Source organism: Leguminivora glycinivorella, chromosome 1 (assembly GCF_023078275.1).
Source record: "Leguminivora glycinivorella isolate SPB_JAAS2020 chromosome 1, LegGlyc_1.1, whole genome shotgun sequence".
Taxonomy (NCBI): Eukaryota; Metazoa; Arthropoda; class Insecta; order Lepidoptera; family Tortricidae; genus Leguminivora; species Leguminivora glycinivorella.
Window position 1 is genome coordinate 32,942,611 of NC_062971.1, and position 72,089 is coordinate 33,014,699.

General features: G+C 37.2%; 2 protein-coding genes and 1 long non-coding RNA gene across 7 annotated transcripts in view; 1 reads left to right on the forward strand and 2 right to left on the reverse strand.

Moving 5' to 3' along the window:
* Window positions 1–257: 257 nt before the first annotated feature.
* On the reverse strand, window positions 258–42,864 carry LOC125232573 (uridine phosphorylase 1). 4 transcript variants are annotated; one of them, XM_048138331.1, is made up of 9 exons: window positions 42,719–42,740; window positions 27,423–27,608; window positions 18,925–19,048; window positions 17,639–17,800; window positions 2,751–2,936; window positions 2,090–2,228; window positions 1,489–1,682; window positions 1,209–1,282; window positions 258–1,047 (listed from the first exon to the last, which is right to left on the reverse strand). In XM_048138331.1, exons 2-9 carry the CDS (start codon window positions 27,599–27,601, stop codon window positions 939–941), a joined length of 1,167 nt encoding a protein of 388 aa, XP_047994288.1. In that variant the 5' UTR covers window positions 27,602–27,608; window positions 42,719–42,740; the 3' UTR covers window positions 258–938. The 4 variants fall into 4 exon arrangements, with proteins under 4 accessions (XP_047994288.1, XP_047994364.1, XP_047994424.1 ...); XM_048138407.1 differs by lacking the exon at window positions 42,719–42,740 and adding an exon at window positions 35,577–35,710; XM_048138467.1 differs by lacking the exon at window positions 27,423–27,608 and having other exon boundaries at window positions 42,719–42,864.
* Window positions 42,865–51,359: 8,495 nt separating this feature from the next.
* Window positions 51,360–72,089, reverse strand: part of LOC125226179 (tetraspanin-13) — a 24,279-nt gene continuing 3,549 nt past the window's right edge. Inside the window, exons 4-7 of one of the 2 annotated variants that reach the window (XM_048130104.1) lie at window positions 72,023–72,089; window positions 58,045–58,173; window positions 55,191–55,306; window positions 51,439–51,574 (exon numbers count right to left, since the gene is read on the reverse strand). The exon at window positions 72,023–72,089 is cut by the window's right edge and continues 59 nt beyond it. In XM_048130104.1, coding sequence (XP_047986061.1) covers window positions 55,232–55,306; window positions 58,045–58,173; window positions 72,023–72,089 — 271 coding nt within the window. In that variant the 3' untranslated portion in view covers window positions 51,439–51,574; window positions 55,191–55,231. Of the gene's footprint in view, window positions 51,575–55,190; window positions 55,307–58,044; window positions 58,174–72,022 lie in introns of both variants that reach the window. The other variant, XM_048130096.1, reaches the window with a different exon arrangement.
* Window positions 64,506–66,142, forward strand: LOC125226195. The gene is made up of 4 exons (XR_007177055.1): window positions 64,506–64,580; window positions 64,688–64,833; window positions 65,063–65,333; window positions 66,044–66,142. It is a non-coding gene; the product is annotated as an uncharacterized LOC125226195 (long non-coding RNA).

A 72,089-nucleotide genomic window follows, 5' to 3' on the forward strand; every position in this document is an offset into this window, starting at 1 on the left:
TAGTAGTTTTTCTCGTTAAAAAAAATTTGCATATTTATAGCATTAAAGTGTATTAGTACCCATACATTCGTACAGGCAACTCCTGGCGCTAGTAGCTTATAGTATTGCGATCTAGTACAAGCAACTCCTCCTAGATGGCGACTTGTTTTGTTATGTATGGTGGTCTTGAATCTCGATCGACGTATCGTATAACAGGGGTGCGGGGAGGGGAAGTAGCGCGATCGAGCAAGGGCATTCAAACGGGGGACCGTCTTAAATTCAGCTAAAAACGTCACTTGACCAAAAAGAATACAGTTTAACCGATGATACACGAATAGCTTCGTATTCGCTTAGAATTAAAGCAGTTTTCCCGTTTAGTCAAATGAGCTTATTAGTGCCTTGAATAATAGCGTAATCGTCGCGGTTGGCACCATACACGTTACATAAGCATATGCAAGTTTCCGCTAACTTCCCAGATACTTCAGGCGACCACAGAAAACTGAACTACTCAGAACAGCAGCTTGAACATTCATACATTTCCGTGTAACTAAAGTTCATATTTTTTCTCCAATACCTCGTAGTTCCGTTTTATTTAAATTCTCAAATTTTAGTTTTATAAACAAAAATATTTTCTAATTGCTGCAAGCTACCCTCATCTTACTCCATGTAAAGTGTAGGTACTAAGGTCCTCGATAAGCGGTCAGCATTTCCTTGCGATTCTGTTCTGTTAGTTTAGTCTCCTGGTGCCACGGCTGTAACTTTAAACGTAGCAACACGACGGGCCACAACTGCCTTAGGGGCAGTTGCACCAGCAACTGTTAATTCACTTATCAACGCGATGATACTTCGATACTCTTAAACGGTTTGGTGCAACCGACCCTTGGTTACCTCAACGCTGGCACAGCTTAGTCGACCTGGGGTAGGTTAGGTCAGTCGACTGAAGAGTCAGCTGCTGCAGTTTAGTCGTAGGTCTCGGACTCCTGCTGCACGAGCTTGAACCGGCGCGGGCTCTTCACGGACACGGAGCCGTGCCCGTCCAGCGACAGGCGGCCCTTCATCTGCAGGTACCTGCGGGAAAATACATCTGTGAGAGACTTGATCAAAATTTCAGAGGACATGTATCATACACAAGTAGGTACCTAAGGTTTAACTAAGTATTCGGTGAAATTAAAAGTAGTAATTCATTGACGCTTTTATTTATCAGACAGTCAGTTGGAGTGTCTACATACCTCTTAATGTAGCGGCAGACAAGCTTGGTCGGCCTCTGTTGCCACTCGTCCAAAACTTCCTTGGGGGCAAGTACCTGCAAATTACAACAGTTTATTAAGTATGACTATGAAGTATGTAAAACAATAGTTATATTTTTTTTTATATTTCTAGTTATTTATGATCACTAAACGATACAATGTAATACTTTCTGGTTTACCAAAGCCAGAAATTCCGTCTCGTTACCTACTCTACTACTTCTAGATACTATCATCTTATCCTATGCTCTAAATAGGAACGAACCTGGTCGCCCTTGAGCCGGTCGAGCAGCGTGACGCACACGACGGCCGCCTTGACGCCGGCGTGGTGCGTGAGCGCCGCGAACGCCAGGGACTCCATCTCGATGTTCACCACACCAGCCTTGTGGAGCCGCTCTAGATACTCCATCTTGTCTGCTTCGGTGAAGTCGCAGAATGCACCGTCAAGTCGACCTTGACCTGTAACAGGCATTTTTAGATTAAGTATATGTGTGAAGAAGGAACGTACCTACTTTGTCTGTAATGGCCGATAGCGAGCCACGTAAAGCTACATTGTAAGATAAAAGTTACGAGCTGCCTATTAAATAGTTAACCTGTGTTGCGATTACGGAAATTCGGCAATAAAATAACGAATAAACGCTTGACGTCTACAATCGAATGTTCAAATCTTGGTAAAGAAAAGTAAATTATCGCGCTTTGATGGAATCGCTTCTTCAGTCTACTTTCAATATAGCTGCAACTTAAGCTGAAGTGCTCGTCTTAATCATCTTTTAACTTATATCTATCTCCGTATCTGTCCATTCTAGATCTATACTTCTGATAAATCGAGGCAAAAGCATTCGGTATACTTATTGGTAAGTACGTACCCTCGTAGAAGTCGTAGGTGCACATGGTCTTGCCGGTGACGGTATCGTACGGGTCCTCCGGGTCAGCGAGGGCGCGCAGCTCGCGCGCCAGCCGCCGGTCCAACTTGGCCGGCCGTGAAACTGTGTTGCCCAGCACCGTCTGCAATGTGAGAACTCACTTGTTTTAGTGACAAATAGGTTTCAGATACACACACACTGCTTTTGAATAGTTCGATAACACTTCTAAGTAGACAAGGGTTTTGCTTATTTTGAAGGTTAAACTAGCACTCCCACTCTACAAACAGTGAACTCCGAAATATACGGACATTGCATTCTGCTTACTGGTTCAGAGTTTCCTCTCTACTTCAGGTACGTTAGTTTACAACAGTGCCTCCCTCGTAGCCTCAAGTATTGTTCCGGAAGAATACCGGGTTCCGGACCTTGGCGCAATACATCAGCTTGTATCCCACCTCCTATAACATCATTGTAGGACATTTTACCAGTTCCAAAGCATTCTTGAGCGCACCATCAACCGCCTCATCAGAGATGACTACAGTCAACTACAGTGCCCCCCTCATAGCCCACGCCGCCGCAAGTCCCGATTCGGATGAACACCGTGTCCCAGACCTTGGCGCAATACATCAGTTTGTAAGCCCACCCCATAACATGCAGAGCATCTTACCAGTTCCAGAGCATTTTTCAGCGCACCATCAACCGCCTCATCAGAGATGACTACAGTGCCCCCCTCATAGCCGACGCCGCCGCAAGTCCCGATCCGGAAAAACACCGGGTCCCGGACCTTGGCGTGGTACATCAGCTTGATCACCTCGTGGAGCAGGATGCCCACTGATGGGATGCCCATGCCGTGCTGGAATGATACAAGAACTTATAAAAATAAAATAAATGATTTATTCAGTAGCACAGATATTTAAACAATCAGGTTGGTGCATCTTTTTAAGTATATAAGTAAAAATACCTGTGTCAAGAGACACCGCTCCTCCTGACTTATTAACAAACAAAAGCTGCACGAAGTGGTGTTTTGTTTCCTTTACCTTTACACTTACACTAATAAAGTATGTAGATCACATAGCTCATATAAGCAGCTCAATTTTAGAGTGGAAAGACAGTGTTACATATCAAAGGCAAAGGTTTGTTAGTGTTTTTCTGAGGAACAGAATATACCTAAGTACATTATATCTCGTCGAAGCGCTGGTGGCCTAGCGGTAAGAGCGTGCGACTTTCGATCCGGAGGTCGCGGGTTCGAACCCCGGCTCGTACCAATGAGTTTTTCGGAACTTATGTGCGAAATGTCATTTGATATTTGCCAGTCGCTTTTCGGTGAAGGAAAACATCGTGAGGAAACCGGACTAATCCCAATAAGGCCTAGTTACCTCCGGGTTGGAAGGTCAGATGGCAGTCGCTTTCGTAAAACTAGTGCCTACGCCAAATCTTGGGATTAGTTGTCAAAACGGACCCCAGGCTCCCACGAGCCGTGGCAAATGCCGGGAATCTCGTCACTGCTTTGAAAAAATTTCGTATCTCACACTGCTCCTCAAACTTAAAATGCAGTAAGTCTCTATGCGTTCCATACATACTTACTACTAGGGAATGCAATCTCGTCGAAATTGGGGCCCAGGCGAGATCTCGGGAATTCATGAAACCAACCGAGATTGGCCGGTTTGTGGGTTTATTCTTGTAAATAATCACAATATAGCAATGAATAAGGATAACAATAATAAGAATGATTGCTATTATGAAACAAATATTTATCTTGACTATTTTTTCATATTTTTTTGATGTATTTTACATTGTTTAACATAAATTATGTACCTCACAACTCACAATATATTTTTTAAAGTTTGAATTATAGATTATTATGTAAATAAATAAAATAATTCACGAATGAGTAGAAGCGTGCCAAATTAGAATTCGTTGCCATGCCAACCGCGAACAAGTACACAGTATAGAGTACTTAAAAATTCCGCAACGTATGCCTTTATTGGTGGAAGGATAAAAATTTAACATTATAAAAGTCAAGGTTATCCCTACCATCATTAAATAGACCCACATAAAAACATTAACTGTACTCAATTAATTATGACTACTTGACTACTAATAAATTACATAATAATGTTACACTATCAATACAATATAGCAATCTCCTTAAACCCGAGAGTTAAATAAGAAACTAAAATAGAAAGAAAAACAGATATATATACATAAATATTATTAAATAAATATTATTTTTTCACAGATTGACTTAGTCCCACGGTAAGCTCAAGAAAGCTTGTGTTGTGGGTACTCAGACAACGGTATACATAATATACAAGTACTTCAATACATAGAGAACATTCATGACTCAGGAACAAATATCTGTGTTCATCACACAAATAAATGGCCCTTACCGGGATTGGAATCCGAGACCGCGGCGTAGCAGTCAGGGTCACTACCCGCTATATTATAATACATATATAGTAGTGTGACAAAATAGAAATTGTGAGTGTAAAATAGAAATTGTTATTGGTTGCCTAACAAACGACAGCCGTAGTGAGGTTGTTGTAGGCTTCTGCTCTCTCGACATCCAACAAAACTCTGTGCACGAAAATTCGTAAAATAGATGGTTAAATGGTTATATACAATTATACACACAGCCGTAAGTGTAATACCATAATGGCGAATCACGCAAATAGCCCTGGCTTGACACCCTTCGAATGGGGGATGTCTGAAAATTTTAAAATCGCCTGATATTTTTTCTGGTGATAGGAATAAGCATTTCTATTTACAGAAAAAAGTTACAGATTTTTTGGTAGCACCATACATTTTATAAAAATAAAAACGTGTTGCTCGACTGCGCGTACGACCCACTTCGGCAGTTATGAGATTTGTCTTAGTCTTTAAAAAAATTCCATTTTGAATCTGTGCTGGCCACAGACACTGACAGTTGATTGTCAGCTTGACATTTTTCTCGGAGAATTCATAACCATATCTGGTGAACTATTTATTACTGTTTTCGACTCATCTTCTCTCCCTGGCCTCTGATTTTGTCTCCTTCTACGACTACCTTCGCTCTCGAACCCCGGACCGTGATTTTACTGGCTTAAAACGACGACCTTTGATTTTAAACCCTGGACCTGATTCTACTTGCATTAACGAAGACGTGTGCTTGCCCTGCTTGCTGCCGACGGCCTTTACGGTGAACCCCGGACCTGATTACAATTTTTAAGCCCATTGAATTGGGAAAACGTGGATAGGTACTAGCGATTTTGTAAGAGCTAGTTCATCTAATTTGCCAAAATGTGGAACAGCGACAAACACAATGCCTGTGAAGAAGAAATTGATGAAAGATGCAGAGATATTTTGGACAGAGAATGTGTATCCCATTAATTTTGAAAAGTGCAACTAAATGTTATTAGAGTGTAATAAACATAAATTTGTCTTATTTTTGAAAAATTTGTCTTGATCTATATTGACATTATTACTCATTTTAGCACCCATAAGTACGTTTTCACATTATTCGATCTAATACCAGATGTTGGACCGATATCCCATACATTACAGGCGTCGTCTTGGATTTTTTCCCATTGAAATCCTTCCGACATCCGATATTGGATCGGGTAATGTGAAAACAGGCTAACTCCTAGTAGTGATTCATAAGCGCACCTGCCTACAGATGAGAACTAGAGAAGGACCTGTGCCCTAAACAAATAACTTTAGATTGTTGGTTTATTGTCTGCTTTAAGTAGTTAGTGCTCAAAAAGGAAATGAGTTTGCGATGTGACGCCTACTGCTTTTCACATCACCCATTCAGAAAGTGTACTTTTCGGCCCTGTTAGGAGGGAATTAAGTGACACTTTTCTGTTCAATAACTTTGTCTGGCCTGTATAAAATATTAACGCCACGGAAAGTGTTTTGTGTTCTTTATTGCCATCATAGGTACATAAGTTGGTACATTTCAGTAGGTATAGCACAGCTATGAACCCTGTAAGGGCACTGCAAATATAGTTCTTAATAACTAAAAATCTTAATACTTATAATCTTCTAAATCTTAATACCTATATTGCTATGAGAACATTTTTATGTTGTAACATATTTTAATATTATGTATAAAAAAATTGTGTCGATTAAGTGCATAATATTTTTACAACAGACCTGATTCATATTTTAGTATTTTGCTTATATGATATGAAAAAAAAAGTGTCAAATGGTAGCAATAGTAGATTGTGCAACAAGGGAGAAAAATGAGATATATATCTTGAGTGTAGCAAGGTATTCTTAAATTTAATCCTGAGCGTAGTGAGGGATTAAAGTGTTAAGACACAAGGTGGAATTAAATTTGCTACATATATTAACATCAACTTTTAGGAAATTTATATATAATGATATGTTATATGAACATAAAAAATGGTATGTTATGTAACCATGTAAAAAAAATGAAGGGAAAAGTATCACTTTGGTCCCTAATAGCAAAGAGGAAAAGTGCAGGGAAGAAAATAACCCTTTCTTTTCGAATCCCAGTAGCTACACTCAGTATTCAATTACATATAGAATACTTCACTTTGTTCACAATTCAATTTATATCCTCGCTATAAATATGCAATTTTGCTCCCTCGTAACACAATCTACTATAGTGCTGTTAATCGTTAATCATGCTTTAACAGTATGGAGGGCCATAGAAGAATATGGAAAGCCATAGCCGACTGAATTTGATAGTAACTTGACAGTAACTCGACACACATGACACACACCTACAACTAAGAAGTAAAATAAAACAACACAATAAAATAAATCAATTATATTTTATTATAGGACATTGCAAATTATAAAAAAAAAATGTATTTTACCATATTTTTCCTATTGGTCTATCCAAAAAATACACATTTTATAAAATGCCACCATGTCAGATATTTATGGCTTTCTTTTTTATGATATTATTGCCAGCGTGTAACTGCATTTTAAGGTTGGTAAACAAGACACGGTATCTTACACTCGGGTGGTCTTCACAGCAAAATCGCACTCTGGTTGGGCAGTTCCTGCCAACCTATTGACACCAACTTTCCTTCAGCTCCTTTCTTAATATGAACAATTTTAAATCTGGGTTTTTCTGGTTGGTTTTAGAACAAGTTGGTATAAAGCATGTTTTGGGATCCTTATATCGTGTTTATGTACTTGTATTCATTATAACAAATAGTGTCCGGAACTTAAAAGCGATGATCGTCCTTATATCAAGCAAAATCAGAAGTCAGGGAGGCAAAACGGATCGTAAACAGTTCAGCAGGATCAGGTCCAGTGTTTAAAAGCAAACGTCTTCGTTAATGCAAGCAGAATCAGGTCCAGAGGTTAATATCAAAGGTCGTCGTTTTAAGCCAGTAAAATCAACGTCCGGGGTTCGAGAGCGAAGGTAGTCGTAGAAGGAGGCAAAATCAGAGGCCAGGGAGAGAAAATGAGTCGAAAACAGTAATAAATAGTTCACCAGATATGGTTATGAATTCTCCGAGAAAAATGTCAAGCTGACAATCAACTGTCAGTGTCTATTTTTTTTTTTTTTTTTTTTTAATTTATTGGGAGCATTGGCAACTTGGCCATCAGCTCAAACATACAATATTGTCAGTGTCTATGGCTAGCACAGATTCAAAATGGAATTTTTTTAAAGACTAAGACAAATCTCATAACTGCCGAAGTGGGTCGTACGCGCAGTCGAGCAACACGTTTTTATTTTTATAAAATGTATGGTGCTACCAAAAAATCTGTAACTTTTTTCTGTAAATAGAAATGCTTATTCCTATCACCAGAAAAAATATCAGGCGATTTTAAAATTTTCAGACATCCCCCATCTAATACATGTGCCTTAATACATCATGTGTGATAATAAATATCTATTCGAATACAAACTAGTCTTGCCTATTTATATCACCCAGCGGCAAACAAGTCAGAGAATATTTAAATATTATAAAACATGATTTATTGCAGTATAACACCTTGTTTGTTTAATTAAACTAAGTTAGCATTAATAATAAAGTTCCAAGTGAACACGCACTCAAGTAAGCGGGTACGCTGTGTTTGGTTTGTTAAGCGTGGTGTGTATTCAGGGTAAGTCGATATTATATGAATTGTGAATGACAGGGCAGGGAAACAAAATGCGATCGATGGGAAAGTTAAACGCCTGTTCTCTTTGTAAACAGTTAAGCTCTGGTTTCCTAAGACAGCGGTGACAGCACCCCCAAACTATTATATTACTGTTACCTGCCGTTTCCGTGTCTTTCAAATTAGTGATAGTTGTTAACAAAAATTAACTCGATGTCAGTTTTGTGACGACAATTAAGCATGGAATTTCAATAAAAATATTGCTTTTGCGCTCTAAATATCTACATTTAGAACATGAAAAAAGTTTTTTTTTTCAAACAAATTTTATTCGTAATTGTCGTCACAAAACTGACATCGAGTTCATTTTTGTTAACAAATGTCACTAATTTTGGGTCCCAATTTCTAAAAATGCCCTTAAACGCCGTACACATATCTAACACGTTCTTATTTGTAGTGCAATAAGAGCTAATTTGGGGGTGATATTCATTTTTCCTATACGTTTTCCGGGACGCTCTCGACGTTGAGTATCATATACTGAACTAATGGTACGAGTAGTCACTGATCGTGTGACCTTTCCTAAAAGCGCCAAGACGCTACAATATGCTACGACTCATTTGACACTTTCATGAAATATAAAGGCACCGAGGGATGCAGCTCTTGTCAGATATATTCTTATATTATAAATAGATATATGAAAACCATTATTGTGTAAAGTGCCACCTGCCGATATAATCGCCCAGAAACTAGTCGTTGTCAATGTGTCCTTCTATCACTTAATAACCTGATCAATAAATACCTACGGCTACACGCGCCATGAAACAACGGCTGAACGGAATTAAGCTCTCATGAGAAACGAAGGTCTGTCAACCAATCAGCTCCCATATGTAAGTACTTAAAAATGTCACACGCGTACCAAAATCCTTAGTAAAGTCAACCTAAGGAAGGCATATTTTTAGACATGTTGTTGTTGGTTAGGTTGTCGAGATGAAGAATGTTATGAAAGTGAAAGAAGCGAAAGATGTATTTCAAGATACTCAGGATTGTAGGAAGCGGAAATCCGTGGTATCTGCCTATTCCTGCGGGAAAAACAAGCGTGACTACGTGTGTATATGGATCAGGGGTAGGTAAATACCCAACTTGCGATACATCTGACAATTTTAGGAGACCCGTAGGTGAACCTGGTGATAAAATAGAAAACAACTTGGCATCCAAACCTCACCTTCCGCCCCGGGGCTCTAAGGCAAAACCTATTTGTGGCCCTTTTAAATTATATATGCTAAATATATGTTATGGAAGCGAAGGCGCGCCATATATTATGTCACTGACTAAACTAGAATTCACTCGGGAGCGGTTATTTAAAAGAGCAGGCGAGTGATGTATGAACTCTGCAAGTCTTTGCAAAGACAACTTGTGAAAATATTAGCATTAATCTTAAAATTCCCGACTTTGTTTTACTAATATCAGTTAATAGTGTTAAAAATATATCTATACACAAATAAAGAATATATCATTTTAATCAAAGAGGATCGAGTATTATAGGGAGTTACTGGTAAAATGTGTAATCACAGTCATCTCTTGACACAGGCTTAAAACTTTTGAACCTCAGTTTTGACAATTTGGCCCATATTCTTAGCTTGATATGTGTTAAAATGGCAAATATTAATATTAGCGCCATCTAGCTGAGCGTACCCCAAAGGTGTAATGCCATCTAGGCAACCGTATTACCTTTTTCTGTATGGTACTGAGGTACGTTTTTTTCTTAGACTTTATCTGTCTATACGGAGTTATATATGTGTTTGATTTTAATAGACTGTGCTGTAGTGACATTTAATAGACCGGAACTCAGCGTAGAATTAGTGCATTTCCACATTACCAGATCAGATAAGTATCAGATGTAGGACCGATATCTTATAATTATGTATATTCAAGGCGCCATCTTTGAAATCTACCATTTCCCTACACCGGATCGGATAATGTGAAAACGCATTTACTTTGCTAGTTTCCGCCCAGAGCTAGTTTTCGTCCATTTCACGAAATGTTAGAATAATACCTTCTTGTCATCCTAACAATATACCTATAACTTCATCCTCCTTGCGTTGTCCCGGCATTTGCCACGGCTCATGGGAGCCTGGGGTCCGCTTTGACAACTAATCCCAAGATTTGGCATAGGCACTAGTTTTACGAAAGCGACTGGCATCTGACCTTCCAACCCGGAGGGTAACTAGGCCTTGTTGGAATTAGTCCGGTTTCCTCACGATGTTTTCCTTCACCGAAAAGCGACTGACAAATATCAAATGACATTTCGCACATAAGTTCCGAAAAACTCATTGGTACGAGCCGGGGTTTGAACCTGCGACCTCCGGATCGAAAGTCGCACGCTCTTACCGCTAGGCCACCAGCGCATCTATACCTATCGTATAGAGACATATACCTTATTAATTATTTGCAATTCCGTGTGTGGACGAGAACTATAGAATACGTGAACTGAAACTAGCAGACCCTACACAAAATTGGAATTTTAATATTTAAGTTACAAGTGTTTTAATAAATGAAAATTGCTTTTCCAATAAACAGCCCAGTGTAGTGAAGTGGCAGTTTCGGACAGGTAATCGTACCTAATGAAAAATCAATAGTAAGCGATCATTTAAAAATTAATGACTCAATAAGAGCGTGAAACGTGGATGAAATAAAATAATTTACCTACTTCTTTGTACAGTGAATCAAAAATCTGCATTTACTGAAAAAGTACATATCCATATTAATATTATAAATGGGAAAGTGTGTGTGTATGTTTGTTTGTCCTTCTTTCACGGTAAAATGGAGCGACGAATTAACGAGATTTTTTATGTGGAGATAGTTGAAGGGATGAAGAGTGACATAGGCTACTTTTTTGTCCCTTTCCAACCCCCCTTCCCTAAAGTAGGGGGTGGAAATTTGTATGCAGCATTCCGCAATTTTAGATTTTAACGCGAGTGAAGCCGTGGGCAAAAGCCAGTGTATCTATAAAAAAAAACCGACGTATGACCACTCTCTATTACCTACTTATCTAGATAAAATTGTTCCCATGTTTTGCGAGCTGCGTAAGGTGAAAACCCGGGTTCGTTGTCCAGCTTGGTCACTGGTGGGTTTGGTCGCATTTTTTTGTATGTTTGTAAATTTATAATTTATCGTTAAATATCTCTCAAAGTATGGACGTGATAGATTAGACGAACAGGAGAGCACAATACAATATGTGTTGTGGCAATATGTGGAGCTAGGTGATATAGTCTATAGAGCTTCAAGATGTTTATATGAACCGTTGACCGTGACCGTGAGTGTCATTGTGGTTGTACTGTAGTGCCACCGCCGGCACCTTTGGTCTCCGACAATGCAAAGGTTAATTGCTAGTAGTAGTACATAATTATAGCACATAATGTAAACAATATTGTAATCTATAGGTATTAGAGCAAGTAAACAAAACTAAACATGTGACTTGACCATTCGTACGGTACATTCCATTGATTCAAGTAACGATACTAAAGCTTGTGTGATGTATAATTGACTTAATATTATTAAATATCTACTTTATTCTAATACCAGATGAGAAGACTTTCAAGATAATTTCGTGCTTGGAAGTATGCAGATATTCTGGTTGCCAAAAAGGAGACCGTCAATTTTACAGAATTGAGGAAACTTCGGAAACTGTAGGTACAAAATTCAAACTTCGGAGGAAACATTCCCTAAAACGACACATCAGTCATCATGAGCGTTAGCAAAACACCACTCATTTTATGAAGGAAATAATAACTGTGAGCACCCTCGTCTATACTCCATATACGCTGCAATGCAATCTATTCGTTCGCTAGCCGTACGACTGGAGCTGCCCTCACTTTGTTGGCTTTTCTATGTTAAGTCTAAATAGGGTCTACTTAGTCCCAAAGACTATATATTAATGTAGCATTTATATCGCATAATAACCAGTTCAAGCAGCCCTAAACCAACAGAAATCAGTACTGATATTCGCACCGACGCGGCAGCCTAATTGATCAATTGACGCTTCGTATCTCTGTTTGCCCAATGACGGCGCGAAAACAAAAGCGAGTAAATATACCTACAGATGTGGTGCGAAAAGATTTGCTTTCGTATTGAGCCCTGGAGTATCAATCCAGTAGCCGTGAGTTCAAGTCCCACCCATGGTAGTGATTTTTCCCCCTGAAATTCATTTTCAGTTTATAATATTTTAGTAATATCAAACAGATTTCGTAAGCAATTTGGGAGAAAACTTAACATTCACTAAAGAAAATTGCAGTAAAGGACCAACTTTCGTGATGGATCACGCGAAACCTATAAGTGCTAGAACCAAAGTGTCAATGAACGATTTGTAGTAAATTTATCAAGGATTACTTTTTTCCTACACGCTTTTTCTGTATCTACAACGGTTTTGTCAGAAATCGCGAAAAACCGCATTTTCGGCTATTTAAGGGGGGAAGAGGGGTGACGCAGAGGGGGGAGGGATGGGGAGGGTTGATGAAAAATAACTTCGGCCTGTAATGTACATATCCCAATCAAAAAAAATCTTCCATTAATTATGCCAACATTTTCATACATAACTTTCCAGAAGCAAACGGACTATATAGGCTAGTTTCCTACCAGTCAAATCAGCTTCTTTTTAAGAACTGTCAAAACGATTTGCTAATATGGAATTACTATGAAATACTGAGGAGTGACGTCACGGTCAATTCATTTACTTCATATATTTCTCTTTAACTTATTAAATAGAAACTATGTTTGAACATAACTACTGTCCAAATTTTTCTTCTAATTATGTGGTGCTTTATTTCGTGCACTACATAAAATATTTTATTTTAAGTATAGGAAACTAGCCTATTGTTACGGAAACGTACGAACGTGTCATACTATTTCAGTCAGTCTCAGTACAAGATGTACTGACATTGACTGAACTAGCATGACAAATACGAACGTTTCCGGAAAAATACGAAGAAAACTCTTTTCGCACCACATCTGTACTCCGTTAAATACGCTACATATCCTTATAGCGTTATTCATAAAAGCTTTCTAGGTACACCTGGGTTAGCTGATATTCGTTTGTCATCATCTATCATATCGACGTATTTGTGAGAAAGGGACAAAACACTTTTTAACTAATCAGTACAGTAACTTTTTTATGAATAAGGGGGCCATTATTGTATAAGTACCTAGTTCATAAAATTCGTTTATTATAAATTGAAATGAACCGAAAGCAAAACGTATACGTATGTAACAACAAATCAGCCGTGTCATGACGTGCCTTAATAAAACTCCTATCAGTATTAATAGTATACATTTTCGTCAGTTTGTAGCGGTATCGAACACCCACAGCCTCAAACTAATTTCACGCTAGGCCTGCGGTTGTGTACGCTTTCATAACTATGTATACTTAACTAAATCCATGAAACATTCTTTCATAACTATGTATACTTAACTAAATCCATTTCAATCAATTAATGTTAAAAAAACTTGTGACCTCTGGGGAGTCTCTGTCCATGGTGTTAAATCTTTGATAGAAATTGTAGCGCCTGACTTGGTAGTTATCTTTAATAACAGTGTTGATTGTGGTGAGTTTCCTGATCTTATGAAACACAGTAAAGTCATTCCATTATTTAAATCTGGTAGCACATCCGACCCCACTAATTTTAGACCGATATCAGTGTTACCGACATTCAGCAAAATTTTTGAAAAGTTAGTGTTATTTCAGCTATTGCAACATTTTAACATCAATAATCTAATGCACAATAAACAATTTGGTTTTACACGGGGTCGCTCAACAACCGACGCTGGTGTTGAGCTAATCAAACAGATTTTCGATGCCTGGGAGGAGTCACAGGATGCCTTGGGTATCTTCTGTGATTTATCTAAGGCTTTCGATTGCGTCTGTCATGAAACACTGATCAGGAAATTGCACTACTATGGAGTGCGAGGATCGGCACTGAATTTAGTCAAATCTTACTTACACGATAGAATACAAAGGGTCGACGTGAATGGACAGCGCTCACCGGGGTCACTAGTCTCTATGGGTGTACCGCAGGGATCAATATTGGGGCCTTTCCTGTTCCTTATCTACATTAATGACCTGCCATATCTTGTAAAGACCCACCATGATATAGTATTGTTTGCAGATGATACTTCCCTTATTTTCAAAGCCAAACGTCAGCAACAAACTTGTGAAAATGTAAACAATGCTATTTCCGAAGTAGTTAATTGGTTTAGTGTTAATAACTTATTGTTAAATGAGAAAAAGACTAAATGTATTAAGTTTGTAACGAGTAATGCTAAAAATGAACAAGCAAGTGTCGTTGTGAAGGATGAGGAATTGGAACTGGTAGATAGTACAGTTTTTCTTGGCATAACTTTAGATTCTAAACTTCAGTGGGGTCCCCATATTGCTACCCTCTCGAATAGACTGAGCTCTGCAGCATTTGCAGTGAGCAAGATCCGTCAGTTAACAGACGTGGAAACAGCTCGATTAGTTTATTTTAGTTACTTTCACAGCATTATGTCATATGGTATTTTACTATGGGGCAGTGCTTCAGAGATAAATACCATATTTGTTCTGCAGAAGAGGGCTATTCGAGCAATATACAAAATGAACCATAGAGACTCACTTAGAGATAAGTTTAAGGACATTAATATAATGACAGTGCATTGTCAATATATTTATGAGAATATTATGTATGTACATAAAAACATTTGTAAATTTAAGAAAAACTGTGATGTACATAATATAAACACTAGAAATAAGCATAAGCTTGCAGTGCCCTTCACTCGGCTCCATAAAATTAAAAAATCATTCATGGGTAATTGTGTAAGATTTTATAACAAACTTCCTAATGCCATCACTGAACTGTCTTTTAATCGATTTAAACATTATGTAAAGCGTATACTGATCTCTAAAGCCTACTACAGCACACAAGACTACATGAATGATGAAACACCGTGGGATACAAGTATTGTTGAAAACCATTAATTATATAGCTTATTAATGATGATAATTATTGATAATTCAATGTATTTTTATACAATTTTTTTGACATTTAGAATTTATTCTAGAAATTTTTATACTAGTATTTTTTTATACAATTTAGATTGATATGCAAACCGATATTTAGAATAAGATCAATACACTGTTGACAATTTAAAAGTGCTGTAAGCCTATTTGAATAAAGAATATTTTGATTGATTGATTGATTGATTGAAACCGTAAGCTCAATACAAACAAGTATGGCATAAGGAGAAGGGTGTCTGAGTTCCTACATTTAATTTACCACTCAAATGTGAGTAGTTAGCAACTCGCAAAAACACCGTAAATGGGCCCGAAACTTATCCCGTTTGACAAGCATTCAATCATTTTCAGATATTTAACTCGCCTAAAATCGATCGGAATTGGCACAGCATTTATATTTTTCCTGTATAGGAAAGAACATATCGACAGAATATGCACGAAACTTAACTCAGCATATTATATAATATCTCGGCTTATGCCTATCCTGTCTAAGGAAAACCTGATGATAGCCTACCATGCATACTGTCATTCTGTCTTGTCATATGGTTTGGATTTGTGGGGCTTGGCTGCTGACAGGGACAGACCTTTCCTCATACAAAAGAAAATTGTGAGGAAAATGGCACGAGTGGCCCCTGACGCGCCGGCTCGTCAGTTATTTATTGACCTTCATATTCTTACTTTACCCTGTAAGCTGATTCTGGAGGTAGGCAAATACGTAAGGCAAAACTTAAACATGTTTCCGAGGAAAAATTGGACCAGCAACCGCTTCCGAGACCAGAGACAATACGACTTAGAATTGCCAAAACATAGATTAAAAAAAACCGCTCTCTCCTTACATGTATAGGGAATTTGGGACCTAAACTGTATAATAAGATCCCAGTATATATCAAAAGCGCGCGCACCAATTTAGGATTTATTCTAAAACTAAAATCCCATTTAATCCAAAAGGCCTATTATTCAGTAGCTGAATTCTTGGATGAATAGTAATAGCACGATAAAATGTAATAAGTACCTAAGTATTAATTGTTACATCTTTTTAAACTTACTATTTAGTTTAGTCACTAATTAGTTATTGATATGTATTTTTATGACAATTTATAATTAAGAATATTAACCATACTTTCCTTGTTCACGCCATTGTTTGACATGTTAAATTCCTTTGTAAATAATATATATACCTAATTGTAAGACTGACAATGTATAATTAATACAAAATAAATGAATATGAATATATGAATATATTACTTTTTTGTTAAGGACAAATTTATTTAAGTACAGAGTACAGTGAACTAATTTGAACCCTAGAACAGAGTACAGTGAACTAATTTGAACCATGTCAAAATGAAAAGCAGTAAGAGATTTCTTACAATCTGATTTATAACGTCTCTATGACATAGTTCTGGTTCCAATTGGTTAACTGTACTTACAAACATGGTCACTCTACTAAGTTTAATTAAGGAACTGTTACGACATGATTTAGTGTGCCTAATAACTAAGTATACGATGTTCCAAAAGTAATCAAACGTTGATGACAATTTAGTATTTGAATCGGATAAGGTAAAAAGCATTATCACGGGCTTCCCTGTGGCCTGTGGCACAAGCGCCGGCCGCATACCCCGACATGACAAGTTTGCTACATAATTATAATACATACCTCTACTATCAAAAAAAAACTAATGTCGTTCAGATATACACTATCAAATATTTATGATGAATTACCAACATCGTAAATAAACTGATCAATATGTATTTTTATTAGGCGAGTAAGTTTTCTGTAACCTTTCACTAGAAACAGCGGTCACCGCCCGTGCAAGGTGAAGCGAGTTGCCGAGGTGACTACAATCCAGATCAATGTAAACGGATCACATTGCAGATAACTGCTTGCAACGTGCCCTGATTTTATTACTACTAAGTGTAGGTACAATAGGTACATAGTCTCTGCCGTTGACATTTACACTCACGTGCCATTCCATATGTATGTGAAATGGTTAGTCGAACTTGACTGCGAGTATTTCGTGATTACATAACACTGTTTATAAATATTTAAAGTGAGATAATATGCTAATCGAGAAGCTATTGCTCCAAATATTTATCGAGAACGTTTGTTGATCGATTTAGATTTTCAAGGATATTATTAACAAGGTATTATGATGATAATGATCCAACCAATTCACACTGATGGACAGCACGGGGCCCACTTTGAACATGGAGTAGCGGTAGGAGAACTGGCTGATGTCCTGCAGGGTGGTGCCGCACGGCAGCTTGTGTATACACCTCTATGTGGTTGCTAGGATACAGGTGTAGGTACTCACACTGATGGACAGCACGGGGCCCACTTTGAACATGGAGTAGCGGTAGGAGAACTGGCTGATGTCCTGCAGGGTGGTGCCGCACGGCAGCTTGTGTATACACCTCTATGTGGTTGCTAGGATACAGGTGTAGGTACTCACACTGATGGACAGCACGGGGCCCACTTTGAACATGGAGTAGCGGTAGGAGAACTGGCTGATGTCCTGCAGGGTGGTGCCGCACGGCAGCTTGTGCCCGATCTCCGCCATTATGTGGTACGCGAACTGCTCCATGCGCTTCGGCGTACCCCCCATGCAGACGAACTGTTCGAGAAACAAAAATGTTATTATTATATCTAGTCTAATAGGCAAGCTTTTTATTGTAAGTATATACAAAAAAACCGGCCAAGAGCGTGTCGGGCCACGCCACGCTCCGTGTAGGGTTCCGTAGTTTTCTGTATTTTTCTCAAAAACTACTAAACCTATCAAGTTCAAAACAATTTTCTTAGAAAGTATTTGTAAAGTTCTACTTTTGTGATTTTTTCATATTTTTTAAACATATGGTTCAAAAGTTAAAGGGGGGGGGACACACTTTTTTTTCCTTTAGGAGCGATTATTTCCGAAAATATTAATATTATCAAAAAACGATTGTAACAAACCCTTATTCATTTTTAAATACATATCCAACAATATATCACACGTTGGGGTTGGAATGAAAAATGATTGTGAGATTATCCGCGGACGGACGGACGGACGGACGGACGGACGGACATGGCAAAACTATAAGGGTTCCTAGTTGACTACGGAACCCTAAAAAGGCAGGAAACCATTTAAAAAGTGTCACATTACCACCAAGTACATGTCACTTACAGACTTTGCAGTGAGATAGTAGGCGTCTGTTACGCAGCGGTGGAATTGACTTTATAAGTGTATAGATTTAAGTCATTTCAACTACACTGCACCAGCTTTATAAATTAATAAAAAAACTAATTTCAAACTTATTTCTGTCCATTGTTTTTAGTAAAGTACCAGACACCAGACAGCAGTAAAGTTAGGAACAGGACGGGAGGTATGCAAGAGCACAGTTTTAAAGTTAAGTCGCTCGTAAATTTCTACATGGCTAGCAAAGTCGTCTGTTCACATTTTAAGCTTAATGAGAATTGTTTATTTTATACCTTATTTAGTACAAGGTAATAAAATACAACTTGTACCATTATGTAGACGATACCTAAAAAGTTTTTAATGTGTGGTTCGGCATTCCTAAGCCAAAACTAAATAATGAGGACCCTTTGGGGATCGGTACCTTAACGTCGCCGAACATCTCGACCAGGTCGTGGGAGCCGCTGCCGAGCGCCAGGTGGTACAGGATGTCCTGGTCCATGAGCTCGATGTTGGGGTTCCGGAGCCGCCCCGTGCCGCCTGGGTATCTGTAGTGCAGGTGTGGGTACCTTAACGTCGCCGAACATCTCGACCAGGTCGTGGGAGCCGCTGCCGAGCGCCAGGTGGTACAGGATGTCCTGGTCCATGAGCTCGATGTTGGGGTTCCGGAGCCGCACCGTGCCATCTGGGTATCTGTACGGAAATTAAATAATACACATTAGATTAGGCCTACACACACATTACATGGAGTAAAAAAACCCATATAGCTTACGACCACCACACACTTTTCAACACATTTTGCTGCGCTTGAGAGACACTAGTGTAGGGTAGCGCTTATTAACGGGAAATGAACCGTCAATGCCGAATTTTGGATAACAATAAGTCTTAACGTCAGGGATGGCAGATAACTTAACCACGGAGAAATTCGAACACTTTCCTTAATTTCTATGAAACAGAAGTACATAGGTCGAACAATTTTTTGACATTTTGTAGATTTTGAGTATTGAAAGGTAATGTAATCGTAAACATTGCTAAATATTTACGCATTATTGTGTATGACCAGAATTAGGATGTGGGTTGACATTATCCCATGGCCTTATTAGAGTTTAACTGTGTGGGAGCTATTCTTCCCATGGCCCAGTAAATTGTCTTGTCATGTCATAAAAACTCTCGTTAGTAATAAAACTGTTTTTGTGTTCAACCTAGAGTGAATTCATGTACCTAGCTATAAAATTTCCTTTTAAAGACTTTCCCTGAAAAATTTCTTCTTGAAGATAGTATCATAAAATTTAATAATCGTGTTGCTTTTAACCAAAAAATAATGAGGTAAGTATTTATCCCATTGCCTGTCTATATCTATATCTATATATATATATATATATATATATATATATATATATATATATATATATATAAACCTTTGTCATAATGCACAGTACCTAAAGCTATCTTACTTTTTATTTTTATATAAACTGTTAAAAATAACTTTTGGAAGTTCACCATTATGTCAATCTAATTATAAATTGTTTTCTAAAATGATCTAAATATACATTCGGCTTTTATTTAATGGCACATACGGTCAATACATGTAAAGCCTGGCCAGAAATATATGTGTAGGTACTTAATGTTATTCTGATGTATGGGGCCCGGCCTTCACATTTGGCCTGTTTAAACAATTATTTTTGAATCTCGCATACGGGATTTTGTCACTAAAATACCGGTTGAAAACGGTGACGCGTATTATTTTCAGTGACAATTTTCTGAATTCGAACGCGTGAGACTCAAAAATCGGCCCGCTGTATAAGTGTTTATTAAGAGTTCCTACGTTTATCTCTTACCTCCCTCTCTCTCTACGTTTAATCGTGAGATTCGTGAGTAGCAAAAGTTCGAACTCGCGAAACACCTGTGACTATGAGTAAAATGGCACATTTACCCTTATTGACCTTTATTAATTAACGAGTAACCTCCGGAATCATCCATGATTCATAGAACAGCTGTCAACTTTTTACACACACTGTAATAATTATAACTGTATATACAAAAACTAAATTACCTGTCGGGCTCCGTTGCATATTGTCTCTTAAAAGTCATGGCATTAACCTCTCGAATAACTCGTAATTAATTAAAGATTCCACTTGAGTAGCAAGATAACTGGTAGTACCTGACCCTCCACCATGAGTTACACTTTTGAAAATACGTTAGCGTTACTTGATAGCGTATTTATTTATATCCATTATAAAAGTGAACACTGAATATCAACCTAAACATTTAATAGAACCACTTGTACTATTTTACTGGGTGGAAAGATAATTCAGGCCCTGGGGGGTTACCATGACGTAATAAAGACGTTCAGTTTAGGTTGAGAGAAAGGGACACAGCTATAGCAGTTACATAGCTCCGTCCCTCTCTCTCAACCTAAACTGAACGGTTTTAGCACGTCATGGTAACCCCCCCTGGAGGAAAACTACCTTAAATCCTTATGCTGGTCCAATTTATTACTAAAAGAAGACATTCCTTTATTTTTTTAAAGAAACAAAACTGCATTCAAAGATTTTCTGAAATTCGCCATGGATATGTATGGTGTAAATTGATAGTAATAGTTATTTGTTATACAAGGGGGCAAAGTTGTATTTTAACACACGAGAAGTAAAATACATTTGCACCCGAGTGTAACACAAAACTTTTCCCCTCACTATAGCGAGGAAACTACAACGCAAAAAATGCGTTTATCACTGCTTCCAGTAGTTCCACAGGTGGTAAATCATCTTTATTACTAGATTCACCTACTTTTATCAATTTTAAAGCAGTTAATTTGACTTTATTCAAGGTCAAATTACTTTACCCACTAGTGGATAAAATGCGTTTTTATCCGCTGGTATTAAAGGGGTCAAAACACGTGTTTCCGAGCTAGTGAGGGGAAAAATAAATATATTCTTAGATTTAACAATAATTGTTATTATTTTTAAGACCAAATATTTATTAGAGAAATTTTATCCTGAATAATTATTCTATCGATTAGTTTCATAAAAATGGGAGTTTTTTTTTTTTTAGTTACTTCGAGTCCCGGCCGAAACAAGCGAGTTTAGAAAATCTTTGAATGCAGTTGTTTCTAGTACTAGAGCCCACGACCAAAACCATGTCTCATAGCAATACGGCAAAAACCCTATAAAATCGTTAGATTGTATGATTCTGAACCCGACTAGGTGTGTAGTAACGGTCGAAAGTGTAGCAACTGCGTGGGAGGCCATTTCTGCTGTGTCAAAAAAAAAAATCGTTAGGCAGTCGGTATTATAGCAATACGTCTGATAGTGAAAATGTACATAGATTTTATAATTGTATTACGAAAAAGTTTGTTTTCAGACATTTTGCGCGTAGCACATAGCCTGAGCGCATTTTTGAAAATGTCAACAAATTTAGCCGACCTGTATCATAGCAATACGGATAATTTTTTTTTTTTAACTTTTCGTATTGCTGCCATGATTACCAAAAACCTGTTTTCAGACACTTTAAGTGTAGCATATACTCCCATGGATGGTATGAAGACGAGGGACGATTTCAGTTTTCGTGGTTCTCTGGCAACCAACTACCTGAGTTGAGCAACGTTATTTTGGACGACAAATCATCATCCACAACAGGTACAGTTTACATGGCTTTTGCTGTTAATTTCATAAATAAGTTCGTGATTTTTACTAACGATGTTTATTTTACAGAAGAGGACGTTGAAGATCTCCCGAGCGACGTCGAGAGTGATTTCGAAGACGACGATTCCGAATCCGACAGCGATTGAATACGAGAATATTTTGTAACTTTGAATAAACCGTTTTTTTTTCAACTTCATCCCAGTTTCCTTTTGTGCGATTTATTTCAGTCCTTCAACTTCAATGTTACGGTTTCGGGTAAATTCTTTGTTAATTATCATCTAATAAATTCAGGGTCGCAACGTATTCATTGGTTTGTAACAGAGAATTCAAGATGCCTCAATACGATTTTTAAATGATATCTGAGTATCGAAAAGTTGTCTGATAGAGAAGGTGCTACACTTAATTTGTCTGATATAAATTTTTTGCACATGTGGACAACTTATTTTATCATGTCCAACAATTTTCAGACATATTGCTATGATACCGATCGGTAAAATTTGTTAACATTTTCAAAACGGTCTCAAAATTTAATGCGTTCACATTTCCGTCTGAAAATTGTTTTGTTCGCATCAAATAACCAAAATTTACTAATAAAAAAGATTTTCAGACGTATTGCTATGAGACATTTTTTTTGTCTCATTTTTAATTTTTTTAAGTGATTTTACGGGTTTGCGCTACACCACTAACGTCTGAAAAATATGTTTCCGGTATCTCAGAACTATCATTCAACTACAGTCTGCAAATCAGACATATTGCTATGATGCAGTTCGGTAAAATTCTTTGACAATTTTGAAAATTCGGTCAGATCAAACGCTACGCGGAAAATGTCTGATATTGGTATTTTCGAGTTCAGGATAATCGTATCTATCGATTTGATGCGGTTTTGGCTGTATTGCTATGAGACAAAAATTTTGGTCGTGGGCTCTTATTCTAACATACATAGGTATTAAAGCCGCAGATTGGATTACAGCTTTAAGTTGTTCTACACGCTGTTATTGTGTTCCCGCTAAAATATAGTCCAACGCCAAAAAAATATAGGTAAAGTTTACGAAAAAGGATGTGAGATTTTTATGAGGACATCTCATCATCATCATTGTATGGTTGTTAAGCTAATCGTTCTTAGGACTGCACTTAGACCACAAGAGAACCCAATCATATATTTACTATTTATTTATTAATAAAAAAATTACAATTTAAATGCAATATCAAGTACCCATTATCGCGTGTTACGGAAACAATGTTAACAAGATTATTGATTTGTATCGTAACATTAACTCCGCAGCGTTATGGCTTCACTCTCAGTACGATAACGCCCGATAATGCGCCTAAAAGTGTACTGATTCATTTGTTTATTTATGGTTTTTATATCGTTTACTGAAAACCAAGGACGATATAGCTATACCGGGAGACAAAGCCCATACAAAAAAGCGTACCCCTGAAATGTATAGGACTTTTAGACTTAAAAATAGATGGCGCTGTTTCGCAGCCTGAAAGTGGCCAAAATCATATTATCCCCAAATATTTTGATGACATGCTCTATTTTAATATCATGGTATCACGTCAATACACATTTTGAAAAAAATAAATTTGTAGGCATCATCAGTGTAGTTATGATATATTCTTAGTATGAAGATTGTAAATCCTATATAGATAATCCTTGCTGAAAACTAATTTCTAACTGTAACTGCAGGAGAAAAGATCGAGAAATAATATTATTGACGAAGTAGGGCCACTTAATTGAAATAATAAGTAGGTATCTTAAACATTTAAATACGTAATTAGATGTCATACAGATTCCCTTTTAAGACCGACCGGCCAAATTCTCTTTGAGCTTGAAAAGCTGTAAACCATTGGCTCTGGCATGTCCATTTAATAGTTTTACCATAGAAATCCTTATTTATTATCACTTCATCTTATAAAACAAAATCCCCTGCCACATCTGCCTGGTTTGGTTTTTATATGTTCGGGATAAACTCAAAAACTACTAAACGGGTTTTCATGCGGTTTTTTCTATGCATCTTAGAATGATTCTAGGGGAAGGTTTAGTGTCTATTTTGTTGTTTATTTGTATGAATTGGTTGAAATATGTCATGCTGGAGTGGATGCCTATTGCGCATCAGCATCAGATACACCAAACGCACTTAATTGGACTCGCGGGCGAAGCGCTGTGCTAGACCATGACGTTTGAGATATAACAATACAATGTATGGTGAAACTGTTTCTCTTTCATAAGTCCTCAAAAAAGTCTTTAGTGTTCCTGATCAACGGGTGCCATTATTATTACACATCGGTAACTCGTTCCGTTTTGCCTTGAAAGACGGACAAACAAACAGACACACACACTTTCCCGTTTATAATATTAGTACGGATTTGTCTCTGGGCAGTAAACAAACTATGTAGATTCAATTATATTACTTGTGCGGCAGTCAACGAGAATTTTGCCAGAAACGTTCTATCTCTAAAATTAACTTTAGTACCAAAATATCTCTAATTTTACAAGAAACAAGTTATTTTTAACACGGATCTCTGTTGTTTTGACAGTAACTTTGTATTTGGTATGCAAATAGTACCTATTTAAAGTCGAAAATATCAGACACATTTAATTAATAATCATTAATTCATTACGCAAGCGATAAGACCGCCTGTTGTTTACCTTTGTTCGTGTTTCTTCCTTGTTTTGTATTGTTGTATTTTATCAAGGTGTGCAATAAAGAGTATTGTATTGTATTGTATTGTACGCAACTCGATATTCATCAATTTAATTAAGATCATATTATAGAACTTTCTCTTTGATTAAGACACATAAGAGTTAGGTAATTTAATACGTATCGTTATGCAAAAGTAATAGATATTAGTGAACAATAATGCCCGTGTGGTGACGGGTTAAGAATTTCACCACCCCCTTTCTTCCCGTGGGTGTCGTAGAAGGCGACTGTGGGATATGGGTTAAAACCTGTCACTGCAATGTCACAGTTTCGTTTTCTTTCAACCCCTTATATGCCAAGAGTGGCACTGAAACTTGAGTAGTTTCATGTGCTCTGCCTACCCCTTCATGGGATACAGGCGTGATTGTATGTATGTATGTAATAATGGATACATATATAACTTAATATAATATCATTATCCGATTACAGGATACACGTTTCACGAGGGTAAAGTTAAGCCCGGAATATAGAAGTAAATAAAGGTATTACCTCTAAAACATACAATTTAGCCCTAACACAGTCAGTGGCATGTTGAATTAATTTAAGCGCGGTACCGCGACACGCTATAACTTTGTCACAGTAAACAACGATTAGTTTCCGCATGCCATTAGCCCCCAGGTTAGTTTGCGTTAGAGCGACAAGGTCCTACATAATATGTGCTTAAGTGGTTAGATTAGACCGCAGGTTCACACATAGTTAATACCTATATGTATATGTCAGCAGCCGAATATAAGATCCGGCGGATCCTGAAATTACCGTAGACGTAAAAACTATTTTCTAGTTTCGGGGCAGATTGCCATAGGTACTTGCATCTGAGGCAACTTAAACTCAATGGTTCAATGTAACCACATCGTCAAAACATTACCTACACAAGAAATGGAATGACTATAAACAGTTGCGACACAAGTTACCCATCCTGGCGCTTCGAGCTAATGGCCCTATCCCGGTAAACTGCCGCGTAACTTAATAGCTCTTCAGCCGAGATTCTCAACTTTGCCCAGCAAAGTTTCAAGACTTTCAAGCAGGTCGTTAAAAGCAAAATTTGCCGAGATCTTGTCGTCAGGGTAAACATTGTGGAGGAGTAAGTATACAGCAGCACTTTGCCTCACGATATACGATATGGGAAAATAAAAACAGACTTATAAGTAAATTGAACCCCAATTTGTAAGTAGTTGCCTAATACTGGAGTCCATAAAACAAAAACAAAATGTTTTCTGAAGTATGTTCTGTTATGTTACACGTCCGAGTCAAACGAGTCGTTCAATAACATGTTAATATCACACGCTATTGCGTAACAGTGATTTCTACGGATAAAACAAAAACATTTAGGATCCAATTCGCACGTTTGTGCGTATTAAAATTAAAGCGACATCCCGCTCAAAGTTTGGAACAACGTGCGACCCGGATGCAGTGTGGTGCCACGACGCGATATCACTTATTAATTCAAAACCCTTTCCTTTTTTAGGAATATTCCAAAAATGTGGCATTGCAGTACCTCACGAATATTTAAATAACATTAAAAGTTACGACTGCCGCAAGTGCCGCATTAAATGTCGCAATTTTTGCTACCCACTGAATAAAATAAACTGAAAACCGCCGAGCAGCTACGTAAATTTTCTGCGGTTAGCTTACAGTCCAAGTCCTTCGAAATTATAACGTTCTTCTTCTTACGTTCCGTTCTTCTTGTTCGTTCGTTACGTTCTTCTTGTGTACGTAATTCAGATAAGGAAAAAGCCAGTGACGTAAATTGGTAGGTAATTGGTAAACAGAATTTATATAAAATTAAATTTCCGGGTCATTTACAGCTTTATCTCATTATCTGCTAAGTAGATTGCGTCGTCATCGGCATACGCCGCAATATAAATGTCTCACTTCGAATATATTTATAAAACATAATAAGAAGAAACGGATTTTATAGAACAATTGAAGTTCGTGGAGACGAAATGACAACAGAAACGAAATATGTAAAAAAAAAACAAACAAATCATAACCAATTGCAACTCTTTTCAGTTTCTTCAGTTTAGTTTCTTCGTCAACGTTAGCGAACCGGTGAATTCTTCGCTTTTGTCATACATATATTACCTTGTGAAGGGTGGTTGCAGAAAAAAAAATCAGTCTGAAAGCAGTTATCGTCTTTGACTCACTTATCCTACCGGCTGCGCCAAGTTTAACTAATACGTAAGGACACAGAGAACGTGAGTCCAAGATGGACACTGCTTTCAGACTGATTTATTCTTTTTCTGCAACCACCCTCCACATGCTAATAGAAGACATGACACAGACTTGAACTATTATTTGCAACGTCGGCGGAATGTATCTATTGGTGCCGTTGAGTCTATACTCCCGATGCGTTAGCAAAATCGTAACAATAATAAAATAAAAATAACCACCTAATGGAGCTCCTAGTTTCTTCATCATCCTCGTCAGACGGGATGTACTCTTCGGCGTGCGCTTTTCTATGCAGCGTGTACTTGACGTGCCCGTTAGTACCGTCGAGTCTGTAGTCCCCGCTGCGTCAGCAAAATCGTAACAAAAAATAAAATAAAAATAACCACCTAATGGAGCTCCTAGTTCCTTCGTCATCGTCATCGGCCTGCATATACTCTTTGTCGTATACCTTTCTATGCGGCGTGTGTTTGGGCGTGCCCGTTGGTATCGTCGAGTCTGTAGTCCCCGCTGCGTCAGCAAAATCGTAACAAAAAATAAAATAAAAATAACCACCTAATGGTGCTCCTAGTTCCTTCGTCATCGTCATCGGAGGGCATATACTCTTCATCGTACACTTTTCTGTGCGGCGTGTGTTTAGCGTGCCCGTTGGCGCCGTGCAGTCTGTACTCGCAGCTGGCGTGGTGCAGGCGCGCGCCCGCCGGCTCCACCAACACCTCGCAGTTACACGGCATGTTTCAACTGGCCGGATAACAAAAAGAAAAAAAGGATAAAAAAAAATCAAATATTTGTAATTGAAAACTTGTCAATAAATATAAGCGATATCATTCAGACAACCATTGGTTAGCGGTCAGCGCGCAGCGGGTCATTGATAAAAATTCAACCCGCTGGTTAAGTTATTGTCAATTCGCTTGGGAATTTTCACCAACATAAACTGAGCAGTTTAACAAAACTAACATCAAGATATACGTTCGCAACATGTTCGCAAGTATGTATTCAAGTCCTTATGACCTATAAACCCAACAAAACGTCGTAGATACTAAAAATAAACAGCAATCCCGCCTGCCGACGGCTTCCTCGCAGGAATACCTCACTTCCCGGAGCTCGGATATTGCCGGGGGCGGCGGATTGCTGACAACTCGAGACAAACACTCGTGTCGGATGTTTACACGTGATCGTAATTTGGAATACATTTTATACGTGCCGAAAAGGTAAAAGAGCTAGTTTAATTTCAAGAGCTAACATCGCAAGTACATACACGTGTTATGACATAAAAACACGATTAAGCCTTCCTCAGGCGGCTGCCTCGCAGGAATGTCTCACTTCCTGGGCCTCGGATATTGTCGGGGGCGGCGGATTGCTGTGTCGACTCGATACAAACACTCGTGTCAAATGTTTTGCACGTGATCTTAATAGGGGAATTACCTACGCAAAATTCTGCTAAGTGGGTGCCGCTAATACCGGACTAAGAGCCCAGCCCATAAACATGAGCGTTTGAGAAAGTTAGTGTTTTTTTAAAACCTTATAGCAAAAACCGGCCAAGTGCGAGTCGGGCTCGCGCACAAAGGGTTCCGTAGCAGCAAATATAATAAACTTATTATGTCAATTTATACACCTGCCAAAATTACAGTTAAATCAACCTATCTCAAAAACTATAAGAGATACTTTGATCAAACCAAAAATCGTTGAAAGAGTTAATTAGCATGCATCACCTCTATTTTTTTTAGAATTTTATACCCCGTAGTTATAAAAATAGAGGGGGGGGACATACTTTTTACGACTTTGAGAGCTGATATCTCAAAAACCGTTCACTTTAAGAAAAATGTTTTTTAGAAAACTTTATATCATTTTAAAAGACCTTTCCATTGATACCCCACACGGGTATGTACATCGAAAAAAAATTTTCATCCCTCAGTTACATGTATGGGGGCCCCACCCCAATTCTTTTTTTTTACTATTTAGTGTCATAATTTTGTAGCGGTTCATACAACACATATTCCCATCAAATTTCATCACTGTAGTACTTATAGTTTCCGAGTAAATCGGCTGTGACAGACGGACAGACGGACAGACGGACAGACGGACAGACGGACATGACGAAACTATAAGGGTTCCGTTTTTGCCATTTTGGCTACGGAACCCTAAAAAATGGCCGACGGGCCGAACAAATATGCAGACATTAAACGTCGATATATGGACTCTACATTATCCCAAAGTTTCATCCTTGAGAAAATGAGGAAGGTCTGGCGGCTCTGGGCTCTAAGTCCATGCATTGTGAATTGTGAAGGGCCTACCGCGAACCTTGTTGCCTCTTTATTGCACTTGTAAGTTCGGACGTAAGTGTGACAAGGAAGGAATACGTTGAATGCGGTTTACGGTAGACCCTGTGTAAACCGCTTTGATGCATTCAAGTCATATAAAATGTCTCAAATAATTATGTGAGACATAGTATGTATAAATTATTCGATGGTTTAATGTGTGTGATCCGATGCAAAAAATCTGGTAAAATTGTATTGAAACTTATTAAACATGTACCTACATGTACCATCTTATGTAAACATACAATTTATGGCAAATAAATGAAATGAAATGCTATCTGGCGGCAGACCAGTACCGTAATATTCCCTATTGTGATACATTTCTGTACCTAAAAGGTAAAAAAGTTACAAATAAATAAATAGATAAATAAATATTGGGGACACCTTACACAGATCAACTTAGCCCCAAACTAAGCAAAGCTTGTACTATGGGTGCTAAGCGACGATATACATACTTAAATAGATAAATACATACTTATATACATAGAAAACATCCATGACTCAGGAACAAATATCTGTGCTCATCACACAAATAAATGCCCTTACCGGGATTCGAACCCAGGACCGCGGCTCAGTAGGCAGGGTCACTACCGACTGAGCCATCAGACCGGTCGTCATCAAACATAGGTATAACAGTGCCAGTATTAAAAATCAAATACACGTGTTATGACCTATAAACTCAGTGAACCCTTTCTCAGACGACTTGCTCGAAGGAATTCCTACTTCCTGAAGCTCGGATACTACCGGCGGTGAAGTGCTGTATCAACTAGAGACGAATACTCGTGTTTATTGTTTGCATAATATTGAATGAACCATTCAACGTTTAGACTAAAAGTCCAAGTAGATATTTATAGGTACAGTCAACCAATTGGAACCCTAGGCCACTCTACAACCATGTCAAAATGACAAGCAGTATGAGATTTCTTACAATCTGATTTATAACGTCACTATGACATAGTTCTACAGTGGCCCAGGGTTCCAATTGGTTGACTGTACTTAATAGCATGCAAAATTTACAATCATCTTAAGAATTACACAATGACGGATATCCGATTCTCTATAGGTCATAAAGACTTGAATACATAATATGGTCTGGCCACAGATGAAAGGACAGGGGAATAAGATACTACCAGTACCAGCCCGCCTAGCCGAAAAAACAATCGTTAACGCTAGAAGCCGATCAAAACGCGGTCTGGCTCCGTTGCACCAATACGGTAGAGCGATAGAGGCAGCTCTAGCTACTATAACGATATTATTATCGTAAGCGTTTATGCCTTTGGCTACGTATATACCCAGATGTAGTGTTTTCTTTTTCCTATCCTTAACAAGTTACGTTAGGTTAACGAGGGCTACTAACTATGACCATGACCGTGAAGTCTCGGCTTTATGACATCGACGAAAAACCAGAACAAAAACAAACAGAACTACCTTTCATAAACAATACAACAATTATACATTTCCTGGAGCTCGGATATTGCCACAGACAACCAATAAATACTGTGTAGTGTACCTGTTTACATTGTTTTTTTTTTTGTTAGATACCTGTACCACATACTAACAACTTCATTCCATTAGGTAGGCCAAATTAGCGACGAATTGATGCTGCAAAATATACGACTGTAAAAGGTGGTAAAGGGGTGATATTGTTCCCTTTACCGAGCGCAGACTAATTGGGTTGAGGGTCCCAATAAGTCGACACTCTTATAAGATGGTGAGGGTTCAGGCCTGGCTTAACAGAACAACAACAACGATTCCAATTGGATTTATTTAGACAACACAAGAGTTACACGCAAGTTTACACAAATAGTCTTATGCAATGTAGTCTAGTAACACTATGTAACACGAATGCCGTGAGTGATATATCTAGCACTGTACACTGTTGCTTTCACTGAACTTCACTTTGACTATGGACGCGACGGTAGCGGGTGTACCGAAAAGAGGTGACGTAACGAGACGTACTCCGAACCGGGCTCACGCCTTGCTAGTAGAAGACTCTCCGTGTGTGATCGGAATTGCGACCTTACGCCAAACGCAGGGGTTTACGCAATGTGTGATCGGAACGGGCTTTCTCCGTACTTAGCAAGGAGCTATCTTAGGCCTAGAGTAAGGTCCTAGTTAGGAGCAGACTGGGATGTCAACTGACTTGGGATGTGTCCCGGCGGGCTTTTATACCACCCGACGGCGTGGGTGAAAGCGACGCTTCCTTCCTGAGTAACGGGACGCTGGACCCGCGCATCTGCAGTGGCCGGCCATCGCAATGTAGAAACAATGGTGCGGTACCGTTGGAATCGGAAGGGCCGGCGGAACCTTCTACCTGCATTACGCGTGGGAAACTTGGTCGTGCTACAGTCTCCCCCTCTGGATCCGACGACGTCCCGGCGAGGAGTCAGCACTAGGTAGCACTTCTTCTTTTCCATCGATTTTGCTTTTACATGCCCCTTGAGCTTCTTAGTCTTCTTCTTGAAGTTTTTGAGTGGCTGGGGTGGTGGTTCCGTAGGGGCCACCACCTCTTCATGATATAGCGCAAACGCTGCATCTTGGGGAGGTTTAATCTTCTCCGGACAGTCACTATTCCGAGTGACTATGCATGATGCGAGCTGACGTTGTGACTTTACGTCAGAGCTATCTTGTTTTGGTGCAAGTTTAACACGCTCAGCATGAGCTGGAATGACTACTGCTGGATCACGTGGCTGCATCTTCAAAGCTTCCTGACTATTCTTGTCTAATGCTTCTTTTCTTATTTCCTCCCTTTCTTCCGTAGAGGGAACTTGCGTACAGCCTACTTGAAGTTTTGCTGTAGGGCTTGGCCCTATTTCACCAGGTACGCTTGGGGCCCAAGAATATAGGCCAACGCTCTGGTCTCCTGGATTTGCATTTCTGCAGCAATTAGGACACTTGCTGCGAACGACGCCGGGTCTGCCGCATCCGTAGCAACTGATGTTAACCGGTGCTGATGGAGCAACCTTGCTCACATCTCCCCCTGCAGTTGAGCTCATCTCTTGTTGTTGCCGCTTCTTTGTGCGACAATCTGCTTCGGCGTGCCCGTTCTTATCGCAGTACTCGCAGCGTTGTCGGCCTGAAGTGTTCCGTTTATTGTTTGAAGGTACTGAGGCAACATTTTCTTCCCAGCTCGTCTTCTTTTCCAATAGGATTTCTTCAGCGCTCCGTGCGAGTTTCAGAAGTTCGTCGATCGATTTGAAAGCGCTTCTTGGCACCATTTCCCGTATATTCAAGTGGAGCTGACCATAAATCATATGGAGTTGATGGGTCTCCGGTGGGATTGGTGCAGGCAGCTGGGCTATGAGTGCCCTCTTCTTTGCGACGAACTTCTCAGTGGGGGTTTTCGCATCCTGCTTGAGTTCTATTATCCTCTGATACAGGATGTCCGCTGGTATTTTCGGGGCGAATGCGTGCCGAAGCCGATTCTCAAAATCCGTCCAGGACTTGACGTCTGACTTGGCACCTTCCCACCAGACAGCGGCGTCTCCTTTTAAAAGGAGGGTAAGCCCTTCGAGAGCATTCTCGTCGTCAATGTTCTCGATTTTCTTGTACACGTTGATAGCTGCGAGAAAAGTCTCTGCAGCCTCGTTTTCGCCAGTCCCGTCGTATACTGCGTTGCATCGTGCGAATGACCCTTGTCTGCTTGCCGGTGCCAGAGCTGCGATGATGCGCTGGAGCTGTTCTTCGGTCATCGTGAGGGCCATCTTCGCTCTGTGTTGTGCTCGTGTTCTAGGTTCTGAAGCCAGGGCCACTTAGTTGGGCGCCAGTTGTAAAAGGTGGTAAAGGGGTGATATTGTTCCCTTTACCGAGCGCAGACTAATTGGGTTGAGGGTCCCAATAAGTCGACACTCTTATAAGATGGTGAGGGTTCAGGCCTGGCTTAACAGAACAACAACAACGATTCCAATTGGATTTATTTAGACAACACAAGAGTTACACGCAAGTTTACACAAATAGTCTTATGCAATGTAGTCTAGTAACACTATGTAACACGAATGCCGTGAGTGATATATCTAGCACTGTACACTGTTGCTTTCACTGAACTTCACTTTGACTATGGACGCGACGGTAGCGGGTGTACCGAAAAGAGGTGACGTAACGAGACGTACTCCGAACCGGGCTCACGCCTTGCTAGTAGAAGACTCTCCGTGTGTGATCGGAATTGCGACCTTACGCCAAACGCAGGGGTTTACGCAATGTGTGATCGGAACGGGCTTTCTCCGTACTTAGCAAGGAGCTATCTTAGGCCTAGAGTAAGGTCCTAGTTAGGAGCAGACTGGGATGTCAACTGACTTGGGATGTGTCCCGGCGGGCTTTTATACCACCCGACGGCGTGGGTGAAAGCGACGCTTCCTTCCTGAGTAACGGGACGCTGGACCCGCGCATCTGCAGTGGCCGGCCATCGCAATGTAGAAACAATGGTGCGGTACCGTTGGAATCGGAAGGGCCGGCGGAACCTTCTACCTGCATTACGCGTGGGAAACTTAGTCGTGCTACACGACCTAATACTTTACACAATCAAACTCTAAATAGTGTCGGGGGGCAATGAATAATAAGATTGCAATATTTAAAAACATGTCCGAATACTAGACCCACATTTAAAAAAATTTTATTGTTCGAGTATACAGATATGTTTCGTCAAACTATAGGTATACATAATTTATTATAATTTATTTTATATTAATTTTCAATTTATAATTTATATATAGTAGTGTGACTACTTGAAAAAAGAACAAATCAAAAATTATTCTATAAAAATCATTTGATTTGTTCCCTAGTTGTATAGATGGCAGTACCATCTCTCTCGCTATATCGTAATCCTGCAAAGGATTCGTATAGGAGGTGCAAGCACTAATTGCTCGCCCTAAGAGTTGGTCAAAAAGGCGCCTAGCCATATCAGGGATAACATACACTAGAGAAATTTCGTCGGGTACCACGGCGGGCGGGTGGTCTAGTGGTGAAGACGTTAGCCGCGTAAGCTGAAGACCCGGGTTCGTTTCCCGGCTCGGCCACCAGTGGGCCTTGTCGTTTTTTTTTTCGTGTATGATATCTATTTCAATTTATTATAATTGGTTATATCTTAAATGTTTTGTTAATATAGGCAACTAGGCATGTCTGCGATTCATTAGAATCTTAGGTCATTGTTTTGGTGGCATATTCTGTTTTTTTTAAGAGGGGGCTAGTGCAAAAGTATGGCGCTTGCATTTAAATAATATTTGCAACTTTTGCAAGGGCGGTTTCCGCAGTTTCTAACAGACTGTTAGCTTATTGTAAAAAGAAAACACGTAAGATTTTTTTTAGATAGTGACCGTGCATAAAATTCATGGCTGTATTTATTTGTATATTAATCTTACCCGATATTATTTAATCTAAAGTATATTTTCAAAATATGTAAATAACACAAAAGGTTAAAGTTTAGCGCGACACGCCATAGCTTTTGTGTCATTCTACTTTCCTAATTGCCCACGTATGCCATAGCGCAAAAAGTCGGCGTCCGTAATAAGACGTGTGCGAGAGAGCGGCAACAGCATCCTGCGGATGATAGCAGACAGGCTGGACTCGCCCGTCCTTGGCCGGTTCGTGGATCTGCACGTGAGGGATCCGTGAAAGTATTGTTTATTGTTTATTGTTTGTGTTGTGTTAATATTTTATTTTATTTGTACTAAATTAGTCTAACATAGTTATTAAGTTTTAGAGCTACTAACCATATTATGGAACCTGTCTTCTGAAATAAATGATTTTTTTTTTTTTATTTTTTTTTTTTATTTATTTATAGCATGTTATGAATTATGAACTTATGAACGTACGCTCAAGGACGCGTAAATGTCAATGAAATATACAATTTGCAACATGACATTCTAGTCGCGATGGCGTCTTTCGCATAGGGTCGCGGGTTATCATTGTTATTTTTGAAACTATGAACGTTGTTGGAAATTTAACAGTGACAATATTGTTGATTGAGACTGATAAGCTCAGCTGTGTTGCCAAACAGATCTCAAGGTCGGCGACCAGTACCGAAACTGGTTAACGGTATTTATAGTGTATGACGGACATAGGTACATTATTTTTAACGAGCATGTATAGAAGTAATAGGAAAAATGTGATTCAAAATGAGACTCTTTTCTGAGACCATGTTATGTGGAATTAGGTTTTGATATTAACTTAATTATAAAAAAAAGTAGTACCTACAAAAACACTATTCTCAGAAGTTGTATTTTCTTGTAATTCAATATAATTTTTTGTATATTTTATTCCTAAAATACTTTCCCACGAATTGTTCATTGTAAACTTCTTGTTTATGTTTTTTTAAAGTGCATGTTTGTTATGTAAACAATTAAACATAGGTAAACAAAAACAAGCATGAATAGATAAATACGACTTAAATCCTTACCTATAATTCAGTAATTTCACAGAACACAATATTAACAATTAATAAACACAATTTAAATCACAAAACACGTTGTGCTAAGTCAAGTTTCGAGAGGAGAATAGTCCGCGAGTGGCGTGACGTCCGCACTAGCGACAATCAACGTAGTAATGCCAATAGTCGCACCCTAGCGATACAGTCCGCAAATACGGGCGCACATTGTCTATTCATTTTGTTATTCTAAATACAAGTCCGAGTAGCAGCGAAATACGGGTAATTTGGCTACTATACTCATACGACAGCTTTGTGCCTACAAGTTTCGAGATGCAAAAAGCGCGGTAGATTTCCAAACAAAACGTATTTTAATCCCAATAATGGCATTGGACCATTTGCACCCTAGTTCAGTCGTTATATACGGGCGGCTCTATTAGTTTAGGTATATTTATTTATACGGGTTTCTAAATACAAGTTTTAGAAACGGCAAAATACAGGCACTTTAAAAGGTACTTAATATTGATTTGTTAAACGGGTGTTTAGACACTTTTGAGATGCAGCGAATAGGTACGGTAAGTATATGACGGACCGCACACACGCGACAACCAACACATAATTTGATCGTAAACCAAGTGCTATAGTCGTTACAAAATAAGGGCAGTTTGATAACTTACGATTTCCTAAACCTTCTGAAAAGCGAATGCGACCAGACAGACTGGTAACAGCGAACAATTAATCAATGCGTAGTTGTGTATCTATTTTACGTGTACCATCACCACACCACACCACATAGATACCACTTTCAATCCTAAGTAATTGTCAATAAATGTGACAGAAGGGTGTCCTCTAACTCATCTGTTGCTGATAATTTTACCTCAGTACCTCACGTAGGTATAAGTAAAGTGCTTTGTGTTATGTACATAGGCATGTTTGTTTCGATACAAGTTTCGAGAACCGTATAGCGACGTTCGCGAAATCGCGACTGACCACTCTGATAACGCACTTACGACGTCAGTGGTGAACAGCAATCAACGTATTCGTAGTTTACCCGCATACATGATGTACGGTCAGCAACAAAACTGCAATAACGATGTGGGTCGCAGGCACCAAATCGTCTGTCACCGATTTAATGTTCTCAATTTTTATTTGTAAGGTATTTCCATTGATGCGTGCCTTTGATGTGTTTGCATAGCTGGGCATTAACTCGTTAATCCGTTAATCGTTAATTAACGAAGTTAACATTTTGGTTAACGGATTAACTTTTAAGTTAACTTTAAAAAATGTTAACGGATTCGTTAACTTCCGTTAAATTTCTTCGAGTCCGTTAATCGTTAATCCAGTTCCGCACGCGTCGAGTAAAACTTGCTCTGCCCGCTACTGTAAAAGCCCGGAGTGCGGCGAAACCTAGGATTTTCCCGTAAATTCACAGTCTACAGACCAATTGGTGCCTTAGGATCACTTGTTCGAGACCTGCTAAAGTTTATTAGTCCTACGACACCCATCACTAACTGGGAAATAGAATGCAAATCATCAGGCATGACACACAAATCGCGCAACCGACGCATCAAGCCAAAGTTCGGCGGGCCGCGCTATTTACTAAGTTACCGTGGATCACAATTTCGATTAGAGGTGTCTCAATCCGGGGAACCTACGTCCATGACTATGACCACATGAATGAATATCTACAGGTCACCAAAGTAAAACCTAGAATTTACCGAACCTACGTCGGTTAAGTCCAAAGAGGACAATATTTATTAACATTTCGCTTTTACCAATTGGCAGCTGGGATTTTTTAAGCGATTTTGGCGAACTTCGCGCTTTTACAATAACAATATAAACTTACGCAAATATTAAATAGTTGATAACTGATGCAACTAGCTACAGTGAAATGATTTTTTTTATCACGATTAACGGATTATCGATTAACTTTAACTTCCGTTAAATTTGTTGAAATGTATCGCTTTAACGATTAACGAAGTTAACTTTTATAGAAACGGATTAGCGATTATCGAAGTTAACTATTTGATTAACGGTGCCCAGCTATGTGTGTTTGTTAGTTGTGGTTGATGCAACTGGCCCTAGGCTAGAGCTAGAACAAGCTATAAGATGGCAAAGATTTTGATAGCATAGATAGATTATAGAAAAGGCTGTGCAAGCTTTATTTAAAACATCAAACTTCTATGACATTAACTAACACTTCCACAGACTATGTTATCAAAATCCCTACCAACGTAGCTTGGTCTAATCCTATTATTTTCTTATTCATCCGTAACTTTGTCCTTCTCGTAAATTTGTTTACAGATTCCCCCGGAAACTTCTTTTCAGGATGATTATTATGAATTCAACCGTGAAGGCGTAATAAAAAACAAATTAGCCAACTTAATTTCGTATTTTACAGTTTAAAATGAGTTTCTTTTTACAAAATCATGCTTTCGTTTCGTTAGGCCATCATCAAGGCCGTTTAGGCCACACAGCTGGCGGATGCACGGAGCGGATTAAGCGTGAACGCGTGGATTTTACCTACATAATTATATGCCCGTGTGCAATGTATCAATGGCCCTGAGGTTGTAGCCAAGAGTACAATCGTTGATAATCTGTAGAGAATTGTATTGCATCGCGGATGGTCGATAATGTATGAGCTACATAATAGTATACAGAAAAGATTACCAATAATAAAAAATATAACTTCACGTATGTGTGATGAATGGTGGCAATAGAAATGGACTACTGAAGTATATTACAGACGGTAAATATATTCCCGATAGCGCCGCGCCAATTGGTCAAACGTTCAGAAGCTTGCTGACCGTACTCTTTCTCTTTATTTCTCCGCGGCTGCATCCAGTTCTCTCATTAATCAAACGGCCATTGCCGGCGCGTTGGTCGAATGATGTATGAGATTTTTCCCAACCCAACAGGATAATGAACAGTTTATTGATATTTCTCTAGTGTCCACATGATGAATGGTCATGGTAATGATGAATTATATTACCCGGGAATATTTTCCTGTTGGGAAAATTCCCGGAAACGTTGGCTTTAAACATGATCTGTGGTCGTTAGTGTAGTTACCTTTCTGACGTGCCAATACTTGACACTTGTACAGTGAACACTGTAAACAGAACAAGTGAAATATTTACTATAGGTATGCACATAAACTGAAAATTAAATCAGTAAGATGTCATTCTATTAGGTACGTACATACGTTCGAAAATCGAATTGCCCTGAAAGTCTTAACGACATCATGATTTACATCGGTTCGAAGATAGAACTCGTTGGCAGAAGCACGACCAAAAGACCAAACCGATATCGACGTGTAAATTGTAAAGTACCGACTGCCGGGTACGGAAATACTAGGTATTTTTTATTATATAAAATATGTTATTTTAATATTTCCTGCAATTACGACACACGATTTCGACCGAAACTCAATACAATATTTAAAATTACGACATAAGATGAAAAATATGTACTGAAATAATAATGAAGCAAAATTAGACCATTATAAGTACAACCAGTTCCTATAGGCAAAAATAATAGTAATTTGTAATTATCTTAAAAATAAATAACTCTTTGACTTGAGTCTTTATACTCTCTATAGTTGAAATGAATACCTACCTAATTGTTCAATCGTCAGACATATCGTCGCTATCGCTCTTTTTATCAAACGGAAATAGGTATCAGCCTTGTTTCCTAGAAACGTTACTTTCTATGGTGCATGGTTAACGCACATGACATGGCCTTCTCATTCTAAGTATGGGCGGATTACGAGGTTAACACACCACACCGATTATTCATTATTACGTCGTACCTGTAAAGTCCAAACGGCACAGCCCTATGTAAGAGGGAAATGCGAATTCGCATCAAATGTGAAGACGATCTTAGATACCGAGAAATGACCGGAACCGGAAAATTCCCGCGGGACAACACTAGCCGGAAATTCTCATTGTACAACAGTGTTGGTTCCGCTGAACTGAAAGAGTTTTTTTGTGAACTGGAAACAAGCAATGTTACGAGTGAATAGCAGCGATGCTTCTGATGTTGAGCTCTTTTTTGGAGTTTCAGCAGATTTTTAAATGTGTTTGTTTTTATTTATTTGAATTACTCAATGTGAATGTGATAACATACAATATAAGTAGAAAAAATACATATGTTGAAATGGCGTAAACAAAGCCTTAATAACGGTAGACATGAGATGGTCTTATTTCATCCGAAAATCTTCAGATAGCGATAGCACCTCATGCTAAGCAGCTCGTTCGAATCAGCTGTTTAGATATGTACGTAAATGGTGTCTGAAAAACTAACGGGTTAGTTGGAAACAACAGAAACAAATGATATCCAAACTGCAAAAAAAGTTAAGATATCAGTACGTTGCACAACGGTACGAAAAAGATTATGGCATAGGCTACATATTACCTAATACTGAACCACTAAGAAAGTATGTATGTATGTATGTATGTATGTACGTGCAAAACCGTGTAGGCAGATATAGCACACTTATAATTTAATACCTATGTAAGGATGAAAATGATCGCAAAATGGCACATGTTCCTTTCATTAACCAAATTGGCCTGCACTTACCTAAATTGAAATGATCACGGCAATTGCCGGCAGTGGAAACGAACGCGAACACGGCAGAATCAAACAAACTTATTATATTTTACTTATTTTAGTGATGTGGATGTTTTTAAGTATAAAAAGGGTTATAGTGAATTATCTTACAAAATATGCCCTTGCGAATGTGGACTTTTTGTAGACCTACAAAAGAGGTATATATATATATATATATACAGGGTGTCCCAAGACCATGGGACATGAAGGGAAAGTACCTAAAATATCACAGATAGGATATATTGCTGAAAGAAGACTTTATTTTATTTTTAAAACTTGGTAAAACTGCATTCAAAAAAAATTTTTTTTTTTTTTTTTAATGTATGGACAAATTTTAAGGCTAAGGAGTCTGCCATGTAAAATGTTAAAATTCATGGTCTTCCTTTTATCTCCGACACTATGTTATTTAGAGAAAGATAATCTTTATGATGAAGCCTGATCGGTATGACAAAATTACAGGATGTTTTTTTTTTCTCGTGTAGCGGGTTTGATTCCCGGTTTAACCATGTAATTATTTAAAAATCTATGAATGGAGTTTTACTTAGTTTTAAAAATAAAATAAAGTCTTCTTGTAGCAAAATACCCTATCTACGATATTTAAGGTACTTTCCGTTCATGTCCCATAGTCTTGGGACACCCTGTATATATATATATATATATATATATATATATATATATATATATATATATATATATATATATATATATATATATATATATATATATATATATATATATATATATATATATATAATCCAATCATACATTATGTTTTATACATATTATACATATATCTCAATTAATATGCGCAATGGGCAGCTTAGCCAGCGAATTTTAATAACCATGTTTCAGTAAATTCACACTATAAAACTTTTACAAATTAGATACTTAACCTTCCTCAAGATTCGCTCTACTCATAGGTGGAAACCACGTGAAATACCGTTGACAAGTTTTTGAGTTTATCTCCTAACACACACAATAGTTTTTATAAATAAAGTATTGTTTAACTTTTGTGTTAAGTATGTGTGAATTTGAATAATTTGATTTAATCTCCTACATAGACACAGACACGCGCAGAAGGATTTCGTTTTATAAGGTGTAAGTAGTGATAGTGATGATGCGTATTAGACGTCCAACCGACAATGTCATTCATTTCGCGGGGGTTTCCTCGCGCTAACTCACAATACGTCTGAGTAGTGACTACCTCTAGTCCAGTAAGTATTACACAAGTCGATGAATAAGTCGGACCAATCTGACTCAGCATAGAGTTTGAAATGAATTCTCAAAGCTGGGTTAATTAGAACATATTTTTAGGACAACCCTGTGCAATAATAGCAGCAAACCTTGCAAACATTGGTGCAGCACAGATTATAATTTAATTGTAAATTCGTATACCTCTGCCATATCCCATCGGCCAAGTTAAAACGGAGTACAAAAACTAAGGGCACCTATGAGTTGAGCAGCGATGAGATGCTGTTGTGTTAGTGCCTTCACTTTCAGGGGGCCCGGTCAGTGACAGCATGACGTACCTACCCACGAGTACTCAACTAGACAATGATGGCCAAAACTAACTGTGTTCAGCTCACACAAGTTGAATGACCCCCGGATGTTAGGCACTGCGATGAACTAAAAGAGATACCTATAGCCGTTGTCAGGTTTGAACGTTTTGGAAAATGAAAATACTAGAAGATCAATAAAATTCTGATAGTCAATCTTCAAAGACAAAATGCTTGATTACTAAATATCTAAAGGTTGACTGGTAGAGAATGCCTTATGGCATTAAGTTCGCCTATTGTACATTGTGTTTCTTTGTTCAATAAAGATTAAATAAATAAATAACTTTATATTTCAATCAATTCACACAAAATCTAACAAATTATATACATACTTAATCCTTACCCAAGAATCAATCTATTCGAAGATGAAAACCGGATGAAAATTCAGTTTAGTAGTTTTAGAACTTATCGCCAACATACGAACAGACACACAGACAGACTTTGTTTTATAATGTGTAGAACTTAAAAGTAATGGAGTACGTACGAGTATAATAACTTAGGCATGATTATAACTCGCGATCTTCCGGACCAATGAACCCGTCACAAAAGGCTGTGGGTTTGAATCTCATGCTTGGTACGTTTTGTTAACAAACTCACTCTTTTCAGAAAAATAATTTTGTGGATGATATTAGGTAGACAGATGTAAGTATCTAAAACTTCATTCATAAATTATTAAACTAGGTACAATATTATCACGCATATTTCGAAAGAAACGTCTAAGCAGTCAGAACCAGGAAATTAAACGCATTGTTGGCGAGAGCAACTTTCCCTCATTCTCAAGCGCGAAATGGGTCATGTCACCTTGTTTACCGAAGCAACAACGCAACGCGTAATTAGGTACAAGTAGGACGCTATCATTACCAGCCTATAGAAACGTACTGAGACGTTCAGAAAGGACGCTTCTCTGCGCATAGTGACAGGACTTAAAGCAGGTTAAAGTCATTACGCTGATGAGGAGACAATGCACATTGACGGTTCTTTCCTCGTTGACAAATTAGAGTAGGTACTCACTCGTCCCGCAGTTCGTCGTGGTCGAAAGACATGGTGGCTGTGGCACTACACTACACTTTAATAGAATGTTTTCGGTGTGAGCATGGATCGATGGCGTGGAGCGCGGGTATCGCGGCGTGCACGGGCGCTGTCGGCGACAGAATGAGGCTGGCGAGGTTTTCCGCCCTAGGAGAATGCGCGTAAGGCTGCGCGGCGCCCAGCCTCTCAACTGGAAATTAAACTGACAGGACGAAGGCCTTATTGCTACTAGATAAAGTTTCTATTAGTCAAATGCGTTAGTACAAAAGTTTTCAACGTTCGCGAGGCGAAGCTTATCTCGACAGGGCTTCTGAAACTTTAGTTTTGAATGCAGTATGAGCTAATGATTCTTAAATCACTTTTAATATCTCGATAATTGTAGGTATACTTTTTATGATGGAACGGTAACGCGTATGCAGTGCGGGCTTAGCTATACTGTAACTGCATTAGTCTAATGATTAGATTGTAATCTATAGTTATAGGCTTGAAAACCACATTATAGCATTGTTTCCAAGCGTTTATCTTCATGGTATCAGGGCACGTACTGCAAGTCATAAACATATATTCGTGGCCTCGCAAAAATGACGATTAAGAGCTTAGGAACATCCCAAAACTTTATCAATGGGATCATGTTGGGTTGGGCCGCGTACAGTTAAAGAGATTGAAACCTTGAAATTTTGTCTTTTCACGACGTCAATAGGGTATTAAAGTCTAACGTTTAGGCAGAAGGAAAAATAATTTGTGCTTTTTAGCTGTGTGATGAACCTAATTATTCAGGAAAATAAAATTGAACTTGTCCGCTTGTCACGTTTGTCGATCTCACAAATACAATAACAGCAAGTTTACAGTATATTCAAAAGAATTTCTGAGTTTAACAAGTAGCGGCAACACTACCTACGTATAGTCAACCAATTGGAACACTAGGCCACTGTAGAACTATGTCACAGTGACGTTATAAATCAGATTGTAAGAAAACTCTTACTGCTTGTTATTTTGACATGGTTGTAGAGTGGCCTAGGGTTCCAATTGGTTGACTGTACGTACAATTTTTATGAGCGATCATATCGCTGACACCTTATAAGTGTTCCTCGAATCCTGCCATAAGGTTACCTACTAAGAACCATTAAACTTCACAAATAGGTGCCTAACCCTCCACACGTTATGAGTGATACGATACCGAGATAATTATATTATTTCCGAAAATATTAACAATATCAAAAAATGTTTTTTGTAAACCCCTATTCATTTTTAAATACCTATCCAACAATATATCACACGTTAGGGTGAAATGAAAAAACAAACTCCTCACTTTACGTGTAGGGTACCCTAATAAAACATTTTTTTCCACTTTTTAGTTTACCACTTTGTCGGCGTGATTGATATACATATTGGTACCAAATTCAGCTTTCTAGTGCTAACAGTCACTGTATCCGCGGACGGACGGACGGACGGACAAACATGGCGAAACTATAAGAGAGTTCCTAGTTGACTAAGGAGCCCTAAAAAGCGACTTGAAGAATACAACACCCGAAAATTTATGAAAGAATGATTTGCTAGGAAGAAACGAATAAACTGAAAAAAAAATTCATGTAGGTATGACATCTGTAAATAAAATATATTATACACAATGTTTTTCCGTGTTTTCCCTTAGGATCATTGTTATACAGCGAATCCTACAGTGGGTATAAGTAATGAAAAACTCTTTTCCTTGTCTAGCCTTTTACGGCCTCCCTAGGGGTCAATATAAATAAAGCCGAGTTTGCGAAGTCGTTTGTTAGGTCAAGTTTATATTTTAAGAAAATATTAATACATGAATTTAAATGTTTGTTTCAAAATCTGTTCTTGTTTGACTAACCCTTTAACCGCCGTAGTCTATGTAAGACAAACAATAACCAGCTCATTTCACCGAAGTCTTATAAATAAGACAAATTTGCTTATAACTCCGTAATACCGGCTGCGGCATGATGACGGGCACGGGCTAGTGGTAATGTCGTTAGCCGCTTAAGCTGAAGACCCGGGTTCGATTACCGGCTCGCACGGCGTGTATGATATTTAATTTAAAGAAACTGCCTGACCCTACTTGAACTGGGGATTCTGGGAACTACATGGGGATTCGAGGCATATATCATTGAAACACGTAGTAATGCTCAACACACTTTATTCCGAGAAGATACATGGAGCTGGAAGGGCACAACTCGACCGATACTCGACACACAGTAACAACGCTTGACGGTAGTGTTATGAGCCGGCTTGGACCGAGCCATAACATTTTCAGTAAATTATAAATATTCATTTTAATAATTTGGGTCTCGGTGCTAAAGCCGTAACGGGTCTAATCTTAAAGGCTCGGTTACGCCAACTCACAACACTGTCCAGCAAGCCTAGCACATGACTGACGCGAGATTATATTGCCGCGAGAGACCACCCGTCCTTATGCCATTAATGAAATTGGAAAAAGATGTATGATCAACGTCGCGTCGAGATACTGTCGCGCGAATCATGTGCTAGTCCTGCAGCAGTGACGAAGCGTTTATTTGAAACTTTTGACTATAGTTTATAAAACAGCAATTGAGGTATATTTTACCACCAAGCTGATTTGTTGGAAGAGGTTTATTGAATTTTCAATCAAAGTGCACTGAGAGAAAAAACAACCAGTTTTCATGTTCGTTCAACAAGGTTTTTGGTTAAAATAGCGCTTACGTGTTCTTTGATTCAAACAAGTTAGATTTTGTTAAGTGTAACTAGTTCATTCTACAAGTTACTCGTCATTTGAATCAACAATATATTTGAACATATGTTTGGCTGATGCAATCAAATATATTTTAACAAGTTTGACCTTGTTGTTCGAACAAATTCGACTTGTATCATCAATATTGTGATTTATTCCGTTTACTAAAATACTTTTGTTTCAAACGAATAAACCCGCAACAAGTCGAACTTGTTAAATTCACAATGCAAATTTCTGTCAGTGGTTACTCGCTGGTCTAATAGTAAATTAGTAAGGAGTGGAGACGCCGACCGACGAGTGGTACCACACAACCATCTTCGATTACAATAAGAATAGACGCTTTGCCACTGCTAGTTACAGCCAGCAAATGATGAATTTAGATACGATATTTGTCACAAATGCTTCTTAAATTTGTTTCCGACACTTCAATAGGTACTATCAATTGAGGTTTACATACATCACTGCTGGCTGTACACATACTAAACAAGTCCAACTGGCTAATATACACCATATAATTACTGATATACCTAATATTGATTGATAAAATAAACACTATGAGTCTTTTCTAAGCAATCATAGTCTTTTATAGAGTGAACTCTAAATTAGACTACGCGTTATATGATCTAAACTTCAAATGTGAGGAAATGATGTTTTTATTCGCGAATTTCGCGATCACATTTTAAATACTTTCTAAAATAGTTAAAGTCCAGGTCCCTATTTCACACATTTAACATTTTATGTGGCCATAATGGCTTAAGTAAGATGTATATTGTCTTGTGGTGTAGACCCAAATATTCAGGGCGAACATTAATGTCAAAATAATGATATAGGGTAGGTACTACTTATAACTTTACAACATGACAAATAACATTCTTATCGGTGATTCTGATTATGATTATTTTTTTCGAAATGTCAAGTTGATGAAACAGGGGCAACCACTGAAGAATCAAGCATGAAATCTAAAACTTACATCAGATAGGTTTTATTCACAATTGAATTAATAATAGAATAGATACATCACATATAAGTAGGTATGCTTGAATTGTACCTAATTATAACTTATACATATAAGTAGATAGATGGTTCTGTATTTAATTAAGTAATGATTAATAATGATTTATAATAAAACATATATTTTAATATTACATAAACATATATCGACATGGTCATTCTTATTTCCAATAAAAAATTGTAACATAATCAAAAATTATCACTAGAAATTACAAAATAAAGGATTTATTATATATATTAAAACAACGTACAAAGTTATAGGTAAAATTAAAGCTATTTTTGACACGAAAATCAGAATAAACATTAGTGCATTCGGCACTTTTGTGAGAATATAACATTATTATCAGTTCTTATTAATGTACATTTTACGTAAGGTGACGGACCCAATCATGGACAGTTTAAGAAAAAAATTCGCCTGTTTTTGATATTTCACTGATAAATGTAAAAATTCTGCGGCTAAGCGTGTTAAATCTTGAATGTCCTATCCTTCTTTTACATTTCAAGCGTATTGCAGAATAGATACTCATATTGGTTTCTTCATAGTTAACAAATTAAAACTAAGTGTTTTTTCTCCAATTATGGACGGCAGTTCTCCAGTAATGGATCCCCCATTATGGACAGTGAAATAAGTTTAAAATTTTACTTCTAAAGCCAACTGATACGCAATGAGTCAATTTTATACACCATAAATACAATTAGTTTGGGTTATTTTAACATAGGATTGTTTCTTGTAAATTTTGGTTTTGTAAATTGTTCCTTGTCCATCATAGGAGGTACGCAGTTTTTCGGGTCCAGTAATGGACACTCGCAAAATAACGTTATTTCTTTATATCTTTGGAGCAACAAACTAGTATGTTTTATACCTTATCTCATGCTTAATGCAGTAAGTAAAACGCATTCAAGATTACACCGTGCGTTATTTTTTTATTATTTTATACATGAACTCAACTCTCTTAGCAACATTACTAAGAATTCGTCTTGATATTTTTTTCAGTAAACTGGTGAATTTTATCTTTTCGCCAAATCCTTCAGAAATGACCGAATTAATTGAAACTTCAAAATGAAACAGCACTATAACTCTAGTTTATGGTACATAGCCGTCAATTTTTAGAAACTTATTTTAGATACTTATTTTTAAAGATTTGTGTTTTTTTGTCCATAATGGCATCACCGTCCATTATGGGGTATTTTACCTTAAATGAAGAAAAACTAGTAATGTTCTGTAGCATCAAAAAATATTCTCAAGTGTAACTCAATTTGCCATTCAATAAATACTGGGAGCAAAAGTATACACAGTAAAACTACAAAATAATTAGACTACTGACTAGTACACAAATGTACAACTTACACATACTATTTGCTAGGAACCATCGTATCTCCGAGGGCGCATTTTCATTGGACGACCAAAGAATGGTTTTTATTTATGATCGTGATAAGCTGACACTTTCAAGGTCATTGTTTTTTTTTTTTTGAGGTGACGATAATTTTGATAAGGCATAGACAATATTCTTCAATGACACCTAGGTAAAGTAGGTACATTCCAAACTTAATAAGTGACCCCGATAAGTAGATATGTACAACAAATTTTATTTTCACTTGGTGAAATAGGTGCTGAAAGCTCCTGTTTCAATGATAATTTCACTTTATACTTTTTTACATATTAAATTTTGCTTCAGTAACATGTTTAGTTATATAATGTATATGAACATTTTTGTTCGACCAATGAAAATATGCCTTTGTACGCAGAAAAGTCGTCCTGAGATCGTATGGCTACAATAATGTAACATTACAATATTTTGTATTCGTCGATACAGACACACAGCAAACGATCATTTAGAAGAAAGAAGAACCACAACTAATTCGGGATGAAGTAGATCCAGTATTAATTCATATTGAGTAGTTTAATTATTTAGCCTGACTGACGATATATATAGCACATGATTAATAATCGAGACATAACATTTAGTGGAGGAGATATAGCGTTTGGGGTCATAATAATTCCCACAGTACCGAAGTTTGGTTTTTTTAGTTCTTTGTGTGTGTCTTTATGACATACTAAAAATATAGTAAAATATATTTCTGCAAAATGCGTTTTTTCGACCGCCAAAATTTGTATGAAAAATTAGTATGGAAAAAAAATCCTAAAATTTAAAAATCGTTTCTGGTATCAAATTATGGGGAAAGGGGCGGCAAAAAAAATTATAGCGTTGATGTTTAGCGAAACTATAACAATTTTTCACTATTTTGATAAAATAAAAACTGATAAAAATCATAAATTTGATGAAGGGAAGTGATTGAAACATACATTTTCAGCAATGTAATTTCTTTCATAGGTACCACACCATGTTAAATACGGGTACAATCCGCCTGGTGATAAGCAGTCACGGTAGCCTATGACGCCTGCCACTCTAGAGCCTCCACATGCGCGTTGCTGGCCCTTTAGGGTACCTTTCCACCAGAGATGTGCTACGTGGATGGGTTTGATATCCACCAATCATGTTCACTGTTCCACAAAGTATAGCTCTAGTGGGAACGGGTTCGACTAAGCTGATTGTGGATATCAGACGCATCCATAACACCTCTCTGGTGGAAAGGCACCCTTAACAGCGTCCGCGGGAGAAAAATCCTCTTAAACCTACATCGGAAACAGATGCCTTAATCTCATTGTCCAAGGCCCTAAGTCACGCTGCCCCGGTAGGCCAAAGAGGCGCTGTCTGGACGTCGTGGAAGCGGACATGCAAGAGAACAATATCACGCCTAAGAATGCCGAAGACCAGGCAAAGTGGAGAAGACTGAGCAGGAAAGCCGTATTCCCGGCCTAGCGCCAGGATCCCGCTAGGTTGAAGAAGAAGAAGCCGCAGTGTGTGACCATATACGGGTTCAGGGTGTGAGGATGCGCAGATTTATGTCTAGAAAAAACCGATTATTATAAGGTTTTGGTTTTCTCTCGTGTACGATATAACGCTTTATCGAGAGTTTTCCTTTGGGTTGCAACAATTTACTTACATTGAACCTCACCAAAATACAAGTTTATGGTAAATACGGTTACGTCGGTTACCGCAAAAGGAGGATTTTTCTCCCGCGGACACTCCTTATCCTGCGAGCTAGCTGAGAACGTTTAAGGGTGCTTTTCCACCAGAGATGTGTTATGGATGCGTCTGATATCCACAATCAGCTTAGTCGAACCCGTTTCCACTAGAGCTATACTTTGTGGAACAATGAACATGATTGGTGGATATCAAACACATCCACGTAGCGCATCTCTAGTGGAAATGTACCCTAAAGGGCCAGCAACGCGCATGTGGAGGCTCTAGAGTGGCAGGAGTCATAGGCTAGCGTGACTGCTTATCACCAGGCGGATCGTACCCGCATTTTACCTTGGTGTGGTTCCTATGAAAAAAATTACATTGCTGAAATTAATGTTTCAATCACTTCCCTTCCTCAAATTTATGATTTTTGTTAGTTTTTATTTTATCAAAATAGTGGAAAATTGTTACATTTTTGCTAAACATCAACGCTTTAAAAAAAATTGCCGCCTAATTCCCCATAAGTTGATACCAGAGACGATTTTTAAATTTTAGGATTTTTTTTCATAGTAATTTTTCATACAACTTTTGGCGGTCGAAAAAACGCATTTTGCACAAATATATTTTACTATATTTTAGTATGTCAAAAAGACACACGCAAAGAACTAAAAAAACCAAACTTCGGTTCTGTGGGAATTATTATGACCCCTCCCATACAAATGCTCGTACAACTCCTCTACTAATTATATGTTTTTCGTCACTACTTTGAAAATCTCGTATCTCACACTGCTACTTAAGGTTAAAACGCAGTAAGTCTATATGCATTCCATACATACTTACTACATTTTTTTTTCAATGACAGAAAAAGATACAATTTTTTTTTTTTCAAAATAGTGGCGATAGGTATCCCCTATGAAATAATAGATATTGTTAATTCAGATACCTATGTAGTAAATTAAGGGACTGAACAAAAAAAAAACATTGTGTAACATACACTTCCAAGTGCAAAATCAGGGGTAAGTCATTTTCAAAATAAAGTTTATACTAATTTGCGGATAACATTATTGGGGTTGATTCTATTTTACGAATGAAATGCTTTTTGTCTAAATTACGTTCTGGCAAGACTTTGCAAATAGATTGTTGGTAAAATTTAAGAGCTGAATAATAAGTACCTAATGTCAGTCGTATTAGAGTATTATTTTTATTAGTTATGAATACAGTGCCCTAATTTAAAGCTGCAAGTTACAATTTTATTCTGACACAACAGTTTTTAGTAGAAAACGGCGCGAAATTCATAGTTTGTATCGATCCTTCGTGACAATGTACTTACGTACATTTTTCTATTTTGTTTGCTACCATTTTTAGCAAAGCTGGCTTTCCTCGATATTCCTGATCGACGCATGGTGGATCCCATTGGCGCGAAGCTTAGGCCCCATGTTGCCAGTTTAGACTTGGAGAATTGTAGGTAACTTATAAGTTTAAACACCGGGCACTGTTGACAGAAACTCCAACTGAAAAGTTACTTTTCATATGATTGACTGATTAGCAAATGCGTTTTATTCCATTATGGCAAAATAAATAATCGCCCATCATTTCATTGACTATCTAAAACTAAAAGTTGTGAATTCCTAAGGCGGTTTTCACATTGGTTGCGGATTTGTACGCCCGGCGTGAAAGCTCACACAATAAAGCGACATACGAATCCGCATCGGTGTGATACCGCTTAAAGGCCAATTTATACGGCGCTCAAACTGGCATGCGATTTTAGTTAGGTACTATCAGCTGCAAAAGTGGATGGCGAATTTATCAATGAATTCATTCATAATTTCTCCATGCACTTTTGCAGCTGATAGTACATGGCGAACTGTTGAGGTTACATACAATTCAACAACACGCAGTCTAACAAGCCTCGCATTTTAGTTCTCGCACCGTGTAATCAGTCCTTCAGTGAAAGGGCTAAACTATCGGTTTTTCTCAGTATAAGTAGTTCTTCCTCGGGAAAATAGCGTGAGGTTCCTTGTAGTTCGGGTCAGGCTGGTTGCGGTAGCGGCGGGCGAGCCACACGGCGAAGAGCTGCAACACACACACTTTACAACATTTGTACAAAGATTGGTGACCAACGTGTTCACTCCGAAGTTTGGCTAGACTTATACCCCTATCGTTACTTAGGAAATGTGTGATAATATGAATAAAACAAAGAAAACCTTACTTTGTTTTGCTTAATTTTAATTAAGGTCTATTATTTATCTGTACAATGTGTTACTCTTACACTGGCAGTTACATAACGTTCTATAACATCGTGTGACATGGAAACATAATATTACATCAATACTTCCATATTGTTCCTGTTACACGACTACATGTAACTGTCATTGTATGGTGTTCCCATAAAGCTTATTAAAGAACGTATTACATGCAAGAAGTCAGTTCACCAATATTTATTGAATAAATCCATGCAAGTGAAAATGTACAAACTTCGGGGTAAACTCCGGTCACGTACTTTATAAAACTTCCCGCAATGCAAAAAAAATATATCTTGAGTAAAAAAAGTGCAACCATACCATCGTAAAATTTTGAACTAAAACAAGTTATTTTTCTAACATAATATAATATTCCAGTCATCATCACGTTTGTCGCATTGCGTTAAGCAGTAAATTACTATTATCGAATAAACTTTGTTCCAATCACATTTTATAACTTTATGGATAGGATTACGGTTCGTTACAACTAAATTTTATAATACCATGTTCTTAGAATACGGATTAGTAGTAAAATGTCTAAAATTACAAATGATATTGGCCTATTACATTCAATATCCGGAATGTATTAGTTTCATAATAAACAAAATTCAAAATGACACTTTCTCAGAATACCTAAAATTTTATTTACAGTGTGGTCAGTGTGCATTATATTGCTTGCACTGTGTTTTATTATGAACTTTAAAGAGTATTCATTTATAAACTGAAATAGATACCATACACTAAAGAAAAAGCGATCAAGCCCACTGGTGGCGAAGCCGGGAATCGAACCCGGGTCTCCAGCTAACGCGGCTTAATAATTTATATATAGTAGTGTTAATTACTACTTAAAAAAACAAATCAAAAAATATTTAATAAAATAATTTGATTTGTTCCCTACATCGAGTATTCATTTAGTTAATTAATGATAATTATTTATGAAAAACTGTAAAAATACAATCAGTCATTTTAGGCATTAATTTGACTTTTAGACATTTTGGGAATACGGTAATTTGAGAAGTAGGTTTAAGTCATTTCAAGCTTTAAACATTATGAGACTAATCTGTTTTGGCATTGCGACGTTTTAGGAATATGGTATTATAAAATTTGGTTGTAACGAACCGTAATCATGGATAGTTGCATGCTAATATAGTGATAGTGCAGTGCTCAGTGCTCCAATAAAGCATTTATATCAAAAGGCATGCAAAGTAAACACTTAGATATATGAAAGTTAGTTTTATACTTATCGGATGAGTAGGCACCTATGCATTAACATTTTAAAGAAACCGTTGAAATCTTGCTTATATTTTTCAACATGCTTGTTGTTTGCTTGCAGAGATCAGCTTGTATTATAATATTACATGTTAAACAACTCAAAAGGCAATTCGAAAATGGAGCGCTTATTGTAATGACCTACTCGTACTAAGTAGTAAAGGGGCCCCTTCTCTATTACTATGCCAGACGGCAAGGCACTGTCAGATACTGTCACTTTTTACTTATCTGACAGTGGGCGCACAAATAGTAAGGCCACAGATATCTCCCACATTTTACATCATCTTTACATGCCCATTCTTAGAACTATGCGATCTGCAGAATTGCAGATTTATAATGTTGTATGACTAGCTGCAATAATATTTAATGAATCTACGGTTGTCCTCACGTTATTATATCGCTACTGCTGCGACACGTTTCGGGCCAATTTTGGAGGCCCCTCTTCAGGCATATAGGAGTTCACGCCACGGCTAAACACCGAGCACTGGCCGTCGCGTGGACTCCTATATGCCTGAAGAGGGGCCTCCAAAATTGGCCCGAAACATGTCGCAGCAGTAGCGATATAATAACGTGAGTACAACCGTAGATTCATTAAATATTTGAATATGTCTCACGAAAGTACAACGTCTATAGATGCAATAATGCTTTAATTCCAAGCGTAAACATGAACATAAACCCAAAAACGACATGCGACGGCGCCAATAAAATGATAGCGTATAATTATGTCATTTCAATTTGCACGTAATGAAAAACATGCTTACTCTATTGTTACTAGTTTTTATAAAGGATTGATAAATGTCAAAACATGCTCAGAATTGGCTTACGAGCGCAAATAACACAATATTCGTATTTCATTAAGGAACTTATGTATCGGTATAAATATTAAGTAATCTTAAATAAACTAGGTCAAACTGCACTGAAGTCAGCATGGCATGAGTGTATATATAGGGCAACTCTATACAGCAGCAGATTTTTGTGAATCCAGCAAGGGCAAAGTCAAGGCAGAGGAAATGACTTTCCTTTCTCGGTAGCGGAAAGAAAGATCTATCGCAAAATCCTGACTATCCTGAGACCTATCATGAGAGATAACGGCACGTGGAGGATAAGGAGGAATGCCAAAATCGAGGAGCTGTTCGGCGAACCGAATGTCATCGTCGTAACTGCATGAACTGCATCCCACAGACTTCGCTGGTTTAGTTAGTTATATTATCAAGAAAGTATAGAAATTCAGAGCATTAAACAAGTTTACATGCTCATGCTTTAGCAGTCAGCAATAGAAAAAAGTACTCTTTAGACCGATCCTGGATTAAATAGGCATTTTCATACTCCTGCTGCAAACAACTAGTGTTATGAGTTCGTGACTTAGATCTTTGCCGATCCGGTAACCCTTAAATGCATATTGTTTCCAACATTTTTGTTCTGAAATATCTGATGTACAGTCGAGCTCATAAACATGTGTAAATTTATTCACCTTATTGCAACGGGTAAAGGTGAAGAAATGAACACATAATAATTATTTATAAACTTGACTGTAAAATAAAATATACATCGCATTTGAGACTGTGTTGATACATCAGTCTATAATTGACATTCGTTTGACAAGCAACTTATGCACTAAGGTAGCAAATACTACAGTATAGGTACATTATTAAAGGGTTGCGAGCTAAAACCGGGAAAATTATCGTAAGACTTTTTTAAACAAAGTTGATTTGCTTCTATGGAGCTATATCTAGCTCATTACACAGTATTAATTTGCAAAAGGTACTAGTCTAGTTATCCTAATGATATGTTGCATGTCTTAGTCTTGCGGTATTCCTAAATTAAACAACAGCTATCAGTGGCGAAGCGTCCAAACTCAAATTTACAATCAGTTTATTTTATTCATTAAAAATGGGAAATCAAATAAACCCCTTTGCTCGCCAAAACATAAACGCGCTGCCACTGCTATATTTGGTAAAGCAGAGACGCTTGGCATGAAGGCATCCGTATATTGGTTAGTCTGTTCCTGCGTCTATCGCACACACGTAGTTACATTACTATGCCCCATCGGCTCTCAACTCGAGCGAGACAACACTATAAATAAGCGCGTGCGATAGAGACAGAAACAGGGGTCTTCTAGTGTAGGTGCTACAGGTGCGGACATAAAGCATGCATAAGCAACACACAAATGCGTGAACCACCTCGAGTTAGCAAACGCCGTGAGTCCGTATCGGCGGATCATTCAGAGAAATGCACTGGGGTTAGCGCGCGGGTCCTTCTGATTACGGTATCTTACTGTCAACCACACACCCAGAAACTGGAAAGTAACATTTGTTAGTCACAAATGCATGCCCGTGGATAGTGTGTTAGCGAAATCCTTCCATTTTACAGGGATCTCCAAACTGCTGTTATAGTTATTAAAATCCAAACCAAGATTATGACCGTTTTTCGACAAAAGCCTGTTAGAAATAAAGCTCAAGATTTTATACAGTCTGGCAAAAAAGAGTAGAAATTCAATTAAAAAGTGGCAACATTCTAGCATCGTTTTTCGTCCCTTTTTTACTTAGGTATATTGATTTGAAAGGGTCGTCAATACAGTGTTACCATTTTATAGTTTCTACTCTTTTTTGCCAGACTATATGAACTTCCTTATGTTACGCAACCTGCTGGCCGGATATTTGAGGAAATAATTTTACTGACAAGGAGCACTCTTTTCCGACAGACTTTGAAAGTCATAAAAGTAAACACCGAACTGCTTTTAGCGCGCCTATCTTAGGGCCACTTGCACCAACGAAAATGGAGGCTTAACCCGAGGGTTAACCCACCATTTTATATGGAATTTGACAGATGACAGCCCACTAACCCTGAGTTAAGTGGTTGGTGCAAGTGGGCCTTATAGTAGAGTCAGATAGAACGTTGAATGCATTTAGTTTAGTGTATCGTAAAAAGAGTCGTCAAAGCATAACACCAGAGTAGGTAATTAGCACAATAACACTACTTAATTTGGAGATCCCTGTTCAAACAATCAAGAACGCCACCAAAAAGAAGAATAAATATCGCGTCTTGAAGATAAAGGTTATCAAACGGACTAAGCATCCGGTAAACGCATTTTGATAACCGGTAATAAGAGAGCATGGGTTATCAGGAACGTCTTTTAATTGGTGTACCTTATTGGTTTGTATTTACATGTTTTTCGCTAGCAAGCGTAAGTTGAAAGTTGAAATATGTAAAAATATGCTGAAATGTAAACCCATGTGTTAAAAAGAAAACCGAAAAAAAAACATCCCCCATGTTTCTACGTACAGTTGCTATAAGAGCAAACATGAGTGCTTAGAAATATGTAAACAAGAATCAATAGTAAAGGCCACGCCAAATATTTCGGAACACAATGTTATGGTAACAAAGTGTGTTACGACTTACGATATATTTGGAGCTTTGGCTGTCATGTCACAATATATTCGATATTGACTATACACGTTCATTCATTTTTAAGCAACTTAATACAGTACCTACTTAATTTGGCAATTATTAAAACCAGTTGATAATAATTTACAAGAATTATAAGTATAGAAATAAGATGAAGATTCCTACATTTTTAATAATGAAAATATTTGTGTTTACCGTCATTATAACTAAACAAGCTTGTAATTCAATAAGTCATAACATAAACAAAGGAAATGAAACACCTATGCCTACTACAATATCGAATTCATAAATAATTATTCTGATTATTTCGTACGGTTAAAACAAACGGTATTAGGGGTCCTAATGTATATTTACATCTTATAATGTACCTATATATCTTTCGCAATGATAAAACTATCCATACATGGTTATAGAAGACTATGAGAAGTATAAAAACAACAGGTATGTATCGTCTACATAAAAGTATTTAGTTTTAAAGAACCAGAAAGAATTAAAAAGTATTACACATGCTTTAGCAACTAGTAAAATATTACAAAGACTAGTGCAGAGAGGTAAAATTCATTTAAAAATGTAAGTAGTATACTAAAATAATTTATAGATTATTTATTTTTGGTACATGTCTGCAAATAAGAACAAAGCGAAAACTCTCGAAAATGATCCACGCTGTTAGACGAAAGATGACGTCAAGGCTCTTTAGGCAAACTGCCTCGAAAAATGATACAAGCGCCTAGAAATGCTTTTCGCACTTATGACTATTCATATAATAATAATAATAAAATACTTTATTGCACACTACAGAAGAAAAAGAAACATAATTCAGAACAGATACAACGTGGTAGGTAACAACAGGCGGTCTTATCGCTAAAACAGCGGTCTCTTACAGACAACCTTCAGATAGTCGAGTGGCGATCGGAATAAAATTTACGGGTGGAACAAAAAAGAATAACAGAAGGCTAGTACCTAAATGTACAATATAATAAAATACATATACTACAAATATAAAAACTATGATAGACATATAGATAAGTTCAGTTATTTCAAGCAACAGCGTAGATAAGTTATCTTCCCACCTACGCACAATCATGATTTATTTCAAATATTTCACCCGACTGCAATAATATCACGCTAAAGTTTGCAGATATTTAAATACTGGGCCGAAACGAAAATCTCTTTTCTTTCCGTATCTTGAAAACAAGATTCTATTTAATCTTATCGTTAACAAACAGAGTATCATAAATTGTCTCGATAACAAAATCACAAATAAAGCAAGATCAAGTCAAAAACGCATTATGCTATTTTTGTAATTATTTTGGTCTAGTTATTTAGGTACATTTGAATAAATTGAATAGAGAATTAGTATTCACTGTAAAATATGGTCATTAAAACTAAAAATAAGGGAAAGCGTGCCTTACCGGACCCAGGAAATAGTATTAACATTTACTCTTGATGAATGAATTTAATAGGAAATTAGTATTCCCTGTTAAAACTGGTTAAACAAAACTAAAAACCAGGGAAAGCATAAGTACGACAGACCATGAAAAAATGTATGAGAGAACCAAAGTAGGGCCCAGTGTAAAATAGCGAATCTACCCGGGAAACAACATTTAGTGATCGTTTAGTGTACAGTACCTCAGTGAAGCTGAAGAAGAGACCGATGCCCCCACACAGCTTGAAGGCGTAGTCGATGCGCTCGCTGAGCTTCTCCTCGCACGGCGGGCAGGCGCAGGGCTCCTTCAGCGAGTTCATGCAGCACAGCTTCTGCAATGCCAACAGATGCCTTGTAACTATAGGTTACAGATAATAAAAATAAATATATCGGTCACGTTACACGTAGGGAAAACGGACGAAGAATGGGCGGTACCAGACCCAGACTGCGCCCCTCAATGCGATGGACAACACCAAGAGGGCTCTCACCGGGTCACCCTTAAATCTCTGCGCGCGGAACGCTGCAAATAGAGCAGTATGACGGGAAACCATTAAAAAGGCAGCACAACGACCCCAATGACCACGACTACTCTGACAAGAGTATACGACTAAGAAGAAGAAAAATAAATATTACATGGACAGGGACACCTTACACAAATCAATCTAGCCCTAAACTAGCAAAGCTTGTAGCAGTAAGATTCGACCATGCTTGATAATGATCACTAAGTTGACAGAGACTTGGCATAAAACATAATTTTTAAGTCTTAGCCGTATCCCAAAACGTTGGCCGGTCACAATCAAAAATTGCCAATACTTTTACAGTGCGATTAAAACATAGCTGGGCACCGTTAATCAAATAGTTAACTTCGATAATCGCTAATCCGTTACTAAAATAGTTAACTTCGTTAATCGTTAAAGCGATACATTTCGACAAATTTAACGTAAGTTAAAGTTAATCGTTAATCCGTTAACACGTGAAAAAAAATGAAATTTTTAAATATTTAGTTGCATCAGTATCCACTATAACGTATTATATTTCTGTAAAAGGCCGAAGTACAGCTAGCCTATTGAACTCTAGGCTGCACGTGGAAGGCAGTGATCGCCTGAGCTACTGCCAAGAGCTGTGTCAGGAGAGATGCTGGCGGTGACGGGACTGTTGTGGCACTTTGGTCGGTAGAGGCTAGGGAAGCGAATGTTGTCGTAAATAGGGCTCGAATTTGCTGCCCTATCACTACAACAGTCGCCATGGTAAAGCTTAGGATTTACCGAATCAAAGTTATTAAAAGCAAATCCACGTGAAGAATACTTTTTTAGGTAATATTTCGGACATTTAGCAATCGACATCGGTAAAACCTAGGATTTACCGGCAAATCATAGGATTTTTAGCCGTACTTCGGGCTTTTATAGTAGCGTTCAGAACGTGTTTTTCACAACGCAGATGGCGCCTGTGCCCTACTAGATTAACGATTAACGGACTCGGAGAAATTTAACGGAAGTTAACGAATCCGTTAACATTTTTTCAAGTTAACTTAAAAGTTAATCCGTTAATCGAAATGTTAACTTCGTTAATTAACGGATTAACGAGTTAATGCCCACCTATGGATTAAAATTAGTTAACGATTCGGCTTTTACCCTTCGGTTTTGGCTCTTATCGGGATCGCATAAGTGCGAGCAAGATAGATATAAAACCCGAATTACCTGTTGTTAATCGTACTATACCTTTGACCGAAATAATCTGCCCAACACCGAGTTCATTAGAAGTAAATCTTAACACAAGTAAATAAGGTTGAACAGCTCAGTTAAGTGTTAGTTAGTAGGTACCTACTAATGTGAAATAATGCAATTATTTTAATGCGATTGTCTGGCTGCGTAAGCAATCAGAATTAGACATAGAGTGACGTACGTAGAAGGTACATAGAACGGTTATCAGGTTGTAACACCCCGCTACCCCTTAATTAATTACACCCTAAATTACCTAACTTAAGTCCAAATTGTTAGCCCTAATTAAAACAATACACTATTAAAAATTGGCCATTAAAACAAATACTGTGATCGTCTAATAAGTGGTAGGACCCCGTAGTTGTGCGTAGCAATCCAGATTCTTTTTACCTTTAGGAACTTGCTATTAGGGGTAAATTTAAGTTGATAAAACTAAGGCAGTAATATATTCACTTGAGGTATAATAAGCTGAGAGAACGTCATTTGTGAAAGAATTTAGTGCGTTGAGATAAAAGTGTGTGAGAATGGTAAAATTGTGTAAGGAATATAAATACAGGAAATATATTAAAAATAAATACAAGACATTATTTAAAATGGGGTTAATTGTTTCCGACCCACGAGTCCCTTATACGTAGGAATAATAGGTGTATAATATAATATAGCCTATTATAAGGACCTCGCTCGAGCATATGTACAAACTAGGTTGCTGGTTCAATTTATGCTTTATCAAACATTGAACAAATGGGATCCTTAGAACAAAAGTAAACTGATGTAAAGTGTCTTTGCTCTACTTAAAAATGTACTACCATAATAGTAGATATCAAATATTTAATCAAGGATCCTTTAATCCCGGTATAATTTTATATGTTTTGGGATGTTTCTGCAACCAAGTCCTCTAACGTCAGGATAGAAACTGCTCTGCCTACCCCTGATCTATCAAGGAAACAGAATATCTATTTTGATACCCTTTATTGGGCCTATTCATTGACCTTCTTTTGATACTAAGACAAATACTTCATTGATCTAGCCTTTCGAACGACAAAACCCCAGACTCACACGCCATCCCATATATATATTTTGGTTCGGCCATAGCCATCGAAGATTGTCCAAGATCACAAAATATAAATTCTATATGCGTGCAATTTCCCACGTTCCGAGTATAGTGGTCCATTGCTTGACATCGTGTTTCACTAGTCAATGCTAGAATTGTTTGGTCTCCCAGACAACGTTATCGTTAACCATATTATGAAAATGGAATGATGATTCCAAAGTCTGCCAATCTCGAGGCCAGTGTCAATGATTCAACTTTTGTGAACAATCTTATTTTTATATCAATGATTCTCCTTGATAGCGACAGGATCCTAACATCCATAGATGTCCTATGCCTCCCTAGTATTTAGTATTAGTATTAATTCCCACAAGTTATCCTTTAACTCTAATAAAGTTTACATGTTATGAACAATAAATAAAGTTATTAATCCTACTTCATTGATATAGCAAAATTATCTTACTTAAGGATGAGACAATAGTATGAAAATCCTTCTAATCACCCAAAGAGATTCTAGCTAATAGAATGTGTATGTACATAAAGTAAATATGTGTAATATTTTATGTATCTATTTTGTTACATATAGTAGTCATATTAGAGATACTCAGATCCGAATTTTAATTAATAATATTCCAAATTAACCGTTAGTGTTAATTGTATGTAATAAATAAATTGAAATTTGAACGACTTTAAATAATTACCACATAAATATAACTTTCATGAATATCTTGTTCATATGAAATGAATAAGTACCACTATTTAAAATTATCACCTTCAGAAAATAGCACTAATCTAAAATTACAAATATAAACACATTCAAAATAAACAATTTGGACACTTACTTGTAGTCTTCAAGTCTACTTTACCAAGATACCTTCTCGCCAGTCTCCAACCTCTCAATCTTGTATCTCAAATCCGCTTCCTACTTAAACTCCTGATGTGTTCCTTCAACGATTCCTAGTCGAATGCCTACCTAACCCTCAGATGTGAACACCTCAACGTTCCCTCGCCGAATGCCCTCTCTGACGCTGCGCTCTGAGTTTTATTGTCCCGATTTTAACGCATGCGCTGTGTTGTTTTATGGCTAACAATGTCTGATTTCGCCAGATGTGCCTAAAACGCCTATTGTGCCGGACTTGCCTATTGTGCCTAAAACGCCTATTGTGCCGATTTCGCCTATTGTGCCTAAAACGCCTATTGTGCCGGTTTTAATTCCGAGAATTTCTATTTTTAATTTGTTGGAATTCCATTTCGTATGTAAGTTGTTTTCGTTTTATTTATTTGCAATTTTTAAGTTTTTATCTCTGTATGCATTTGTTTCTAAGCATAATTATTATAGTTATATCTTATGATTTGAACCGAGGACTGTGTGGTCCGTTACATCTGCCCCTTTTATTTTCGTTTGATTCAAAATAACATTTTGTGTTAAACGAAAATAACCAATAAAATAATTCAGTTATTGAAATTTTCAATTTCCCATTTTCATAGTTGTGGTGAATAAAAATGACCAATACTCAAAAGAACCTCACTGATCCAGCACGAATTATGAACTTAATAGTTACCCAGACACATGAGTCAAATTGCCATCAGCCAGAATTTTCATTCCAGTAAAAGCATTTGGTTGTGAATCAAATGTACCCTAATGGTAAAATCCTTGCATCCTCATATGGGTAGTTAGTCACATTGTCCGACAGGTAACCCGCTATCTCCATTGTCCAGATATTATGAACTTACAAAGATCTCTTCACTAGAAAGAAAAAGCCTTTCTATTCTCAGGTAGCCACTGACAACTGTTCTCCCCATAGTTCAAGGAACCAGTCCACAACTCAATACTAATCAATAATTTTCCTCCTTTCTCGGCATAATGTCCTATGTATAATTATAAGAGTAATCAGACAATCAATGTTTTAATCAAATCAACAATTTTATAAATATGATTCCATGTTAAATCACATTTTTTTTATATATGCCAGACAAAATTATCTGATTTATCCCATAAAGACACAGGGTGTGTGTTTAGTTCGTTTGTTAGCGGCATGTAGAGTATGTTGTTACCAAAAGAATGTACCTGTAAAAGGTATAAATTATTTATCCTAACACCTAACTCTTTTGGTATCAAGTTTGTGTAACCCTTTCCCCATTTCGAAATTCCAATAACTGCCGTCACTATTCTCAAACTTGCAAATATGAGGAAACCCTTCATATCTTCAAACGACTCTTCATCCATTCATCTAGCTAAACCTCTCTTCTTTCTATTATGCGAATCTCATTTATACTACTCGTTCAGATTTCATCCTTCCTCATACGCTCAATTTTACCGTTTCTGACATACCTGCAAGTCCACTTAGATAATGACAGTAAAAATAATATATAATATCATAATTAAAAAGCTCTCCCTTTTTCTTGTTGCTATTTCAATTATTCAAATTGATCAGAAATTAAAAATAATAAACATAGGTACTTATATCGTAAGTACAGGGACTATGTTATTTTTTACTTTATGAATCACCTTATGCAATCACGTCTTACATTTAACTTTCGCATTAACCGTACGCAAAATTGTACGCAAAACTCCAAATTATTGTATGTGACACCAATTACCGTTAAGTATTAATTACTTACATTTTTTTTTTTTTTTTTTTTTTTTTTTTTTTTTTTTTTTTTACCTATAGTTCAAGACGCAAAGTTAAATTATGGAAGATGATACTGCTAAGAATTCTCCCTTTGTAAGTAGGAAAAATAATACAAACTGTACCTAACTTGTTACGCCTGACTGCTCTGATAACATCTTCTAACTCTATGACATAACTATCTTCTAGTATTACCGTTACAAACATACACATATACCTACAATATACTGAACTATCATTAGCTTAATAAACCTATAGAACAATACTTTGGAAAATGTGTACTTAACTTAACGAGCATGTGACACTGTTTGAGTTGCAGGCGTCCATAGGTCACGGTAACCGCTTTACATCAGGCGGGCCTTATGCTTGTTTGCCACCGACGTAGTACATAAAAAAGATGGAAAGACACATAAGTGAAAGTTTCCAAACATGACGAAATATGATTCTTGGTTACACATAATATACCTACTATTTTTCTAAATAAATGATTGCAACGATTGCTGCATTGTTACACAACGATGGTAGTATGGCTACCGTACCGTACATCGAAATCTACAGATCCAACTGAAATCTTACTTTGTTTTGTAAACGATTGAACAAGAATTACGTTTCGAACAGTATGTGAGCGAAGCCGTGGGCAAAAGCTAGTAAATCCTATACTACTACGCATTATCTATTTATCTTATATTATAATTAATATGGTTCTACGATCCGTTATTTAGCTAAACATAGGAAGTTTGAAATTTGATGTTCTTCAACTGACCTTTTAATTTGTCATAGTATACTAGCAGTCTAAACAAAGTTTTACTGTAATAATATTTTTCTCCTCAATGAAACTCCACAGAATATATTTATATGAATCATGGATGTTTCCCTTGTATACAAGCATGTTTTTATCCATTCAAATAGGCATATCGTCGCTTAGCACCCATAGCACAAAATTTGATAGGTTTGGGGCTAAGTTGAACTGTGTAAAATGTCCCCAATATTTATTTATTTATTTCATATTTATATAAAAAAAAGCATTAAGATTGAATGTAAACGTCAAATCACTGTCTCTATTTTATTATTCTACAATTCGTTCCACATAGTCTGCAGAGCCCCATTCATACTGGATAAATTTTAGTCGCATCCGGTCCGTCAAATGTCTTATGATCTATAGAGCCCTTTTGATTTTCCTATGGCAACATTTGCTATGCTGATGTCATTGCCACGTCATTACTGTCAGTCAGACAGAAATAAAAGAAAAATGGATGCCGTTCAGACGTACACGCATTATTTGGAACTGAAAATTACGTAATTTATCGACCTGCTGACTTGTATTTGTTATAAATCATAAAAAAGTGAGTAATACATTAACTAAGTAATGATATATGTTGTTAGTAATGTAGTAAATACAACACAAAATGTGTATAACGAATGTAATAAATAAATGCTTGTTTGGTTTTAGATTATGGAAAACATCATGAACAATAATGAAACAAACCGAACCTTTAGCTACAATAATAAAATGACCCCATGACGCCAGTGGAACTACGTGGTTTTCTTCCATGATGATTTGATGATACCACAATGGATTTGAGCCAAGTTTTCACCGTAAGTAATAACCTATTTAACTATTCAAAATTTAACTTGTCCATCACAAAGCAGTTCATAGTTTAGTTTAAACCTTGACTTGCTAAAATGGTAAAATGTTTTCCAATAGAGAGATTGTCTAATTCCTATAGTGCACTACAATAACATTCTAATTCTGGTCTTAGAGATGGAGAATTTTAGTAAGCCTACAACTTCCTATTTCTTATGTCCGCCTATTTACATGTTTCAGGTATTGGGTGCTAGATGCCCCTTGGAGTTAAGCCCCAGTGCCACTATACTACCTTACCAGTTATGTGTGGGTGTTGTAGTCCTAAGACACCCCAGAGATGCATAGGGCCTTCACAAGCTCACGCCACGCCTTCCTATCTTCAGTAACCCTCGTGACCTCGCTCCACCAGCTCAAACCTGCCAGTCGCAGCTCATTTTTCGACGGACCGCTTCCATGAGTAGACAAGGCACCGACGATCACGGCTTGCATCACCTGTACTGCTTCGTAATATGTAAGTTACACTTTTAATGTCTAATGATTCTGTAATCTGTTAACTAATCTCACCTAGTGTTAATAAAATTATTTGTATGCCTTGAATTATAAGGTACGGGTTCGAACCGCGACCCATTGTCCTTGAGAACTGTCATCTGATATTTGCCAGTTGCTTTTGAGTGAAGGAAATCATCGTGAGGAAACCAGACTAATTTCAATAAGACCTATTGAAAACTAGTGCCTACGCCAAATCCTGGAATTAGCTGTCAAGCAGACTCCATGCTTCCATGAGCCGTGGCAAACACCGGAATGATGCAAGGAGGTTGAATGAATTTTAAAGTTTGACCAAGCAATGTTGGTTTTAAGCAAAAATTGTATAAATGAAGAATGTAAGCATTATCGAATGTCAATAATAAGAATCATGCTTAGTTTGTAATCAAGTAGGCCTGTACAAAAATGCCCCTTCAATTTTTATTTATTTATTTAACTTTTATGTTGTTGTTAAGTCAATTATTTCTCTTTTATTCTATTTGGCTAAACTTTATTTCGATAATAGTTTAGTATGATAGAATTTGAAATTTATCCCGTAATTAAAATAGACCCTAATTAATAAAATGATCAAATACCTATTTAGTTATAAAATCTCTACCAATCTTATTCTTATAACTTATGCTTATAACTAGGACTTATTTCCTACTTAATTAATAAATATTTTCTTAAATTTTCCAGAGCATGCTGAACAATACTGCCATTATACTAGGATCAACGTCCTGCCCCTTCCCCGGCTGTGTACAAATTGGAACTCCATTTGCATGCCCCTTTGACTGACACATTCACTTGCAACAGAATGACTCCCAGGCTGACCTGGCTCAGCTCCTGTATGTCTGATCTACATAGACAATGGTAAAATATTTTATTTATTTATTTATTATTCTTTGGTTTACTCTAGGGTAAATAATATTATTTGCTCTTATTCCTGATTCTAGAGGTAATAATAGCAAGTCTACTACAGACTGACTCCATTTGTTCATCCAAACTATTATACTGTGCACTATATTTGGCACAAACACTACTACTAAGTCTAAAATCTTAAGTCTAGCTTATTTATCTACATTCATAAGTACTTAATCTATGCTAACCTGCTCCATCCACTGATAACTGGTTTAAAGAATCAAAACACAGACTGACGGATAATCTGACAAAGTCATAAATATAGGAAACCTATGATCAACTCACTTGCTCTATTTTATAGTATACTAGAATTACTCTAATCACAATCTATTGATAAATATTTTAAAAAGCTTGCTCTTGGCAATTATGCTTCCCTATTGTAACCTCAGGTTATATTGTAGACTACTCCATAGTTGATATATTTACTAGCTACATGCTACCTAAAGAGCTGAAATTTTATAAAACCAATAAGTGGGATGACAATACAATATTACAATATCATTGAAAGCCAACTTCATGAAGATGTCTTGACAAACAATGCAATTCATTATATGACTTGTTGACCTGTATGTATAAAAAAGGAATGCACATCCAATAGTGGAATTGCATTCTAAATGTTTTAACTGAAATGTATTTACCCTTCATTTTTGTTCCAGGTTTCAATGAAAGAGTTAAAATTCTTCTCCATGTACAATCACTTCTAACGCCTACACTGACTACACCAAATATGATCATCACTCAACGTGTCTCACATCAAGATACTTTTTAAAAGTCATCAAGAAAGAACATAATATCTTTTCCCATGGTTTCCTGAATAATCCTAACTAAAAGTTACTTCTCTATTCTATTTTTCCTGCATGGAGTGGCGTTTTTCCATCTAATGGAAACGAAATGAACATATATGCTCTGGGTTTTTTTGTTTTTGTGCACCTTTTCAATATTACTAATAAAGCATTTTGTGGGTGTTTCATTTACCACCTTCCTTCATAATTTTGCTAGTGTGTGATTCACCATATCCCTAATTATTAAATGCAATAGCTACTGCAATCTGTTCACTGATGGGAATCATTTCATGTTAACACAGCTTTGAATACTATCTTAAATAATGAATCAGACTGACTGTCAATAAAAATATTCCTAGCTATAAGCTTGCCTGAGGTTAATGAATGGTGTGCCTAACTCCTTACTTGAGTATTTAAGAACTATGCTTAAATTCTAGATTGTATGTTCTTGACATTCTTGTCAATAAGCTACTTGAATGTTTGTCTCTTTCAAGTAATTATAATTTGTTCACACTTCAGTGGAAGACAACTAATCCTTAGTTGTTAGTAAGTATGAAACGTGCTAATTGCTACTCGTTTCCCTATGATTATGAATACCATTACTTATTCTATTGTTAATTTTATTTAAAAATAAATCAAATCAATGAGTCGCCCTGTTGACAACATAAGATTATTGTCAGTATAATCACAGTTAAAATAAATATTTCACAGCTTAACGCTTGTCTAGATCAATCATCATTTTACTTCCTAGTTCTTCTCTAGCTGATAACAGCTTATCACTAATCAGTTGATAACACGGAAAAGGGGCGAGAAGATAGTGAGGTAAGAGTGAACATGATATTGTCTTGCTGTCAAAGTGACATCTATCATGATATGCGACACTGTTGACTCATGAAGAATAGATTTTGACAAAATGTACTTAATCAAGTCTGTGTATCGCATACTGTCATTATTTTAGCTTATTCTGTTTCTTAAAAGAACATGCCAATACTAGCAACTTGTACATGACATACATACATACTACATGCCAAATCTAGTTAGAAATCAATTCCTACAGAGGCCCACAGAGCAAAGTACCTGAAATACTGGCAACGTTTCCTTGCTTATTTCTACTTAATTTAGTGAGACTGGCAGATATATTATAACCAACAGAACGGAAAATCTTGATTCACTAAACAGTAAAAGTTTCCCTTAACATAAAACATGTACAACGTTTTAATATTAAATTATTTTGATGTATCTAAGTATTTATAATCTTCCATGATATCGTTTTAAAGAACCCTCGACACAAAATTACCACAAGACAGTCGATCTGTGCGTAATTGCTTTCAGTAACGACTAATTTGTTTTAGTACAAAACTTTCCCAGTAGATAAATATAACCGATACCATTGAGGTTTTATTTTTGCTATAATCTCTTCATTATCGCAACAGAATAAATATTAGCTAGAAAACGAATAACTTTTCTAAATTTGCCATTCCAATTGAATTGTTTCATTGACAGCTGGTTTGACATTTTTACAATAGCCTCAAATACTTTCTTCTATCCCCGGTGTCCCTAGTCGATGACAGTTTTCTGCACGTGTTATCTCTTATCAGTCTGTACGCACGTTGTTGATCGATAATTATGTTATTGTTTACATACAATACCATGTGCACACGCGATTCCAATTATCGTATAAAGCCGCGTCCTAAGTTCGTAACGGGTAACGTTTATAAGTTTAGTTTACGCTAGAAGCGCAAACTGTCATTAGTTCTTTGAATAGTGAATTAAAGTGAAATAAAAATCTAATTAGATAAGTGATAAGCCTACAATGGTTTTAAAATTACACAGCTATGTCTAAAGTGAGTGAAATGTGTTGTGCAAAGTGCAATGTTTCTGTTTCAATATCGGATTATAACTTTGTTTAAAAATCCAGGTTAGTGACCTTAAACTTACAAAACTTACTACAAGATGAAACGTATCTTAGAAACTATCAATAGCTTGATTGCCCCTTAGACTATTACGCAGTGGTTAATAAGAATAGACGAATGATACAAAATTAACATAAAGTTTCAGCATGAAGGATAGCAAGTTCCTAAAAAGGATATCTCATTCACAGCAACACTTTGTGACAAAATGTCACTTGAATATGCTAACAATTGGACATATTTAGGGTCTATTACATCCTGCGTCACGGACTAACACTACTTTATAACACCCCGCTACCCCTTAATTAATTACACCCTAAATTACCTAACTTAAGTCCAAATTGTTAGCCCTAATTAAAACAATACACTATTAAAAATTGGCCATTAAAACAAATACTGTGATCGTCTAATAAGTGGTAGGACCCCGTAGTTGTGCGTAGCAATCCAGATTCTTTTTACCTTTAGGAACTTGCTATTAGGGGTAAATTTAAGTTGATAAAACTAAGGCAGTAATATATTCACTTGAGGTATAATAAGCTGAGAGAACGTCATTTGTGAAAGAATTTAGTGCGTTGAGATAAAAGTGTGTGAGAATGGTAAAATTGTGTAAGGAATATAAATACAGGAAATATATTAAAAATAAATACAAGACATTATTTAAAATGGGGTTAATTGTTTCCGACCCACGAGTCCCTTATACGTAGGAATAATAGGTGTATAATATAATATAGCCTATTATAAGGACCTCGCTCGAGCATATGTACAAACTAGGTTGCTGGTTCAATTTATGCTTTATCAAACATTGAACAAATGGGATCCTTAGAACAAAAGTAAACTGATGTAAAGTGTCTTTGCTCTACTTAAAAATGTACTACCATAATAGTAGATATCAAATATTTAATCAAGGATCCTTTAATCCCGGTATAATTTTATATGTTTTGGGATGTTTCTGCAACCAAGTCCTCTAACGTCAGGATAGAAACTGCTCTGCCTACCCCTGATCTATCAAGGAAACAGAATATCTATTTTGATACCCTTTATTGGGCCTATTCATTGACCTTCTTTTGATACTAAGACAAATACTTCATTGATCTAGCCTTTCGAACGACAAAACCCCAGACTCACACGCCATCCCATATATATATTTTGGTTCGGCCATAGCCATCGAAGATTGTCCAAGATCACAAAATATAAATTCTATATGCGTGCAATTTCCCACGTTCCGAGTATAGTGGTCCATTGCTTGACATCGTGTTTCACTAGTCAATGCTAGAATTGTTTGGTCTCCCAGACAACGTTATCGTTAACCATATTATGAAAATGGAATGATGATTCCAAAGTCTGCCAATCTCGAGGCCAGTGTCAATGATTCAACTTTTGTGAACAATCTTATTTTTATATCAATGATTCTCCTTGATAGCGACAGGATCCTAACATCCATAGATGTCCTATGCCTCCCTAGTATTTAGTATTAGTATTAATTCCCACAAGTTATCCTTTAACTCTAATAAAGTTTACATGTTATGAACAATAAATAAAGTTATTAATCCTACTTCATTGATATAGCAAAATTATCTTACTTAAGGATGAGACAATAGTATGAAAATCCTTCTAATCACCCAAAGAGATTCTAGCTAATAGAATGTGTATGTACATAAAGTAAATATGTGTAATATTTTATGTATCTATTTTGTTACATATAGTAGTCATATTAGAGATACTCAGATCCGAATTTTAATTAATAATATTCCAAATTAACCGTTAGTGTTAATTGTATGTAATAAATAAATTGAAATTTGAACGACTTTAAATAATTACCACATAAATATAACTTTCATGAATATCTTGTTCATATGAAATGAATAAGTACCACTATTTAAAATTATCACCTTCAGAAAATAGCACTAATCTAAAATTTCAAATATAAACACATTCAAAATAAACAATTTGGACACTTACTTGTAGTCTTCAAGTCTACTTTACCAAGATACCTTCTCGCCAGTCTCCAACCTCTCAATCTTGTATCTCAAATCCGCTTCCTACTTAAACTCCTGATGTGTTCCTTCAACGATTCCTAGTCGAATGCCTACCTAACCCTCAGATGTGAACACCTCAACGTTCCCTCGCCGAATGCCCTCTCTGACGCTGCGCTCTGAGTTTTATTGTCCCGATTTTAACGCATGCGCTGTGTTGTTTTATGGCTAACAATGTCTGATTTCGCCAGATGTGCCTAAAACGCCTATTGTGCCGGACTTGCCTATTGTGCCTAAAACGCCTATTGTGCCGATTTCGCCTATTGTGCCTAAAACGCCTATTGTGCCGGTTTTAATTCCGAGAATTTCTATTTTTAATTTGTTGGAATTCCATTTCGTATGTAAGTTGTTTTCGTTTTATTTATTTGCAATTTTTAAGTTTTTATCTCTGTATGCATTTGTTTCTAAGCATAATTATTATAGTTATATCTTATGATTTGAACCGAGGACTGTGTGGTCCGTTACAAGGTCATTACAGATGTTTCTGAACCCTACATGGAAATGTAATTATTTTGTTTGAAAATGGTACAGACTCGAGATCATGTTTCCTACTTTTGCTGTGGGTACGGCGAACTGCTGAATACCGCCAAAAATATTTGTATATTTTTGAGACTTTGGCGAAAATAAATATTTGTGAACTCGACTGTATGTTGGACTGGAGTACTGTTTTACCCTTCGAGCAACACCGATTTCCGACAATTCAGAAGGGAAGAGCTCTAGCGATACCTTACCGTACAAATATGTCTGCCTTTTTGGCGACAGGAAACATGCACACCGTTTCATTTCTCATCCACTACATGCAAAATCGTACCTGTAATGTTGACTGTTGTTGACACACATACGCAGATAATTGACACAAATTCAGTGACAAATCTTACACATCTCAATCTGTTTTTATGTACGTACGAGTCACTACTACACACACGCCGAGTATGCTACTTAGGCATACTCGACATAGGGAGCGCGAATTTCGACTATCTTCCGTGTTGAAGGTTTTACCATTTGAGTTAAATGTTAATACTTTGAACTTACGTTGACAGCATCACACGAGGGGTAGGCAGATGTGGCATTAAGGGGAGGAACGTTGGTATCGAACCCG

Bases quoted from the DNA above. Each gene is read 5' to 3' on its own strand.
- LOC125232573 (XM_048138331.1), bottom strand. From the start codon at position 27,601: ATGCCGTGTAACTGCGAGGTGTTGGTGGAGCCGGCGGGCGCGCGCCTG. The intron at 17,801-18,924 runs GTACCCACACCT...TTTCTCGAACAG, and splicing joins AGATGTTCGGCGACGTTAAG to TTCGTCTGCATGGGGGGTAC. The intron at 2,229-2,750 runs GTAAGATGCTCT...CTCACATTGCAG, and splicing joins TGAAAAATGCTCTGGAACTG to ACGGTGCTGGGCAACACAGT.